The sequence below is a fragment of the Eptesicus fuscus genome, chromosome 5 (assembly GCF_027574615.1).
Source record: "Eptesicus fuscus isolate TK198812 chromosome 5, DD_ASM_mEF_20220401, whole genome shotgun sequence".
Classification (NCBI taxonomy): Eukaryota; Metazoa; Chordata; class Mammalia; order Chiroptera; family Vespertilionidae; genus Eptesicus; species Eptesicus fuscus.
Genome location: NC_072477.1, coordinates 3,139,573 through 3,210,114, shown reverse-complemented (window position 1 = coordinate 3,210,114; position 70,542 = coordinate 3,139,573). Strand labels below are relative to the sequence as shown.

The following is a 70,542-nucleotide window of genomic DNA, read 5'->3' as shown; positions in this document are numbered from 1 at the left end:
ACCCAGTGAGGTCTGGGCACACGGTCCGCCCACCCCCGGGGACCCGACCGAGCTCGCCATCCGGGACGCGCGCACCAGGTGGGGATGCCCGGCGCCGGACAAAGGACCGGGACGTGGATGCCCGGCTGGCGCCACCGCCCGGCCCGGCCCCTCCCGGCGGCTCAGCACCAGGGAGGAGGGCGAGACCACGGCCCGGAGCCGGCCCAAACTTGGTGGCCGGGGCGCGGAGCAGGCGTTACCTGCGCGGCCATGAAGGAGAGGTCCATGGTGGCGGCTGCCGGGGCCGAGTCTTCGCTGCTGCTGCGGGCCCGGCCGGTGCACAGCTGCCGGGAGCGGCCGAGCAGCGCACAGGCGTCCCGGATCCGCAGCTACGGTGGGCGCCGGCCTCAGCAGTCGCGGCGCGGCGGCGCGTCCCAGCCCGATCGCCCCGGGGCTGGCTCAGCGCTCTGGGCTCCGGAGGCCACTGAGCGGAGGGCGCGGGGATCGGGGGCGGGGCGGGGCGGGGCGGGGCGGGGCGGGGTTGGGGGGCGGGTGGACCCGGTGCTCCTGCACGTGACCACGTCCAGGCCCACCCCCGAGGGCGGGGCGGCGGAACCCCCAAGCATTCACAATCATTTCTCCGCGTGGGCCCGAAGGAGAAACTGAGGCCTGAGGTTACCGAGCTGGTTGGTGCTGGAACCAGCCTTGAACCCAAGTCCAAGGCTCTTATTCCCCCCCAACCCCCCGCCCGTCAGGGTGGCGAGCAGGGCTTTCCTGGGCCTGGCATGCTTGCTCCCAGACTGGAGGACCAGGGTCCCGGTGACCCAACTTGGTGTGCCAGCTCTGCCACAGGGGCCAGCGCGCCGGGCCCTGGAACTGGGCAGAAGGGAGTTGAATCCTAGCCCCACTCTTTTGTGCGCTCCGGCCAAGGTAGCGTCTTTCCGAGCCTGGGCCTTCTGGTCTGCAGAATGAATCAAAGGACAGAATGTACCGGACACACAGCGTCCAGGAATGTGAGCTCTGCCTGGGCAGCGGGGCTCAGGGGTTGAGCGTCCGCCTATGAACCAGGAGGTCACTGTTCCATTCCCACTCAGGGCACAGGCTCCATCCCCAGTAGGGGGCGTGCAGTAGGTAGCCGACCCATGATTCTCTCATCATTGACATTGTTATCCCTCTCCCTTCCTCTCTGAAATCAATTTAAAAAATGTGTTTTTTAAAAAGTTGCCAACAAAAGCTTGAATGGAAGTATTTTTACTGGTAAACCACTCTATTGATATATACTTTTCATGCATGTACCCATTTTACAGATACAGGTGAAAGCAGGGGTCCTCAAACTTTTTAAACATGGGGCCAGTTCACTGTCCCTCAGACCGTTGGAGGGCCGGACTATAGTTTAAAAAAACAACTATGAACAAATTCCTATGCACACTGCACATATCTTATTTTGAAGTAAAAAAACAAGACGGCAAAAACACCCGCATGTGGCCCGCGGGCCGTAGTTTGAGGACGCCTGGAAAGAGTCCCGTACACACCTGTGGAGAGCGGCTACAGCGTCTGGACAGGTTCAAGCCTGGGACTAATGAGAGGGCACGGTCCTCTGGTGGCCACGGGCAAGTCCCAGGACAATTACAGCCAAAGGCTGTGGTTGTGAGCTTGACGTACGGTCCGAACCTGTGTTCCCACGCGGCTGAGTGATGTGGGCTGCGGGGGGTGCAGCAGGTAAACAAAGCTTGATCGGGTGCATGTAACTGAGTGGATTCGAAACCCGCCAGAACGTTGTGACCACGCCCTTCCTTTGCCTCATGGGATCTGCTGTAAAATGAAGACTCGGCGTGCAAGCTGTGGCGCTGTCTCTCCGTCAGAGAGGGCAGCGTCCCACCCAGACCCAGCTTTTAATCTCTTGTCTGTCTTTTCTTAATCCTTCACCGCCCCCTCTCAGGCTCACTGAACCTGGCTGTGCTGGCGCCGCACCCCCCTTCCCCACTCCATGTAACCAGTGCTACAATCAAGTGAGGGGACATCCCACTCACCCCCACAAGCTCCCTCTGTCCCTCTGCAGTATCCACCCCCACTCCCCACCCCCACCCCCGCCTCCAGCCCCAGGTTTCTGTTCTCCAGGTGATCCAAACACTGATGGGGAAGGTGCCTCTCACTACAGATTAGCTGTGTCTTTCTGGGATCATTCTGTAGACGGAATCATGGGGAACACGCTCCTTCCTTTGTCTGGCTTCTTCCGCTCAGCGCGATGGTGTTGGGACTCCCCATGTTGCCGCATGTATCTCGGTAGCTCCCTGTTACACCCGAATAGCGCGCAGATGTCCGGATGGTCCACAGGAGGGTCCGTTCTCCTGCCATGGACGTTTGGATCGTGTCCAAGCTTGTGGCTGTTATGAATAAAGCGCCAGTCAGCATCTCTGTGCACGTCTTTGTAGAGACGTGTTGTGTTCATCGTCTTGGGGAGTAACGTCGGCGTGGAGTCGCTGGGTTTTCCATTGATAAGAAATTGCCCAACTGCTTACCAAGCGATTGGACTCTTTTCATCCCCCCGACAGTGGATGAGAACTCCATTCCTTCTTCCTCTCACCAGCACTGGGTGTGCTCACTGTTTTCAACTCAGCTGTTCTAGTCGGTGTCACGGTGCTTGGTTACAGCCCACACCAGCGTTTCCCCGATGGGGGCAGTTTCCCTGATGGGGGCAGTGGGCGGGATGGGGGGAGGTGGGGAGGGGGAGAGTGTCTCTCACATGCTCATTATCCACCATTGGTATGCTTTCTGCTGTGAGAGCCTGTTCCAGTCTTTCGCCCGTTTTTAAAAATTGGATCATTCTTCACTTATTTATTGAGATGTAAGCATTCTTCCTGTGCTTTGGAGACAAAGCCTCTGTCAGGTGTACGCACTGCAAATGTTTTCTCTCCGTCCGTGGCTTTTTCCATGGTTTTAATGGTGTTTTTTCACGGAAAAGTTCTTACGTTTCATAAAATCCAATGGTTCTTTTTTTTTTTTTTCCTGTTCTTTTACGAATGAGTTTTGTGACCTAAGAAACCGTTGCCTACCTCAATGTCAGGGAGATCTTCTTCCTCCCCATCTCCCCCCAGAAGTTTTATAGTGACAGTGCTTATGTTTGCGTCTATGCCCTATTTTTGGGTTTATATATGATGTGAACTAAAGCTTGAGGTTCTTTTTTTTTGTTCTTTCCCAAAAGGATGTCCAATTGTGCCAGCACCATTTACTGTAATGACTTCTTCTTTCTCCACGGAATTAGCCAGGACTAAGACTAAATTTAAGGAGGCACAGCATTTAAGGTGGCACGCATTCTCAGGTGCCAGCCTTGCACTTGTGCAACCCTGAGCGTGCCTGTTTCCTTAAAATTTGATGCCTAGGCACCTTGCTGGCCCCGCCCACTGACGGGTAAGCACCTAGCAGATCTGTACATTGGAAACATCACTCTCTTCTCTGTAACGGTGCCTGGGTGGCCTCATCCCGGCGGGTCATGATCCAGGGAGGGACGGGCAGGGGCTGCCTCTTTGCACAGCACACTTGGAGGATACGGTTCCAGGGGCAGACGCCAGGCTGCTGGGAGGCCAAGTCCTGGATACATAATTCATGTGTGCAGAGAGCTCTGGATCCTGTGCGGAGGACATTCCATTCCTTCAAAGGTTCTCTCCTGAAGGTCACAGCAGGGGGCCTGGCCTTGTCCTTTGAGCCTCATGTGGGAGGCAGATGGGGAGGGCAGGGGGCCACAGAGACCCAGCGGGTGGAGGCCCTACAAAGGGCTTAAGATTTCATGAGGTTCTCATGAGGGACTAGTTAAATTATTCAGGGCCCATTGCTGGGGTGGAGATGGCCCAGGACCCCTCCTCTTCTTAGCAGGCAGCAAAAGGCACAGGAAATCCTGCTGTCCTTGGAGGCCTGGCCCCGACACCCCCTTCTGTCCCTCTCTCGGTCAGACACGTGCTTTCCTGTCTATGCAGCACCCGGTCTCCTCCAGGGTTTTTCAAAAAGCGACCCCTCGGTCAGCATCCAGATCACCAGGGACCCTGTAAAGGCAGATGGATCCCTCCCGAGTCAGGTTTTCTGGACACGGACTATGCAAGCGGGATGGTACACGTGCCCAGGTGATTCCGAAGCAGCCCCTCTCCCTCCCAGCCAACACTAACCCCCTTCTCCAGGCTCCCTGGGACTCTGTGGTGAGATTCTGACCCAATTCCATTCCTCTTAAGAGGTCTTTACTGAGCATCGGGGCGACACCACACACAGACGCAGCATCTCGCGTGCGTTGCCTCCAGACCGCAGAAAACACAGGCTCCAAGAGGTTCAGAAACCCACGCGGGTCCCTCAGCAAATAAGGGCCAAGCCGGGATTTGAACCCAGATCCGATGACCGCAGAGTCCACATGTCTTCTACTCTAGGGCCCCTGCCCAGGAGGAACCTATACTTTAGTCAAATCAATGCAAAAAGAAATCATTATAAATTGAGGAAGAATTCATTCATTCATTCATTCATTCATTCATTCTTCCATTCCGCAGGCATTCCATCCATCCATTCACAACGTATTTCCAGAGCACCTACTGGGTTCTGAGCACTGTGTGCCTGGAAGGGGTGGAGAACTGTGCGAAACTTCAACAGCGATGAGCCCTAATATCTGGCCCACAGCTCCCCGTGTGGGGAGGCTGAAGAATTGTGGGTGCATATTGTGTCTGCCACCTGCTAGCGGGGTGACATCAGGCAAGTTATCTAACCTTTCTGAGCCAGAGTTCTTTCCTCTGTAGAAGTGGGGGTTGAATGAGATGATGAAAAGCATGCATAACTCTGTACCTGGCACATAGTGGGAATACAGCCAAAGGAAGGGGAGGAGGTAGCTAAGTCCAAGTCCGTGGGAAAAGGAAGGTGGTAGTTTTATGCAGCGATTGCTCATTGGCTGTGCTTATTCTAGTCTATCTGATGGGGGGCTTATAATCTGATAGAGCACCTGAATTAATCTGAAAAAACAATCATATTATTTCAAATCTTAGAACACGTACACTTATGTGAATAGGGGGCCAAGTTTCTTATATGTGAACTAGAGGCCCAGTGCATGAATTCATGCACAGGTGGGGTTCCTTGCCTGGCTGGAGATCGGAGCCTATCGGTGGGCGGGGTGTGTGTGTGTGTGACTGATTGGGGGGAGGGATCGAGGGAAGTTGGCCAGCCACGGGAGCTTGGCTGTGGGAGTGCACTGACCACCAGGGGGCAGCTCCTGCATTGAGCATCTGCCCCCAGATGGTCAGTGTGCATCATAGCGACCAGTTGACCAGTCATTCGATCAACTGGTCATTTGGTTGACTGGTCATAACGGTCCCTTAGGCTTTTATATATATATAGATAGGGGGTTATGTTTTTCTTAAGTTTCCTTTTCAAGGCCTGTGCGATGCAATTGAGGAGGTGACTCAGCTGTGAATCCAGCAAGCAGAACTGATAAGCAGGGTCAGGCTGACCCACCAGGGGTCAAAACACCATCTCATCCACATCATCTCATCGAAGGACAATAGCTGACATCTGTGGACTGCTGACAATAGCTGACATCAGGCTGCACGTAGCTGCATTGCGTTCCCAGCCTCACCCTAGCCCCTGCCCCTTTATAATCCTGCCCCTGCCCCTTGCTGGGAGGCAGGATTTGAATGCTGGTAAGCGCCCTGCCTTCTTGGTGGGCTGGCCTTCTCAATAAACGCCTTGTTGGACACAGCGACAGGCAGCCTGAGCCCACCAGGGTTTCCCGGGAACAGCCACGTCCTTCTAGAGTAAGTGCACAGAGGGCTACAGAGCGGGCGCAGGGCGGCTCTTACTTGCCCACGAAGTGCACCAGCACGTAGCAAAGGCCGGGCTGCAGTGACGTGCTCTGAGGACGCTTCCCAATGAACAATCCATCCAGCCCATCAGCAGTTATGGCTGAAGGCATGGATGGACGAAATGAAGTAGGAGGACAGAGGAAGGGACACGTCTCCCTCGGTCCCCGCCATGGCCTGCCCGCCTCCCTGTCCCACACACACATCAGGGCCGATACTGCAGGTGAGTGAGCTACAGCTCCGTGGCCCCATCGACCCTCCTTCCTGCGGCAGGGCAGGAGGGAAGCTTGCAGCTGGGCCCCGGGGCTCTGCCCCGCCCTCCCCCTCCCCCCCGGAGAACTAGAGACCCACGTCTCCGAGCCCCATTTCTTAACAGGAGGGCAAAGGGCCCCTCAGAAACCACTCGTTCACTCCACAACAACCACTAAGCTCCTACCAAGAGCCCAGCCCTGTGCCAGGCTCCCTAGAGGGGTGAGCACACCTCACTGGGCTGGGCCAGGGTCCCCCAGGAGGGAGATGTCCCAGGTGAGAGATGGAGACTAGGCCATCGCCCCAGGTTCCCCCGGCACAGGCCTGCCTGGTTCACTAGGGTAGCCGCGGATCAGCTGTGCCACTGAGACTCGAAAGACGGCCAGCCTGAACGATGGGCAAAATACAGGGTTTTGGAGACTGGATGTAAAAAAGGAATAGTTGTTCATGTTGCTGACCTGTGGGCATGGCCATATTTCGGGTCTATTGGACTAATAGAGCGCGTTGTGAGAGCCAGCCCCCCTGTCCCTTCTGCCTGTTCACTGTGGCGCTAGAACACTCCACGCTGCGGATGCAGAAGGCCGCCCGCCTCCCGTTTCTATGGAGAGCAGCGGCCGGGAGGGTCCGGAGCAAGCAGCTCCTCTGTGGGGCGGGGTGGGACACAGGAGTCTGGGGCGGGTCTCCCCGCTGGCTCTGTGGCCTTGAAGGATGCCCTGGTTTGGGGCAGGTGAGCAGAGAGGGCGACAGACCAGTTGCCTCCAGCCAGGGAGCCATTTTAACCAAAACCAGCCCCCAGTTTCCCACCTACACGGAACAGGGGCCTTTCCAGTCTCGCCACACTCCTTTCCCTCTCCGGGGTGGATAGCAGCCCCTCAGCCCTGGCCCCCCAGGCCCAGGCCAGGGACCTGACGGCGCTGGATGTGGAGCTCTTATCCTCAGAAATCCCAGGCCCCCTCAGAAATGCGCACACAGAGAGGGAGGCGGTCCCCTCCCCAAACTCGGCTGGGTCCTTCCCTGCCTCCCACTCGGCTTCTCTCCTAGGAAACCTCCGAAGCCCAGGCCCGGCCCCGGGAGGCGACTGCTGCTCTGGCTTCCTTTGTTCCCTGCGCCTCCAGACACGGATGAGCTCACTTTAATTAGAGCGCTGATTGCCTGGGTGGAAATGGGGTGGGGGAGGGGGTGCCAGGTCTGCCGGGGAGGCAGCGGCCATGACGCAGGAGGATGCTCTTCCTCTGCCCCCTCCCCCGCCTCCCCCTCCGGCCGCAGGCCAGCTTTTCCCGGTAACACTGCAGCAATGAGGGCCAGCAAGGAGGGCGAGGCTCGCAGCCATGGGGTCACTAGCTGCTCCGGGTTCCCACATGCCCATGGCCAAGCCCCTGGGTGCCACCACTGGTTCCTCCTCCTCCTCGCAGCCGCGAGGTGTCAGAGTGCCATTCGGAGAGTGGAAATAGCCCCCCTCACGTCTAACGAGCCGAAGGGCAGGATGGAGCTCAGCATCTGGCGGGAGATCGGTCCACGGCGCCGCCTCACATCCCAAGTCCCGGGAGGAACGCGCGGCTGGGGACTCCGGGGGTCAGAGCCCGGCCACACCAGCTGACAGGGGCTCTGGGAGCCCGGTTTCTCTGTGTCGAAAGGGGCTGGTACCACAGGGGGTTTAGTTAACATCGGCGCTCCATCTGAGCCTGCTGTGCCCCCATCCCCACCCCCCTGCCCCTGTGCGTCCAGGACCCAGTGTGAGCCCTGGGCACGGCCCCCACCCTCTCAGCACAGACTCTGCAGCCCCCAGCCTCCTCATCCCTCTTCCTGTCTTTGAATTCTCTGCTCTGGGCCTGCTGCCCTGTTCCCTGCGTCTCACAGCTGTGTTCCCTCTGCCCCAGGCTCTCACGGTTTCCCTGCCACCGAACCCCCTCCTGCCTGCAGCTGCTCGCCCCTGGGGCTCCGTGCAGGCGCCCCTCCTCCTGGAGGGCCCGGGGCTGGGGGAGCGCCCAGTTTTCGTGCCCACCCTCAGCGGAGCACTCACTGCTTCCCACACGGAACGTGTCTCCCTAACTGGGAAGGCAATGCCACCGCCTTCTCACCGATGTCCCTCGCGTGGCGTCTCCTCGCGTGGCGTCTCCGTCTCCCCGACCTGAGGCTAAAGGTGAGCAGGACTTAGGAACCAGGCCTGGCGGGGGTGCTGTGATGGGCTGAATCGTGTCCCCCTATAGCCGAGGTCCCCGTACCTGTGACGGTGAGCTTCCTTGAAAGGACAGTCTGTAATCAGTTAGCCTGGGATCCCCAGGGTGGGCCCTGACCAGCACGAAGTGTCCTTCCAAGGCGAGGAGGCGCACAGACGTGGAGGGAGCGGCGGTCAGGGAGGATGGAGGCAGAGACGGGAGTGGTCCACCTGCCGGGCCGGCCTCGGAGGGCCACAGCCACCAAGGGAGAGAGAGGAGGGCGTGGCCCAGCATCTCAGAGGGAGCGTGGTCCTGCCGACGCCTCGGCTGAGAGAGAAGGAATCTGCTGTTTCAGCCCCGGTCCACAGTTCCTGGTTACAGTGGCCCCACGGACTCAGGCGGCGCCCGGCTCCCCAGCTGACGAGCGGCCTGCTTGCGCTTCGGTTCCTTGTAAAATCGGGATCATGATTGGTACCGACCTTCTAGGGTTGTGAGGACTGAATGAGTTAATGGTGTGAAGCCTAATAAACAATAAATACTATCTAAGGATGTGTTATTATTTATAGTAATTGATGCTCAAACATTTGTATTAAAATATAAACAGATGAAAGGCGTTCCAGAGCCGGCTGCTTCCCTCTCCTTTGTCCTCGGCAGCTGCCCTTGGAGTCTGAAAACTGAGTGGAGGGGTGTTGTTTGTGCCTTCCCAGCATCCATCCTCCCTCTTCCGGTGACAGCACCCCGCTTTTCCTTGGGTAACCCCCATCTTCTGTTCTCTGATGATGTGGCTCAGCCATGGCCCTGAACCCACCTCCCATTATGAGAGAAGGAATCTCTGTTGTCTGAGCCACCGGTTCAAGGTTCGGGAACTGGGTTCAGGGATGGCCACGGAGACCCAGGCTGGTGCGGTGAGCGTCAGCCCCGGCGTTCCCCCTGGGAAGAGAAGCTGTCTTTCTGGAAGGATGCAAAGCTGCAGGATGTGAATCTGAAGTTGCTAGCGCTATCTTCCCACCACAGCCAGCCCACAGGGAGGCAGAGCGGAGAGACGCGGAGGGCTCTCCATGCCATCCTGTGAACGCCTGGATCCCATCGTGCTTGAAGGTGCATCTACCTCTGGACTTGTCAGTTACTGGAGAGAATAAACGCGGGTTTTGTCTCCTGAAACACAAAGATCTGATTCAATGTTGAAACGGGTAGCAGAAGTGGGGTGTTGCAAATGACAGAACCTCAAATGAGGAATCGGCCGAGCGGCGAATGTGGGGAGCAATGAGAATCTCCCCCTCTGCAGCGGGGAAGTGGGCAGGCCCAGTTCTTCGGGAGCAAACCAGCTGGCGGGAGAGTCGCTTTCTGGTGCTAGACTTTCTTATAAGTATATCTCTAGTGACACATGATCTCGCTCATCTAGGGGAAATGATGAACAACATAGACTGATGAACAAGAACAGAACCAGAAACAAGGAGGCATCGATCGGACTATCAGGCCTCAGAGGGAGGATAGGGGAGGGTGGGGGGAGGGGGGAGAGATCAACCAAAGGACTTGTGTGCATGCATATGAGCCTAACCAATGGTTAAGTTCAACAGGGGGTTGGGGCATCCGTGGGGGGGGGTGTGGGATGGGAATGGGGGGATGAGGACAAATATGTGACACCTTAATCAATAAAGAAATTTAAAAAAAAAAAAAAAAGAGACGTGGCGGGAGAAAGGACGGGACGCCTCGTGGGCTCATGTGTTCTTCCGGGAAGGAGATGAGCTTTGATGGAAGCCGCCCCGCGGAAGAGCAAGGGTAAACGCTGCTTTCCTAGCAGAGCCCTTTCCTGCCTGTGCTGAGAGTTGGACAGGAGGACAAAGGAAGCCCTGTGTCTAGTCTGTGGAATTTCCCAAACCATGCTCCCCGCCAGCAGAGCGCCGCAGGAGGCTGGGCCAGCACCTTCTGGAACCGCGGACCAGGGTCTTCACTAAGGTCACTAGACGTCCGGGGACCCCACTCCTGGGAAACCGAAGGCCTGGGCGGCTCAACCCTGGAGGCAGCCGAGGCCCTGAACCCAGACCTGCAGGAAGCGGGTTGCCAAGGGCGTGCAGCTCCCTACGGGACGGGGCGACCTTCATGACGCAGCGTGAAGGGCAGCAGAGGAGGGTCTCTCAGAGACGGAGCAGGGACAGCCCCAGGTGGCTGTCCATCGCGGACAGCGAGTCCTCGCTCTCATTCGTAAGCTAAACACTAGCACAAGGGGCAGTTCTTACACAGTTTCTCCCGATGGTTTTCTCTCAGAGGGATTTTTGTGGCATTTTTTCTTTTTCTTTCTTCCCTGTTGTCCAAGACACACGTAAAGACAGGGGGTTAATTCACCGTTCAGCATATGCTGCTGGACCTCTGGACAGTACACCCCGACCTCAGCGAGGGCGTGAAATTCACTGAGGGGTCGTGGGCTGTCTAGGCACATGCCTTTAGGTTGCCTCTGTTTGGAGAGCGGGAGAGGGCAGTGTTTGCACGTGGTTTTGTTGCAATATGTTAGGTGAAGGCATTTTTAAAAAGATTTTTAATGAAAAACTTTTTTTTTTTTTTTTTTTTTTTTTAGAGAGAGAGAAAGGGTGAGGGAGAGAGCGAAACACTGATGTGAGAGCGAAACATCAATTGGCTGCCTCCTGTCTGCCTCTGACCAACCAAGGATCCAGCCCGCAACCCAGGCAAGTGCCTGACTGGGACGCCAGCCTTTCAGGACATTGGACGACGCTCAGCCAACTGAGCCACGCCGAAGGGCAGGTGAGGCATTTGTTGTTGTTGTTGTTGTTGTTGTTAATCCTCACCTGGGGATGTTTCCCCATTGATTTTCTGAGAGAGTGGGAGGGGAGGGGGAGAGAGAGAGAGAGAAACATTGATGTGAGAGTGACACATAGATTGGTTGCCTCCTGCACTTGCCCTGACGGGGGCTAGGGATTGAGCCTGAGACCTAGGCACGTGCCCTTGTCCGGGAATCGAACCTGGGACCCTTCAGTTCACAGGCGGATGCTCTATCCACTGAGCCACACCAGCCAGAGCCCGGGGGAGGCATTTCGAAGGCCTGGGGAGGCCGGTCTGTCTTGTTGGAAGTGAAAGTGCAGGATGTCACAGGATGTAGTTGCCATCCAGCGTTTCTACCGGCCCGACACCCCTCTTTGCCTCACCTGCTCTCAGCACCCTTCTTTTCCTGGGGCTACAGACCTTCCCAACGGTTACACGTGCCGTGTAACTCCTCAGCCCGGGGCTCCTCCAGGACCCACACCTGGGCCATCAGGGCCCGCGTTCCTCGGTCCAGCCGGAGAGACATGCGATCCCAACAGGAGCCAAGCAAATACTTCTTCCGGAACCTCCAGGAGGAAAGGGCTCCTGCCCCTCGAGGCCATGATGCTGGGAGGGAAGCTGCTGGGAGCATCTTTTAAAAATACACATTTTTTATTGATTTTTACAGAGAGGAAGGGAGAGTGATAGAGAGTCAGAAACATCGATCAGCTGCCTCCTGCACACCCCCTACTGGGGATGTGCCCGCAACCAAGGTACATGCCCTTGACTGGTCGGAATCGAACCTGGGACCTTTCAGTCTGCAGGCAGATGCTCTATCCACTGAGCAGCACTGGCTAGGGCGCTGCTGGGAGCATCTTGCTCTGGTGAAGCGGGATGAAGCGGGAAGGTGCCTGAAAGCCAGGGCAGAACGGGAAGGTAGAGGGAGAGCGGCTCTGGCCGCACCTGCCGAGCCCCTGGAGCTCTGGAGCCGGGACTCGCCCCCGAGCGAGCCAGCGAGAATGGAGCGTCTGCCACCTGCAGCGGGCAGTCTTGACGTGTAAGAAGTCAGGTGGAGCACAAGGACACTGGGAATTCCGTGAGGAGCAGCTCTTCCCGACCGTGCGAGAAGCCTTAGAGAACGCCTCGTGGCCAATGGCTGTTTCCACAGCTGTGCGGGCCCACCGGAAACGAGGACCCGGTGAGCCACTGAGGCGCGGACATCTCCACCCTCTGACTAAAGGTGGCTTTGTCCCTCCACAGGGGTGTGTAGGGGTGGATAGAATTATCGTGGACCTTTGTTAGGTAACTAGAGGCCCGGTGCACGAAAATCATGCACTGGAGGGGGGGGTGTCCCTCAGCCCAGCCTGCCCCCCTCTCACAGTCCGGGAGCCTTCAGGGGCAGGAGGCGACCTGGTGATCAGGGGAAGGTGACGCCCCATCACACCTCTGCTGCTGCCACTGCCAGCAGCGCAAGCCTCAGCCTGGCCCTGGTTATCTGAGCCTCGGGCCGGCCCTGGGCAGCTGGGGGGCTGAGGGGACTGGGGGACTCCAGAGGCAGGCATGTGGGTGGGGCTGAGGGGACTAGGCGCTGCCATCTTGTGGCTGTGGGCGTCACCATCTTTGAGGGTGTGGCAGTCAATTAGCATATTCCCTCCTTATTGGCTGTGGGCGCTGCCATCTTTGCGATGGTGTGAGGGTCAATTAGCCTATTTCCTCTTTATTAGGTAGGATTATTTTGACATAATTTCAAACACCAAAAAATTGCAAGAATAGTATAAGAACCCTGTCTATCCTTCACCCAGATTCATAATTATTACTATTTTGCTTTTTGGCTTTATTATCCTCTCTCCAAATTATCAATTTTTCTGAACTATTGAGAGGAATGTTGCACATATCATGATCCTCTACCCAGACATAATTATTACAGATTTTTCAGAACAAGAGTATTCATCTGAGAATATAGTTACCAAAATCAGACTATTTAACATTGAGATAATACTATTTAATCTATAGAACTTACTCAAATTTCACTCCTTTCCTTCCATTCTCCACCCAGTGTGGAATTCTGAGCAGCCACAGATTCACGGGGAACGTTAAACCCAAGTTGGAATGAGCTTCGTCTGCCCCCGTGTGGGATGCTTCAGTCACGGCCAAGGTTTCTGAGTCACAGGAAAATCGGGGGAATGTTCTTTCCTTCCCCCTTGAGTGGGAATCCATCTAGTGTACCTCCTGGTCTCTGCGACTGACCCTGCAGGGGCTCATGTAGGTCTCTGCTGCTGTCAAGTCCCACCAGCTTGCCGAAACCGGTTTGGCTCAGTGGATAGAGCGTCGGCCTGAGGACTCAAGGGTCCCAGGTTCAATTCCAGTCAAGGGCATGTACCTTGGTTGCAGGCACATCCCCAGTGGGGAGTGTGCAGGAGGCGGCTGATCGATGTTTCTCTCTCATTGATGTTTCTGACTCTCTCTCCCTCTCTCTTCCTCTCTGTAAAAAATCAATAAAATATATTTTAAAAAGTCCCACCAGCTCGCAAACCGCCCCCCCGCCCCGCCCCGGACAGGAACTCATTTAACTCTCCCTCTTGCCTTCTTTATTTACAACAACAACAACAAAACGGGTGGGGAAGTACCCAGCCTGCAGGACTGCTGTGAGGCTCAAGTCGCCCCGTCTCTGACGGAACTTTGCGAAGCACTGCTGTCAGGACCTGCCGTCAGCTCGCTCACAGACACTGACACAGCTCACTCCCTCAGCGAACGCGTGGCCTCGCCTGCGGTGGGAAAAAGCACTGTCAGGAGCACAGAAAGAACTGGCTGGTGTTACACAAAGTGCTGTGGGAACGAGAGAAGGAAGGGGGGCTTTGGGGGAAAGGGCCCATCAACAGCCTCCCAGAAGGAGGACTGTGCCCTCAGCAGCAGCGCCGCCCCCCCCCCCACCCCCCGCCGTAGACAAGGATGACAGGAGAGGGGGCGGCATCACCCACACAGGGTGGGAGGCCGGAGGCAGGGAGGCGCGTCTGGGGACCATCCTGGGGGCCCGAAGGGCTGCACTGAAGGGGCCGGTGGGGAGGGCTGGCGTAGGGTCTAGAGAGGCGGGTTGAGCAGGCACGGAGGACTGTGAATGCTGTTGAAGAACACGGGCGTGAACCACCCCAGCCTGGGAATTCCTATTCATTATACGACAGGTCTCATGTCTGGACAGTGTGACGATTTTTTTTTTTAGAAGATGATCCTTAACAAAATACGTCTTCTTTTAGAGGTTAGCACATATGCCCATTTTTTTGGGATACCAAAAATTCAATAATCAAATGTGGATTTAAGAAACCCGAAAATGGAGCTAAGTGCCTTTTAAAAAAATTTTTTTATTATTTAAAGTATTGCATATGTCTCCTTTTTCGCCCCATTGACCTCTCCCCAGCCACTCCCCGCCTACTGTCTGTGTCCATGGGTTATGCTTATATGCATGCATACAAGTCCTGTGGTTGATCTCTCCCCCTTACACCTGCCCCCACAGCCTTCCCTCTGAGGTTGGATTGTCTGTTCAATGTTTCTCTGTCTCTGGCTCGAATCATGCTCTCCAGTTCCATCCATGCTGTTGCAAATTGTAAGAGTTCCTTCTTTTTTACAGCAGCGTAGTATTCCATTGTGTAGATGTACCACAGTGTTTTAATCCACACATCTGCTGATGGGCACTTAGGCTGTTTCCAAATCTTCGCTGTTGTAAATTGTGCTGCTATGAACACGCTAAGTGTCTTTTTGCTAGAAGATAAATTTCTCTCAAAAGAACTTGATGATCATTTTAGTGGTTGACAGCCAGCATTCACCGAAGCGGTTGCCTCGGGCTTGGAAGAAGGAAGAGAAATGGAATCTGCATGGAATAGAGCTGGTTGGAATGGAGGGAAGGAGGAAATTAGGGTATGAGGTTTTAAAGTTCTTAAGAATACATTTAAATCTTTATAATGATAATTATGGATGAAGACAAGCCTTCAACTCAGAATTTGCTCTCAAGGTACCTCTGTAGATTGGTTGTTATCTGAATTCCTACTTCACAGAGAAGCCAAGTTTAGTAGAAAAAGGAGCAAGGAATTTGATAGGTGTGTCACAAAATATGGGGAAATTGGTGATCAAAAGATGCCTGAACAAATTAAAACAGTAGTCAATTATTTACCCACGAAACTGGTAGGGCTCAGCAGTTGAGCATCAACCCAAGAATCAAAAGGCCACTGGTTCGATTCCTGGTCAGGGCACATGCCTGGATTTTGGGCTCAATCCCCAGTAGGGGGTGTGCAGGAGCCAGCTGAAGAATGATGTTTCTCTCTCATTGATGTTTCTATCTCTCTATCCCTCTCCCTTCTTTCTCTCTAAAAATCAAGACAAAACCCATATTTTTAAAAAGTATCAATCCTTGATTCTGCCACAGTGGGATGCCATGGGCACAGTCAGATTCTGGTGTGGTGATGGGCCGAGGACAAGGCACCCATCTCCCCTGCTGCCAGGCAATCACTGACGGACAGCCCCCAGCTGAGCATCTCTCGTCCAGTGACGAGTTCATAGGGAGACACGAAAGCCGAAGCCCTTTGCCTGGTTCAGGACAGCGGGAGGGGCTGTTCTGGTCCCAGAATTCCCTGGGTGGTGAGTGCTGTGGCAGTTCAGTGATGGCCTCGCCGGTCTTGCCCCTCTGACCCCCTCCCCGACAGGTGTCACCGTGAGAACCCTTCCCAATCAACAGTTCTGCCTGGTGTGGGCCGCAGCCCTAGGCACCTGCCATGAGGAAATGACCACATTTCCCCTCGTCAAATCTACTAACGTTCTCCTTTCCGAAATCTTGCTTTGGTTCTGCATTTATAATGTATCTGCCACCACGAGTCAGAATCATGCGCACCCATGCTTTCTCTTAGTTCTTTTAGGAAACCGTATTTCTATGTGTAACTCTCTAACCCATCTGGAGGTCACACCAGGGCAATGTGTGCAGTGGAGTCTAATTAAAGCTCCCCTCATACAGCTGGCCCCCAGCACTCCTGGGTAAGCCACCTTCTTCTCCATGGAGTTTGAATGGCGTGTGATTTGATTTCACAAGTAAAAAAGTCTGAACGTCTTGAGAGTATTATGCTAAGCCAGTGATCAGCAAACCTCGGCTCGAGAGCCACATGCGGATCTTTGGCCCCTTGAGTGTGGCTCTTCCACAAAATACCACGTGCGGGCGCGCACGTACAGTGCGATTGAAACTTCGTGGCTCATGCGCAGAAGTCGGTTTTCAGCCTGGGCGAGTCTATTTTGAAGAAGTGGCTCTAACGCTGAGCCACACTCAAGGGGCCAAAGAGCCGCATGTGGCTCGCGAGCCGCGGTTTGCCGACCACTGTGCTAAGTGAAATAACCCAGTCAGAGAAAGGCAAGTATCATACGATCTCACTCATATGTGGAATCTGATGAACAAAATAAACTGATGAACAAAATGGATCCAGAGGCCTGGATCCCTGGAACAGACTGACAGATCTTGGGGGTGGGGGTGGGGGGTAAGAGGGGATGGGAAGAGATTAATCAAAGACACAGACAATAGTGTAGGGAAGGCCTGGGGTGGGGCTGGAGCTGGATGGAGGGGGGAAAAGGGTGGGGGTGAAGGGGGTATCTGTAATACTGTCAACGACAACAAAAATGTCTGAACATCGTAATTTGGGATTTGTCCAGCTTAGAGGGTCCAATTGAGGCAGCACCACCATGTGGCCAGCAGGGGGCTCTGGTGCATAAGAAATGGGCTAAGTTCCTCCACTAAATGGTTGGCTTTCTCTGAACAATTCTGACGCGGGCAGAGCTAGGCTTCCGCAGCTGCGGGCTGGGCCCACGGGTGAGGCCTCTCTCCGCTGTGCGGGGCGCAGGGACCTGGGCCGCCGGGGCTGGCGGAGGAGAGGGTGCTCCACTCTGAGCATCCCACACAGAGCAGTGTGTCTACTAAGCAATGCGTTTCCTGCTGCAGAAAGGGCTTAGACAGAGGCTCCAGAAATGTCTCCAGCGGCCTCCCAGAGACCCGAAATGTGATGGTCAGTGCCGCCCCGGGGCTCTACGAGCGGATGCACTGGCAGAGAGTCCTGTGGAGCCAGAGGACAGGTCAGGGAAGGCTGCCAAGGAGAGTGGGGAACTGAAGTGGGAAGGGGACTTGGCCATCTGGGCCTTTGTCTCACATTTGACTGAGACCTGCCGTGGCAGTTTGCATGGTGCAAGTTTCAGGAAGCTGGTCTTGCTGTTTGTCACAGGTTTAGTAACTGGCCCAAGGTCCATGTCAAAGAGCAGAGCTGGGATTTGAACCTAGGTTTGCTGGATTTCAAAGCTCATGCTGCTTCTACCTCTAGTTCAGCCTTGCACCTGCTACTTTGTCCCTTCTCTGTTAAAGTAAACTCTGCCCATTCCAGTTTCCCTACTCATCAACATTGCCTACCATGTACCAGGCACTACTGTGCTAGCCATTGAGAGTCTGGGATGGGAACCTCAATAATCAGAGGGAAGCTACTGAGAATGGAACAATGGCAGCCAGGCTAGGCTCTGCGGTAGAGACAAATCAACCCAGGATTCTCCATGACTTAATGCAATAAGGGTTTATTTCTTTGTTGTGTAAAGTTCAATGCACTCCTCTGCCTCGTAGCTATGTGGTGCATACTGCCTCTGTAAGACAGAAAGACACATGTCAGCTAATTCACAGGCAATTGCCCCACCCTAGCTGCAAGGGAGGCTGAGAAGTGTAGGGAAGCACACTGAGTACTTGTGAGCACCATCTCTACCAAGAATGCTTTCTGCGCTCAGTCATCTCTTTGGTCCAGCTCAGTACACCTTCTTCCAAAGTCTCTTCCAGTTGTTACATCCAGTTTCAAACCCAGGACTTCCAGATGATATTCAATGATTTTTTTCCACCAGGAAGAGATCTCTGAGCTGAAAAATCAAGCCAGTTGTCAACTCCACCCCCAACATGTAATGATGGAATTGGGATAATGTGACCTCAATTAGCACTCCCACTTGGAGAGGGAAAGGATGGGAGATACACCACAGTCTCTGTCCACGGTGATTCTGGGGCTCCGGGAAGGTCCACAGTTAGGCTCTCACTGTGCCTCTGGGAGACACTTCCTGTTCTGTGTTCTCCTGGGTCCACCCTCCTTGGTGGTATGGGAAGTGGTCATTGAGGAATAAGCCCTCCCTGCAGACTGCTTGGCTCTTTGGCCCACCTGGTGTTCTGGAAGTTCTGGTGCAGGGATTGCCTTAAGACTAAAACCGTAAAAGCCTTGCTCAGGCTGGCTGTGGGGTTCCTTTGGTAACACGTCCTTCAAAACCAGTACATTTCTGACATACTTGCTTCCAGCTGGGTTCATGCATCAGTATCTGCATTTCAAGTTCTTATTGAAACCAGTTCCCAATCTGCATTAGTTCTCTGCTCTCTTGCCCCAGGCCCCGCCATGGAGGGTATCTAGAGCAGCAGCTGGGCAACCTACACCTTCACTCTCATCTTTGCTGCTGGAGTTGGTCTTTCCTGGGAAATTTGTACCTGAAAGCCTCTTTTGATCCTGTGTCTTCCTGTTTTGGACCTAGAAGCAGTTGACTTATTCATCCCTGAAATACCTCATACTTCTGGACCATTCCTTCTCCCCCGCTTTTGGTCTGTGCTCATCTCTTCTTATATCTTATCAAACCCAGCCACTAGCAACCAACACACACCAGGAATGATATTTTTCCAGCACCTGACATAGCTCCGCCAGTTCAGTAAGCCCACAGTTCCACCACACGCTGTGCTAGTTCATAATAAGATGAATCGACATATTTCCCTCCTAAGGTACAATTTTCCCCAATGCCCCTCACCACCACTAAGGAAGGGTAGCAGATTTCAGGTGTGTTGCTATGGCAGAACTCTTTTTCCACTCCCAACTTGTTGTCTTTATGGTAATGTACGTATTTAATATCTTGAGAAATAGATATAGATAGAAATAAAGACCTTTCCACTCTCAATTTCCGTTGTACTTACAACCATGTATATATACACCTACCTATTTATCATCTATCTATCTATCTATCTATCTATCTATCTACCTACCTCTTATCTATCTATCTGTATCTATCTATCTATCTATCTTTCTATCATCTATCTTTCTTTCTTTCTTTCTTTCTTTCTATCTTTCTTTCTTTCTTATTGGTTTGTTTCTCCTGAGATCCCTGACTGATCTCCTTGGTCTAATGCCTGCATTTGACCCGTGAGGAGGACTGAGAGCCAGCGAGGGGAAGTGACACAGCCAAGGTCACACTCTGAGTTGGTGGCTAGATCCCGGAATCCTGACCCACCGTGGGGTTCCTCGCTGACCTTCCCAGGAGGCCCTTTCTGAGAGCTGTGGGAGGGAGGAACACTGATCCGCGTTGCGCCTTTCATCGCCTGTCAAGCGCAGCCCACAGAGTGTGGGGGTTCCTGTGGAAGGATGGGTTCTCGTGTCTCAGAACTTCGGCCCAGAGGGAAGGGTGTGGTGCGGAGCAAAGGACATTTTCCTTGGCTCTCATTTCCTAGAGATTTGGCATCATTTCGGTCACTAACTCTAGGAGCGCTGTCAGCCCTCTCGGTCCCATGGGGGGAGGGCGGGGAGCAGTGGAGTCCACGATGCGTGAAATGCTGTTCCAGGTAGAAACCGCAGGCGAGGAGGCCGTTCAGCCTCCAGCGTTGACCCGGCTTCCCAAAGAGCCCGAGAGAATGTGCTGTGCCCAAACCCCTCATGTCCATCGTCCCTTGTCAGGAAAATGTCCCCTCCGTGGGCTTCTGCTGTCCTTGTCCAGGAACCCCCACCGTTCCCCTCCCACCCACCCCCAGGCATAAGAGCCAGGGCCCCTTCTTTGCTTGGAGCCAGGAGCACTGGCCTGGGAGTCGAGGGAGCTGAGGTCCAGCTTCGGCTCTCTGCTGCCTCGGCTGTGCAATGTTCCTGCGTCACTTCCCCTCGCTGGGCCGCCACCTCGCCCCACTTCTCGAGGCTCTCCCTGCCGTGGTGTGCTCTGTATAGTTGTCACACAGTGTGACCCACGCTGCCTCTAAGAGATGCAGGGCTCGTGAGGGAGCGTTCATACTCTGGGCCGAGATGCGGTGAGTCCAACATGGCACTTACTAGCCGTGTGACCTTTGACTAAGCCTCAGTCTCCTCATCTGTAAAACAGGGGTATCACAGGTCATTCCCCAGGAGGCTCTTGTGAGGATTAAATGAGATGATCCACGGTGAGCTTTCCCCATCATGGTCAGTATTTGGGCGTCTCTCTCCCCGCTCTCCCAATGAATTGCGGGCCCTATAAAGCAGGCTCCTGCTGTTTGTAGTTTTACCTTCCACGTCTAGCCTGGCACATAGTGGGGCTTCAAGAAGAGCGGAGTAAAGGATGAAATCAATGCAAACACCACTCCTGGATCACTGAATGGACACGAATCTGCGTAGACGAAGGGGCGGGAGCTGCATGGGACTTCTCTGAGGACCAGTGCTGACCTCTGAGTTCAGACCCGCGCTTGGCAGTGGCCTCCTCATTGAGGAACATGGTTGGCAGGCCGCCTGTAAGAGAGGAAGGAAAGGCCTGACTGAGTGCAGGTGGATTTGCCTGGCCCCTCCCAGCTCAGCCTCCCTGCGGGCCTCTCGCTGTCCTGTGAGCCGAGAGCACGTCCCCGGGTTTCCCCGGCGGTGCACCGAGATGAAGTGTATAAAACACAGCATGAGCCCTCCCGCCCCCATCCACCCACCACCAGCCCCGCCACCCCTCCTTACGAGACGCGTCAGAAACAGAAGAACCCCTGCATGGAAACCGGCTCTGTGCTGTGGTTTATGGCGGCAGAAATATGCAAACAACTAGAAAGATGCCACAGCCGGGAAACTGACACAGCCCGTAAATTAGAAAATTCCACCCGATGAAAACACTGGCTGAGATCACAGCGATAACTCGGAGCGCAGGCTGCAGCTCGGGGACCAGGCGAAGGAGCTCTGAAGCACGTCATCGGCGAGGAGCGTGGGGGACTCGGGCCAAGTGGCAGCTGCCCGAGAGGGAGAGGGGTGCCGCAGCACGCGCCCCTCCTTCCTCGTCTTCTTTCTTGCTAACAGAGCACTGCCTGTGCGACATCAAGTCAGGCGTTGAAAAAAGACTAGTATTTTCTTTTAATGCCAAGGCGTAACTGGGCAGTTTTTCTTCTTTTCCCCGCGTTCAAGCTGTTTTATCAAAGAGCCCGCATACATTCAAGTTGGAGGAAGTAAGAAACTGTGCATCGTGCATGTGTGTGCATGTGTGTGGGTGCATACCTGTGCATGCATGTGCATGTGTGTGTACACATGTGTATGTGTGTGCCGGCCCAACATCTCTGAGGGGCAAGTCTGGGTGATCCCCAGCCCTGTCTCGGCGTAGAGGCTGCAGGCCTCTCTCTGCCTCCCTTCCCCAGTCTCATCCACTCAGCTGAGGGGATGCTTCCGCTGGCTGCCGCTCCGGCTCAGGGCGTTACTAAATGTGCAGATCGGCCTATTCTTAGTGCGGGCAGATTCTGGAGGAGAAAAACGAATTCCACCCCTGCTCCAGGACAGCGAGCTCACGCCGCGCAGGGTGCCACGGGGAGAAGCACGTGCTGCAGAGCCTCGTAAGACAACCGGGCCTCCTGGAGAGGGTGTGGGTTCTAAGAAAAATCTTAAGAAGAATGTCTGTGCTCCACAGGGTGACCTTGGGGATGAGGGAGACCTCAGTTTCGGTAGCGTCTCTGCCACTCTCCCTGTTGGACCTTGAGCCAAGTAGTCGATCTACTTGACCGTCTCACGTATACGTGTTTTCCCGTCTGTAATTGGCGTTATGGACCGAATGTTTTTGTCCCCCCAAAATCCACATGTTGAAGCCCTAACCCTAAACGTGATGGCAGTTGGAAGCAGGGCCGTGGGAGGTGCTTAGGTTTAGAATAGCCCATGAGGGTGGGGCCCCATGATGGGATTAGTGCCCTGTTTTAAGAGGAAGAAACAGAAGCTTTCTTCCTCCACTGTGCGAGGACACAACAGGAAGACTTCCCTGAGCGAGCCAGGAGGAGAGCCCTCCCTAGGAACTGACTCGGCCGGCACCTTGGCTTTGGACTTCCCAGCATCCAGAACTGTGAGAAATGGGGGTGTTGTTTAAGCTGCTCAGTCTGTGGCATTTTATTATAGCAGTCCCAGCGGACTGAGACGAGTGGGGATAAATGCGTCTAATTCTAAGCTGGATGGGAGGTGAAGTGAGATAATGTACAAAAGCACTGGTGTCCGCCTGCAGGCACATAGCAGATGCTCAGTGAATACTAGTCCTGAGTTTCTTCACATCTCCATGACGTGCAAAGTGCTTCTCCCTTTTGCTCGTCTCCCTGTGCTCTCTAATCCTATATAATAAAAGGCTAATATGCAAATCAACCCAATGGCAGAACTACTGGTGGCTATGATGCGCACTAACCACCAGGGGGCAGACGCTGAACGCCGGAGCTGCCCTCTGGTGGTCGGTGCACGCCCAAAGTGGGGGCCCTGCTCAGCCAGAAGCTGGGCTCACGGCTGGTGAGTGCAGTGGCGGTGGTGGGAGCCTCTCCCGCCTCTGAGGCAGCACTAAGGATGTCCGACTGCTGGACATCCCCAAGGGCTCCCGGACTGTGAGAGGGTGCAGGCCAGGCTGAGGGACAACCCCCCCCCCAAAGTGCACGAGTTTTGTGCACCGGGCGTCTAGTATTTAATAGGAATAGTAATAAAGAGGGAGAATCTGGAAATATGTGGCCTGACCAGGTCCTCCTCTCCTTTCTCTATTTCATCGGTCTCACGAAGATCCAGAGTGGACTAAGAAAAGAACACAGACTTCCGTGTATCCTGCTGACACCCTCACACTCTAAGGATAAAGAGAAGCTCTCACAAGCTTCCTGGCAGAAATGCCTACAAAGGAGAAAGAACTTGACTGATGTTGGACTTCTCCTTTGCATCAACTAGGATGGAAGGCAGGGGAGCACCATCCGCAGCCGAAAGAAAAGGACTGAGACACCGGAGCCTGGATTCCACCAAAGACACCCTTCCCAGAAGTGCAGGCCTGCGTGGTCCATCCGAGAGATGATTGGCAACGATGCTCGTTAAATAGTAAGTAAACTCAGAGAGAGCCGGCAAAATGGGGGAGGAGGGGAGTGGAGCAATGGTGAGCAGAATGTGTACTAAATGTGTGCATATGTAATAATTACATATGAAGAGTGAGGACAGGCTGCCTGGGGTAGTGTCATATGCTTGTGTTAGAGAGTGGGAATCTTTGAGCATGCTTTCTCCTAGCCGACTTGGCCATAAATCCCAGCGACAACTAACAAAATAGCCTTACAAGATAGATCACTGTCAACTTTCCTGATAATGGGATGCAGTTACTTACTCCACCAGGCGCCAGGACCCTGTAAATGACATGTTGATTTTACCTAAGAAAAACTACTTGGTTTTAAATTGTTTGCTCTGCAAAAACAGGAGGTGGTGAATGGGTTTAAATAGGGTCGGACACAAAGGGTCGGGGCTGCTCTCTGGGCTAATGGAGAGAGAGCAGTCAGCCGGCTGGTTATTAAAAGGCTCCTTAAATTTTAATTTGGTCTGGACTCCAGTGGTCGTTGTCTCGCGTTCGCTCCACAACACTTGTTCAGTAAAGACTCTTGAATAGAAAGAGCAGATGATCCCGCGCAGTTTACAACGGAACGTATATGAAACCATCTCAGCGAAACCTAAGAGCTGGGGGTGTGGGGTGGGAGGAAAAAGTAAGAGCACCCTCAGAGTCTTCTCTCGGGGGGTCATGAGGGCAAAGAGAAAGGAAAGGGAAAATATCCCTAAGACCCTCCTTGCGGGGTGAGGAGGAAGAAGGGGCGACATGGAGCACCCTGTGGGGGACACAGGGCCTCTGACGGGAAAGGGAGGAGTTAACCTGGTGAGGAGCGTGGGAGGGAAGCCGCGTGAATGGCACGGAGAGCCTCCACGTGAGCAATGGGAGGAGACAAAATGAATGGCAGCGTCTTGCTCATGTGACTTAAAACTGGGAACCAGAAAAACGAAGCAGGTGAGACAAGGGACAAACATAAACTAAATCTCAGGAGCAGGAGGCAGCCTCTGAGCACTCTCACAGACGTGAGTGGCTGGGTTTTGCCACTCAAAGGCAGAGTCTCCCATGGCAGGTCAGAAAAATGAAGTCCAGCCATATGCCGTGTCCAAAGAGCGATGCTTAAGGCAGCCCTCGATGCTTAACGAGAATGGCGATGATGAAGGGTTACAAGCTAAAAACACAGGCATCAATGGGCTTCGTCTCTTCCACAAATACGCATCTGAAAATGGAAACAGGACGAAATATTTCGCTTACAGGAGCGATAAAAACTCAAAAATGTTTAGAAGTAAGCAGAGTCAGGAAGGACAGGATCCCTGTGAAAAACACCAGAAAATCTCACTGAGGGATGTGAAGACCAGGTCCGAAGGAAAGAACGCAGCGAGTGAGAAACAGATACGCCACCATGAAGAGGGGAGGCCACCTGACATAGACGTGACACGGAGTAAAGTTCCGACGAGAATGTCAAAGTCTGCGTTATTTCTGGGGTTTGCTGCTAAATAATATAAAATGTAGACGCACATGGAAAACGAAACGCCTGATGACTGTCCCCACATCAAGCAGGTGTGAACCCCGGGGAGACCATCCCCGGACACATCAGAGTTGTAGATGAAGAATGAACGGCTCACCTTGCCTGATATCACCTTACAAAGCCATTGCAACCAAATTGGTTTGGAATTGGCTCAGGAATAGGTAAATAGACCAGAGGCACAGGTTTGAATGTGTATGTGTATTGATTTCAGAGAGGAAGGGAGAGGGAGAGAGAGATAGAAACATCAATGAGAGAGAGAGTCATGAATCAGCTGCCTCCTGCACGCCCCACACTGGGGATTGAGCCCGCAACCTGGGCATGGGCCCTGACTGGGAATCCTGGTTCATAGGTCAACGCTCAACCACTGAACCACGCCTGCTGGGCTAATATGAGGCTTTAATATATAACACAATGGTGGATGGGGAAATGGATCATTCAAGTGGTGCTGGCTCAATGGGCTGTCCGTTTATAAGAAAACAAAACCGAATCTCTAATTTTAGATCATATAACAATTTAGGTGGATTTTAGACTTTGTTTTAGAAAGATAAAATTAAAAACTTGCAAGATTAACTATAGGCTTGATCTAGGGCATGGGAGGAAAATCTTTCTGAACCAAGACCAGAAACCTGGATGTTATAAGAGACAAGGTGGACATATTTGGGTATGTAAAACTTTTAAGCATACATGCCAACAATGAAAATTCAAAGACTTTCATGAAAATGAAATGAAATTCATGAAAAAAGTAAACATACAAATGGTAGATTTGGGAAAAATACTTGTGGCACAGACTACCGCTAATGTATATGCAATACACTGAGTGGCCAGATTATTATGATCTCTGAACACATAATAATCTGGCCACTCGGGGTGTGTGTGTGTGTGTGTGTGTGTGTGTGTGTGTGTGTGTGTGTGTTAGAGGCCCGATGCATGAATTCGTGCATGGGTGGGGTCTGGCCAGCCTGTCCAGTGGGAGGGGACATGGGTGGTTGGCCGGCCTGCCTGCTGGTCGAACTCCTGATCGAGGGGACAATTTGCATATTAGCCTTTTATTATATAGGATATACACTGAGTAGCCAGATTATTATGGGTTCAGAGATCATCATCATCTGGCCACTCAGTATATACACAGTATATATTGGACGAGAGCAAACACCATAGGAAAGGGGCCCCCGGAAGACCCAACGCACACAAGGACAAGCCCAAATGGCCAGAGAGCCCTGGAGAGGCACCCCAGTCAAGAGCATGCAAATTAAAGCCACCAGGATGCGTCCCTTTCTCCTCCGGTTCCTGGGAAATGTACAAGCGTGAGAACTGTTGCCAGAGGGCATGTGTGAAAAAGGCTCTCTCCTGCTCCTTTCAGGAAAGCGATCTGCCAACATCTGTTAAAATGAAAAATTCATATGAGCCTTCACCTCGCGACCGCGTTCCTGGGAATGCAGCCTCTCCCGTAGAAACGAAGCCACCAGCACGGCCGCTCATGGGGACGGACAAAGCATCACCTCGGGGCCAACCCCATTGGAGGGAAGCCGATGCCTTCCTGGACACCCCTCCCCCCCTTTTTAAATCCTCACCCGAGGATATTTTCCCATTGATTTTAGAGAGAGTGGAAGAGAGAGGGAAAGGCAGCGAGAAATATTGAAGTGAGAGAAACACATTGATTGGTTGCTTCCTGCACCAGGGCTTGGGCCAGGGAGGAGCCTGCAACCGAGGTACGCGCCCTTGACCAGAATCAAACCTGAGACCCTTTGGTCCGCAGGCCAATGCTCTATCCTCGGAGCCAAACTGGCTAGGCGGCACTTGCCCTTTTAACCGGGTCCCAGTGGCGCTGCCCGTGGGGCCAGTGCGTGGCCTGCGAGCTCCTCCGCAGACGCTGCAGGGAGGTGGGTGCTGACTCGGACCCTCAGGTCGGCAGGGCCTTGCCCACCAGGCTGAGTTGGACTCCGTCTGCAGCAGGGTCCTCACGGCCATATGATGAAAGGGACCCGACTGGGGAGACTGTTTGCCCCCGTGGCTTCTTCTCTGCTGCCCGAGACGTCTTAGCTGGAGGTGCCAGAGCAGAAACGGCCCCCAGAAGGTCCCATTCACAGGTTCCAGGCGGACAACCTTTTGAAGGAGAGGTCAGCATTCACCCCACTGCCACCCCCATTCCCTCTTTGGGACCCAGGTCCCACCAGGTCGGGCTGGACCAGGCGCTGTCCAAGCTGGGGCCCTCTTCGGAGCTGGGGGCAGGGCTGGGCGTTGCCTCCTGGGAACAGAGGACAAGGTGCACCCTGAAAACAGTGCTCCTCGTCGTTTTAGGGGGCCCCTGGCATCTCATTGTCCCCTCAGGCTTCTCCCCACACCGGGCTGGGGGAGAAAGCTAATGTGGAAATGAGCTGTTTCTGTCCTTCCCTAAATGCCAGGTCGGCTTTTGAGTGTTTGCTAAATGCCCCCGCGTGGGCAGACGTACAGAAGGAAACTGGTGCGGCACCCAGGCATCGCCAGCCGATTCGGAGATGCCTCCTGCCCCGGAGCACGGAGGGCGGCCCGAGTGCCAGGCGTGGCCCGCTCCTCATCTGCCCCGCAGCCCCAGCTGGTGTCCCGGCCTGCCCAGGCGATTCTCAGATTTCAGGGTGAGCCCTGGTTTATGTTATTGCATATCATTCCATCTCAATTTTCCTTCCCCCTCTACCCTCTCTTCCCACCCCCACTGTCCTCTCCTTGTATACACATCCATTCTCACGTATCAGACGTCCTTCCACCTGTTTATGTGCTCGGATGTCGCAGGAAAATGACATGGGCATGTTTTGAGACTATATCAGTGTCATTTATAAAATGGATAATAAATTAGATTCTGTTTTCTTCCCATTTCCCACTCCACATTCTGGTTTGGGACTCAAACTGAGCCCCATGACGTTACAGTTTATTTCCGTCCCCCGGGATGCAAGCCTGGCTACTCGCAGTCTTGGTCACGGTGAACGGCAGTGCAATGACCATCTCCGCCCGCCCAGGAGCAGCTGGAGTTTCTCGGGGTCTGAAGGCCGAACTGCTGGCCACGAGTGTAGACACGCCCAGGCAAACACCATGGGCTGCTACTCCCCAGGACTGCCCACGTGACGCCTCGGCTCCCCCCAGTCCACACTGTGTTTGCGCTTGAGGAATTTCAGTTTTGCTTCCACGTTGGGCGAGCATTGCCTGGGGGATGTGAAGATGTCGCCTGTCATTATGGTGAGTCATTTAGCAAACAATTAGGGGACAGAGAACAAGTCAGTCCCTGTTTCCCCAACCCCTCCACCTCCCTCACTTGGCACCTCCTCAGCACCTGGAGCAGAGGCTAAGCGATTGGACCCCCGGCCTGTCAGTCACAAAGGCAGCGCTCCCAGGGAACCGCAGAGGCGGCGCTCGGTCCAGGAGCCAGCTGAGGTCTTGTTCCAGGTCGCACGGAATTTCAGATCCCCGGTCTGTGGGCAGAGATCCACGTCAGTCCTGAGCTCCCCGCAGGGGGATCCGTCCTGGGCTCGGCTGTTGTCAACCATGCATTCCACACACTCTCGCTCTTTCATCAAAGCATCTTCCATGTGGTCCTGAGTGACCTTCCTGGCTTGGAGGAGGAGGCAGGGACTTTGCAGCACTTGCTGGAACCCTGGCTGTGGTGCTTCTGTTCTGTGCAGGCTTCGGAGAATCAGAGGCGTTGGGGAGGTTCACAGTGTTTGGAAGCAGAGAGAGGTGACGGCTGGGCCCAGAGCTGATGGCTCCTGGCTGGTGGCTTGGGAGAGCCGAGATCCCAAGGGGACGAGGCATGCTGGGGATCGTCTGCAGGCACACGGTGGGAGCTGCTATCTGTTAGTTTGGATGCATCAATAACTAAACTGAAACCTGACGCCTCGGCCCTCGGCACAGACCAGCTGTAAGAACCAAAGTCTGACTCCTTCACCATTCAGTTCACATGTGACCTCCTTGGGGGCCCTCAATGACCCACTGGGCCACCTTGGGGGTCCTCCCTGAGCCCTCACATGCCCCTGTTACCTCCATCCCGTTGCTTACCTGCCTGTCTCCCAAGACTGTCAGCTCCTGGGGGCCGAGGGGTGTCCCGTTCACCTGGATTGGCTTCGAGTCCCACCCTAACCACTTACCGCTGTGTGGACGTGAGCCTCCTCATCTTCCCCAGTGGAGTTTCAGTTAAAGAATGCATAGCAAAGGCTTGTTAAAGATGGCAGCTCTGCTCCCTTCCGAAATCCCATCAACATCGCAGTGAAGGGATCGTAAAGAAGCGTTAGGCCCTCGAGACCAAAGAGAGAAGGAGACGAGAGAGCAGTGAGCTTGGCCTCTGGACCTGGGAGCTGCAGAGCCACAGGTGGCATGTGAATGACTAAGCAGGCTGGAGGCTGCAGGGCAAGTGGGCCTTCGAGAAGGGGCGAGCACTGCAGAGCGGACGGCTCCGGGAGCGTGAGCGGCGCAGGGAAGTCGGGGTGACTCGGGGCTAGGACTGGTGAAGGGCTCGGAAGCAGACTTTCCGCTTGCTTCTGCCGCTCATGTCCCTCGGCATGCCCTTCCCGCTCCTGCAGGAGACGGGAGCCTTGTTCCCTGGGGAGAGTCAAGAGAGGCGACCTAGCCCGGCTGGCATGGTTCAGGGGCTGAGCATCCACTTATGAACCAGGAGGTCAGGGTTCAAGTCTTACTCAGGGAACATGTCCAGGTTTCAGGCTCAATCCCCAGTGTGGGGGGTGCAGGAGGCAGCCGATCAATGGTTCTCCTTCTCCCTTCCTCTCTGAAATCAATAGAAATATATTTGAGAGAGAGAGAGAGGGGTGTCTTGGACACTTGGGACGGCAAAGCTCCTACTGGAAGGGGGGGTTCAGCGAGCACTGCAGCTGGAGGCCCCCCAAACCCTGAGGGAAAGCAGCAGATGGGTCTGCCTTGGGGCAGCGACAAGAGCACACATCTGTACAGAACTTCACAAACAGGATAAACCTGATTACATGTTGGTTTGCTGCCCAGCTAGTGTGGCTCAGTGACTGAGGGTTGACCCATAAACCAAGAGGTCACTGGTTTGATTCCTGGTCAGGACACATGCCTGGGTTGTGGGCTCAATCTCCAATAGGGGTCGTGCAGGTGGCAGCTGATCGATGTTTCTCTCTCTCATCAATGTTTCGCTCTCTCTCCCTCTCGCTCCCTCTTCCTCCCAAATTAATAAAAATATATTTTTAAAAAATTTAGTTTGCTGCCTGACACATATTAGAACAACGATTATTTTTTAAACAAAGTACCTTTTTGATTTTCGTTCTAAGTAAACCATGTTTACTATTGAACTCGGATAATACAGACGTAAGCTTGAGTCCAGCACGTTTTTATTGTCCACCTTTTACTCTCTTATTCTCCGAGGAAGTTAATTAGAAGGACGCCCAGCACCTGCGGACTCAGCAATGCTCGTCACTGGAGAGCTGCTAACATTTCTGATCTGTGCCAGCCTGCGGGTGCGAGGCGGGTCTCGGTGCATCTGTTGAAGGGGAGTTGGAACCAGCCCCGAGAGCACAGTGCTTGTAGAGACAGAGACATGGGACTTGGCACGTCGCCTCTGTGGTCTATGTGGCCCTTGGGGTCTGATTACTGCTTCACCTGCCAGTCGGTAGATCGGAGAACGGAGGGAACTCAGACATTTGCTTGGTAAGGGCAGGTTTTAGTTCTGACTAAAATATTTTACTGAATTTACAGAGCATCTACACTAATAAAAGAGAAATATGCAAATTGACCGTACCTCTACGATACCCATCAGGAGTGAGTATGCAAATTAACCCAACAAAGATGGCGGGTTAATTTGCATACACAGGCATGGAGCGAAGACTGAAGGCTCTGCCCGAGTGAAGACTGAAGACTGAAGATTGAAGAAGCTTGGCCTCCCCGCTGCGGCTGGAGCGAAGGCCTGGGTCCCGGGTGCCAGAGGAAAACTGGTGCTGGCAGCCAGGGGAAGGAAGGCCTCTAGTCATTGAAATAGAAATTCATTCTTCTCCTTAACCATGAACGGCCTGCTTTCAAACCAAAGAAGAAGTTCAAAGTGATTAATACTGATCCTTACATAATTCTAACGGAAGATGATCTTTTCATCTAGACAAAGGGGCTGTCGAGCTGGATTCTCCGGAAGGCCGCTGGGTGAGGCTCTGCTAAATGGTGAGAGCCCTGATGATCTTTCCCCCTTTGCTTCAGAAAGAAACGAGGAATCTTCCTGGGAAATGCAATCAGCTCAAGAGATAGGAACTAAAGACGGTAAGATCTGGGATTTCGCCTGGCCGGGTGGCTCAGTGGTTGAGAGTCGACCTATGAACCAGGAGGTCATGGTTAGATTCCCGGTCAGGGCACATGCCTGGGTTTCAGGCTCCATCCCCAGTGGGGGGTGTACAGGAGGCAGCTGACCCATGATTCTCTCTCATCACTGAAGTTTCTATCCCTCTCCCTTACTTTCTGAAATGAATAAAAAATATACTTTCTTAAAAAAAGCTGGCATTTTCCTAGGAAACTGCCCCATTCGAGCACACCAACCGAGCTCCCCGCCACTAAGACTTGCAGTCAGCTTTGAATGAGGACTCGTAACTGCTACCGATCAGCCGAGAAGCGGTGAGGACCCACTCCGGCGGCAAGCTATTAAACAGACCACCAAAGAGGCCACGCGGAGGAAAGGAGCGCCAGGCCGCGAGGAGGGAACTGCCAGTCAATTAGCCCTGCTGGCCGTGGCCATGAGTGTCCTCGCCGTCTCCCGTTGTAAGGAAGAACGCTTGGGGTCTGATTACTGCTTCACCTGCCAGTCGGTAGATCGGAGAACTATAACCAGGACTGCTCAAGGTTATAGTTCGGTTATAACCAGGACCGCTCCAGGGCCCCAAGAGGACTCTGGGAAACGGGAAGATCTGAGAGCAGAAAGAAACACCCCATCAAGGGGTAGCAGGGTAAAGCGGAAAAGCCTCCTGGAAACTAGAGTGGAAGACAAAGGTCGACAGATGGGAGTTAAATCAGCCAGTTCCAGGACTAGTTGACGAGGCCGCATAGCAACTCCAAAAGCCAGCAGCTGCGAGAAAAGGAATGAGAGAAAGCAGAGGGCTGAAGGATGTTGTCTAAGAGAGGGTGAGCGGGGGGGTGGGGGTGGGTAAGGAGAGGGGCGCAAGGCCTGCCAGCCAGGAGTGTGGGTGCAGCGGAAGGAAGCGGCGAGCGAAATCTCCACATGCTGGTGAAGGCAGTCAGAGGCCAGCCGGGTGGCAGGGGGAGGGAGGTCAGTGCAGATGGGGCAGGGCAGAAGGCGGGGGGAGAGGGGGGGAACTCTTTAAGGTGTTGATCACCTGGTGTGTTCGGATCCCCGGGGAGAAGATTTACAGACCCGGAGAGTCCAGGGTTGAATGAGTGACAAACACATAAAAAACAAACAACAAGCGAAGGGTGTGGGGGAGAACCAATGATTGACGGTTCAAGTTGGATAAGAAGGGCACTAAGATGGAATCAGGTGCTTAAGAGACTGATGGTGCGGGGCGGGCAGACTGTGCATGACAGAGGGGCGGGTCAGAGAATCGGGGGAGCCTCAGCCCACATGCAGGGTGGGCCCCGGGCGAAGGAGAGAAGGGGCCTAGCTAGCGTCTGGGTGCAGGCATCCAGGACCACGGGAGGGCTGTTCTCCCGCCACAGCTGCCCATCGGGGAGTGCCAGCTCTGCAGGAAGGACCTGCGCGCAGTCCTCGGCTGCAGGGATGTGGTCAGCATGAGCAGCGAGCTTGGAGCTGGATCCGGAGGGGCCGCCGCTGGGCTGTCAGTTCTGTTTCTGCAGCAGGAGCTCTGAGGGATGTGTCTTCGCGGCCACTGCACCAAGGAAAACGAGACACGTTCGCCTGGCGCTGACGGAAATGGAATGACAAAATCACCTGCCGGAGGGTGAAGGCAGGCAGTGCGCGTGTGGGTGCGAGAGGTGGTGAGAGAGGCCCAGACCCCACCGTGGGGAGGGGCTGGGCGATGCCCCACGCCAGGCAGCCTAAATCCATGACCATCCAGGTGCATGTGGGGAGGCGAAGAATCGGCAACAGGAGTGGAAAGCGGTTGTCCCCGAGGAGCAGGGCAGCGAGGGAAGGAAGAAGAGGTGGCGGCCGCAGGGCCATGGATACGTAGAAGCTAGGATTAGAAGCTGGGCCGAGACCCGGGCCCTGAGTAAGTGCTCAGTACGCGGCCGTCATGGCGGTGGATTCCACGCACCCAGGGCCTGGTCCACAGTAGGTCTTCCCCTGGGATCGGTCTCATTCCCTCCCTGAAGGGGCAGAGAGGGCTCGTTTTTGAGGATTCTTCAGGAAGCGATCAGAGCCTTTGAGTGTCCACCCGCCTCTCAAACCAGCCACCTCCTGGGGCCCGGGCTGATGTTTCCCTCCACGTTAGTGTTTCCGCGTGGGCGGCCTCCCTCCTGCCCTCCCTTTCCCGGGTGGGCTGAGTCTGTGCTGCAGAGCAAACCCCTCCGCGGTGCAGGAGAGGAGGAGGAGGAGGCCTGTGCGTTTTAATCAGCAGCAAGCGCCGGGGGGCATAGCTGCGGTGCCGTGACGTCAGCCCACAGATGGCGGGCAGGTGAGTGGAGCAGACCCGCTGCAGCATCGCCCGCCGTGCGTGCGTGTGAGGAGCCGGGGGGGGGGGGGGGGCGAGGGGGGGAGGGAGGCCCAAGCACGCCTGGGAGTCCGCTGCCGTGCACCCGGCGTCGGAGGGGAGGGCCTGTCTCAGCCCTGCCACAGGGATGCCCCTGAGGAGGCCTGGGCCCCACCTCCCAGCTGCAGCCTAGCAAGGGGCACCGGGGCCACCCCGCCCGCTTCCGTGGCCCCAGGTCCCGGGGCACTTGCGGAGGGAAAGCGTGGGCTGCGCGGCTGGCGAAGGCTGATGGCAGCAGAAGCACAGGGCTCACCTGGCGCCTGAACACCCGTTTCCGGGACAGGCTCCGTGCCTCTGGGGGACCGGAGCAGTCTCCTCCCGTTTCCGGGCCTCAGTGTCCCCATCTGTGAAGCGAGGGGTTGTCCTCCTCCATCGTGGCGCCTGCAGATTCCTCTTTGGCTCAGTGCCCACGCGCAGCAGGCCAGCCATAGCCATCTGTGGGGCGAAGGACTCCAGGCTGTCACCCCCTTTGGGGTCGGCTGTTTGGGATGGTCCTCTCTCTACCCCTTGAGTGTCAGGGACAGAGAAAGCAGGAGGGATGGAGGGCTGGCTGCGGGACTTGTGGACAAACAGGGGAACCCTAAATGTGTCTTTCTGGGGCTTCCTAGGGCAGGGGAAAGACACACAGCGCCCAGGGGAGGAGGCTGCGCTGAAAGAGGCAGGCCGGATGCCTGTGGGTTACCATGGCAACAGCAGCTGGTGGGAAAGGCAGCCGGAGGAGGCCGCATGGGAGAGGGATAAGGAGGAGGGCGTGGGGAAGAGAGACTAAAGAAAGGGAAGGCTCAGGGGGAGGGCAAAACTCCCCTTTAAAACTGTAAAAAAATCACCCCCTTTAAGCAAGCCAGCCGAGCCTGTTTCAGATGTGAGGGCAGCAGTATATTTCCACAACTGCAGTGACTCCCGCAGCTCCTGCTCCAGGGGGCAGGATTCCTGGAATGTTGGCGCTAGAAGGCGCCTCCCGGCTCCAGGGTCAGGTCAGAAGGGAGGGCTACCGAGGAGGGGTGGGCCTTTGGGAGCCCCCGGCAGAGAGAGGGGGATTCAGGTAACAAGTGTGGCTCAATGAATAGAGCGTCAGCCTGAGGACTAAAGGGTGCCGGGCTTGATTCCGGTCAAGGGCACTTGCCCGGGTTGTGGGCTCGATCCCCAGTGTGGGGTGTGCAGGAGGCAGCCAATCAATGGTTCTCTCTCATCATTGATGTTTGTATCTCTCTCTCCCTTTCCCTTCCTCTCTGAAATCATTAAAGAAGAAGAAGAAGAAGAAGAAGAAGAAGAAGAAGAAGAAGAAGAAGAAGAAGAAGAAGAAGAAGAAAAAAAAAGGGAAGGTCCACTCCCTGAGCACCTACTAAGTGCTGGCACTGGCTAGGAGTTTCTGTACATATTCACTTGCTAATTCTTTGTGGCTAACTCTTTTTAATCTTCATTTTGCAAGATAGGGAAACTGAGGCTGGGAAAGAGTGCTGGAAACTCATCCACCGTCAAACACGCACGTCGGTGCTATCTCCTCTGCTCCACCACCGGCTGGGCCTGGCTGGGCCTGGGGAGGCTGCACCCTCGTCCTGAAAGCGGGAAAGGAGGAGTGAGTCTTTGTGGTCTCTCCCCAAAAGACGGGCTGGGTTTTTCAGGGCGAGAGATAAAAGGTCACGCCTTTCACCCTAGCCATGAGGACAGCATTCCCCAGGATGGTGGAGGTGAGCAGAGTGTGGTGCTGTACACGGGCTGGCAGGGGCCAGAGCTGGAATCCCTGACACACTGGAAGACAGGAGAGGAGTCCGCTGGGCAGCTGCCTTCCACTGGTCCATGGCACGTCTCTGGGGGAGAGACTGTTGTATTAGAAGGTGTTGTTGCCGTTGCTGGTGTGGCTCAGTGGATAGAGTGTCGGCCCATGGACTGAAGGGTCCCAGGTTTGATTCTGGCCAAGGGCACCTAGCTCTGCTGTAGGCTCAATCCCTGGCCCTGGTTGGGGTGCATGCGGGAGGCAACCAATCGCTGTTTCTCTCTCTCTGTCTCTCCCCCTCCCTTCCATTCTCTCTAAAAATCAATGGAAAAATACCACCAGGTGAGGATTAACAACAACAAAACAGCAAAAGAAGGTGTTGTTGACACGGTCCTCTGTTTGCTAGTGGCAAGCATGAGGCATCCTTGGGGAAGCTGCTTTTCGGGGATTCTTGCAAAGAGGAACACCACTGAATGGGGACTTATTGCGACAGAACAGAGATGCTCTGGAGAGCTGTCATGTGACAATATAATTTTTAGGGGTGAGGAGCAGAGCAGGAAGGACCCGTCATGAACTAAAGGGTGTGGAGCTCGGCCGGTGTGGCTCAGTGGTTGAGTGTCAGCCCAAGAACCAAGACATCCCCGGTTCGATTCCAGGTCAGGGCACATGCCCGGGTTTTGGGCTTGGTCCCCAGTAGGGGGTGTGCAGGAGGCAGTTGATCTATGGTTCTCTCTCATCAATGTTTCTATCTCTCCCCCTCTCCATTCCTCTCTCTCTAAAATCAATAAACACATATTTTCTAAAAGATTGTGGACACTGAGACCCAAGAAGGTTCTGTGACATTCTCAAGGTCATCCAGACAATTGGTGGCCAAGCCCAGACTGAACCCCAGCTCCCCGACTCTGAGCCGGGACAGGAAGCAGGAGGGCCTGGGGTCCCGAGGCAGAAGGCCGACTCCTGTGATTCTCAGGGGAGCTCCCTGGGTCACCATTAATGGCCCAGAAGTTATTGGTCCCAGCTGGGTAGTGATGGAGCCAGGATATCGACCAGTCAGAGGACCCAACCACTTACTATCCCTGAAGTTGGCATATAAGCCCCCGCCCCCCCCCCCAAACTGTCAGCTCATCCAGAGGGAGTATTCCAGCTAAATCAAAGTTCTAGGGGACCTTGGTCCTATAAGCCAACATGTTAGCGCACTTTTCCTGTATTTGCAGTACTAATTGCCATATTTTGAGTCTATTTCCCAAGTAGAAGCCAGACGTTAATTTCCTAGCTATTATTATTTTTTTAAATAATGATGACTAGCACTTGCTTCTATTTATTTATTTATTTATTTATTTACTTACTTATTTACTTACTTACTTATTTATTTTTCATCCTCACCCAAGGATATTTTTTCCATTGACTTTTAGAGAGAGTGGGAGAGAGAGAGGGAAAGACAGAGAGAAATATTGATGTGAGAGAAACACATCGATTGGTTGCCTCCTGCATATGCCCTGACCAGGGCCCAGGCAGGGGAGGAGCCTGCAACCGTGGTACGTGCCCTTGACTGGAATCGAACCGGGACCCTTTGGTTCACAGGCCGATGCTCTATCCCCTGAGCCAAGTTGGCTAGGACAGTGGTCGGCAAACTCATTAGTCAACAGAGCCAAATATCAACAGTACAATGATTGAAATTTCTTTTGAGAGACAAATTTTTTAAACTTAAACTTCTTCTAACGCCAGTTCTTCAAAATAGACTCGCCCAGGTCGTGGTATTTTGTGGAAGAGCCACACTGAAGGGGCCAAAGAGCCACATGTGGCTCGCGATCTGCAGTTTGCCGACCACTGGGCTAGGGCCCCACCTATTCTTGAAGCTAAGAATGTTGCCTAGACCGGAACCACCAGAGGCCTAGGCAACAGACCCCACATGGAATCCTCTCCTGGCGAGGATGCCGAAGGGTGGGGGCAGAGGGAGCATCCGGATCTCAGAGCCAGCAGAGCCCAAGGACACAGCAGCTGCGTCCTGCTCGCAGCATCTGCGAGGCCTGCCCCAGTGGCCATGCGGTCCCAGTGCAGGACGCGGATTTGGATCCTGTTCCTGGACATGTGGCCTCCAGACCCCCGGCTCTGGCTCTCTGGGAGCTCCTAGCAGCTCCTCACGGTCTAGAAGCTCCACTCCCACTTACACTGGACAGAGTGGGCCCTCTGGTCTGCAACTAAGGGTCCTAACCAGCTCAAATATCATCATCATCGTGGTTGTATTTTGTGTTTTGGATTTGAAATAACTTGAGAAGAAAAATGTCCTGGTATCTTTTTAAAAAATATATTTATATGACATTGTTGACTCCGAGACAGCTAGCTATGCAGGCTTAGTATGTGTTCATCAGCGATTTGCTGGCTGCTGGCTCGTGGGTAGAGAGAGGGATGAAATTCCCATGACAAATCATGGCACAAGCTGCTCTCCCATCCTTGGTGGGTGTTCTCATTAAGAAATTTCAGCTGCATATGATAGATGACCCCATCCAGAGTGGCTTACACACAAAGGTCACGAGTCATTTCGCATATCCAGACATTAGAGTGGAACTCAGGAGGAGGCTCGTGACATCCTCGGCTCCTTTCCCTCTTTCTCCTCCAGCGTCTGCTCCATCATCTCCGCTGGTTTTGTTCTCAAGTGTAACCCTCATGGTCACAAGATGGCTGAGCACCCCAGACATCGCAGGAAAGACACCAGCATCCAGTAATACAAACAGCTCTGCCTTCACACACTCCCTCTGCGGTGTGCATTTGGCCTTTTGACAATCTGATGACCATATATCCAAGGTCATCTTCTTTGGGTTGGCCTTGCTTGGGGGCCTTTGAGCTGAAGGTATTTAAATGTCCACATCCCTCCCAAGATTTGAGGAGTTTACAGCCATGATTTTTTTTAAAGCTTTTTTTTTTTTTTTAATCCTCACCTGAGGATATTTTTTTCATTGATTTTAGGGAGAGTAGAAGAGAGAGAGAAAGACAGAGAGAAATATCAAGGTGAGAGAAACATAGTGATTGGTTGCCTCCTGCACGTGTCCTGACCAGGGCCTGGTCCAGGGAGGAGCCTGCAACCGAAGTATGTGCCCTTGACTGGAATCGAACCCGGGACCCTTTGGTCCTCACGCTGATGCTCTATCCACTGATCCAAACCAGCCAGGGCCATTATTTCATTAAATAAGCTCTGTCCCTTTCTTCCATCTCCTCTGGGATTCCCATAATGTGTATTAATTGGCTCATTTGTTATTGTCCCACAGGTTCCATATGCTTTCTTCACTCTCTCTCATTGTCGAGAGTGTGGGCCTTTAAACGGACACTAGCCCCTCGTGTGAGCGCACATCCTAGAAAACAGCCTGCAGAGCCACATGCAAATGATGTGACTTCCCAACAGCCCTGTGGTGAGCAGTCCCCCTGCTCCCCAGCACCTTCCCCTTGCACGCCCTTAGCTAACACCCCTATGGAGTTGACTCAAATCTGCTCTTTTTGGTTTGAATTGACTGATCTGAACTTAGCATAGGATCTCCCCACCCCCAACACCACCACCAAGAAAAAAACAAACAAAAAACTCCACCCACAGACCCTAATAAAGGCATGAGCCCCAGGTCCTGTTGCTCTCTCTCTGGCTGAACCCTGCCTTGGCCTTGACCTTTCTGTGCGGCCCTATGAGGGGTCCCATGTATTTCCCTGGGATCTGTGAGTGATGAACTTCTTTACCTCAGTTTCCCTTGTGGTCTTTTGTTCAACTGTGGGTCCCCATCTGGCACCCTGGGCTCCTCTTAACAAATGTCACTTTAACAGAATCATAGTCATTACTCTAACTGGCTGGTGTCAGATGGCTTGTCTTCGAGTTCTCTGAATCTTTCTTCTGCCTGTTTAAGTCTGCTGTTGAAGCTCTCTGTTGAATGTAGTTCTGTCATTGTGTTCTTCAGTATCCCTCCCCTCTCCTCCCCCTCCTCTCCCTTCCTCTCCCCTCTCCTCTTCTTTCTTTCTCTCTCCCCGCCTCTCTTGGTGTGTGTGTGTGTGTGTTTTCTATTTCTTTGTTAAACTTCTCCTTTTGTTCATGCATTGTTTTCTTGATTTCATTTCATTGTCTACTTATGGTCTCTTGCATCTCATTGGGCTCCTTTAAGAGGGTTATTTTGAATTCTTTGTCAGGCTGTTTGTAGTTCTCCATTTCTTTGGGGTTGGCCACCACAGCTCTGCTGGTTCCCTTTGCTGTGTTGTGTTTGCCTGATTCTTCACCATCCGTGTAGGCTTGTGTCATCGTTTATGCATTTGAGGATCAACTATCTCTTCCAATCTTTATAGACTGATTTTGGCAGGTAAAGCCCTCTCCTGTCAGACCCCCCAGCTGCTGGATTGTCTCCAGGATTGCGGTGGCGAGGCTGGAGCCAGGTCACAGGGCTGTTCCAGGATCTGCAGTGGGACCCTGGTTGGTGGGTGTGTCTCCTGCCTGGTCACTGAGTGGACAGGACTGGTGAGTTACAGGGGATGGAGCCAGGTCATGGCCGCTTTAGGGGCCACAGTGGAAACTGAGGTCAGCAGACTGTTCCACAGGGCACAGGTGGGCGTGACTCCTGTAGGACCCTTTGTGGGATGATGTGAATCGCAGAACCAGGGCCCAGGGGAGCTGTTGCTGAGTCCACAAGGGGATGAGGTTGTTTCTGGGTCTGTAGTCAGGACCATGGTCAGCAATGCCGCTACCGAGGCAAGCATCTACCTTTCAAGGGGACTCTCCTTGGTCCCGGACCCACCGGGCTTTCACAGTCTCCCATTGGACCCCACAGCTCCTGCAGAGGCACTTCTGTCATGGATGGCTGCCAACTGATTGTGGCTGAGAGGCACACAGGTGGGGGACCCCCTTGCACCATCTTGCTGATATCACCCCCTGAAGTATCCCTTTTGGAGGTGAGGTTATCTTTCCCTGAGCCCCTCCCCCTCCCCCCAGGCTGTTTCCCTCATGTCTCGTTGGCCAATGCGTTGTGCCTATGCTCTTTCCTGAACCAGTCACGAAAGCGGGGGGAATGGGATGACCAGGATGGTGTGTACCAATCAGGAGTCGCGTCTGGGCTGGGAAGCCTGGGCCTTCTTTTACCTACAGCCACCCAGAGCCTGGGAGCGGGCTGCGGAGAGGACGCGGGGGACGACTTTGGGATGACTTTGGGTGGCCTCCAGCGTGGCAGCCCCGGAGCTGGCTATTTCCTTGTTCTTTCAGTCACCAAAGCCTCTCCCCCTTTTCTTGAACTTGAAGCCCAGAGAGTGGGACAGGCCACACGGCTGGTTGCTGGGAGAGCTGGGATTTGACTCTGATTCCAAGTCGGCAACCTCCCAGGTCCCTGTGGGGGAAAGCGCTCTGCCCCAGGTTCACGGTTTACGCAGAGGCTTTGCTAAATCGAGGAAAAATCCCTCCGTGTTGACATCGCTCATTGCAGGAGGCGGGGGTGGGGGGGGGCGGGGGGCGGAGGGAAGCCTACCCCCACTGGAGTTGACCGCGTCTTACAATCACCAGTTTAAGGGAGAGAGAAGCAGCTTCCCGTGGGCTGTGGCTCTGTGCTGCTGAAATATTTACTCTCCCGTCATTGCCGGCCACGCCGCAGGCCTGGGCCCACTGCTGTGCGGAGGGAGGAATTCAGTGGGACTTCCACGGGCAGGAACTCCTGTCGGTGGTTCGCTAATGGGCTCCTTGGGGTGCTCGTGGGTGATGTATTTCTGGCGGAATTAATTTCTGTTTAGAGGAGAGACTCTCAGCTGCCTATTCTGGAGGGAGGCGGGGTAGATCTTGCGAACCTTAATTCTGTGTGGCTGGCAGAGGTCCCCCCGGCCCTGGGCTGTGCTGGCAAAGAGCTTTGGATTTTCAGGCAGTTTTGTTTCTGACTCAGGTAAGTTCCGTTCATTTTAGCTCCCACATATAGCAAGCATCCTGGGCCAGCACTCTCGCGAGGCCTGTCTGTCTCAAGGGCTCCCCTATTAGCCGAGGGAAGATGCCAATAGCCCAGACACATGTGGTCCAGCACAGCACGGCTGTGGGGCTGTGGGTGTCCTCAGAGGTCGCCACTCCTACCCGGGAGGTCTAGGGGCATGGAAGGAAGGCTTCCTAGAAGAGATGACACCCTGCATCAAAGGAAGTGTAGGGAAGGGTGTTTCAGGATGAGGGAACAACATGAGCAAAAATCACAAAAGCCTAAGCTATGGGTCTGGGGTTGGTGCTCCCTGGGACTCCATGTCACCCTTGACTTCCCTCACCTTTGCATTTCTTAGTAATTTTCAGCATCCTGGCCTGCATTCTGCCCAAGAGATGGGGGTGGGGAGGATGAGGGTCCCTGATAGGCTCTCTGTTGTGTTTCTATGGTGCCTGGCAGCCAGAGTAGGCACTCAATGGATACTTCATTGAACAGCTAACATGGAACGTGTGAATGGACTTTCTAAGCAACAGAGAACGACATGCACATACATCATTTCCATCCTTCTCCTTGAGGACTGCAGAGGCTCTCATCTTCCTGCTCAGAGAGTTGGCCCTCAAGTCATGAGTCCATTCTCCTGACTCTCCTGTATCACATGAATGGTAGCCCTTTCCCCATTGTCCATTGAGCCCCTTGTACGTGTCAGGTACCTTTTAAAAAAAATATTTTTTATTGATTTTTTTACAGAGAGGAAGGGAGAGGGATAGAGAGTTAGAAACATCGATGAGAGAGAACCATCGATCAGCTGCCTCCTGCACACCCTCCACTGGGGATGTGCCCGCAACCAAGGTACATGCCCTTGACCAGAATCGAACCTGGGACCCTTCAGTCCACAGGCCTCTACCCACTGAGCCAAACCAGTGAGGGCTCCGGTACCTTTTTAGCACCTTGGACACATGAGCTCATTACATCCCTAGGACAATTCTCTGAAGTAGGCACTATCACGAGCATCGCCTTCATCTTATAGGGGAGCAGAGGGAGGCACAGAAAGGTTAAGGAGCCAGGGCAAGGTCATCCATCTTCTGTATCAGCCAAGGTTATGGTAGGAGGTAACATACACAAGCTGGTGAATGAAATCATAGTTTGCTAGGTTCAAACATGTGAGATTGCCGATATTTGATCATTGTAGACCTTCACAATGGCCGGTTTACAAGATTAAACCGAATACAAATGTAAGGGCAGAGTTCAGGGAAAGCAATTGGTGACGACGCATTAAGTGCTGTGGGGCGAGTAGCTGAGGGAGCTGTGGCCACCGCTAGGGCAGAGGAGGGAGTAGGTACCCAAGCCCCGCGGGACAGCTGGGCATCTGAGAGATGTGGCCTTTGGATGAGCCCATCGTGGTCCATCAGGGAGGGATCTGGGGTCTGGGTGAACTCCTCACCCTGCCGCCTGTCCACGCCTTCCATCTCTCCTGGGGGTCCCCATTAGCTGAGCCCAGCTGGAAATGAGAGGTCAGGGTGCCTGTGGCTGTGGCCCACAGCGTTTAGCCTCTTGGAGCACAAAGCCGAGTGGGGAAGGAGAGAGAGTGATCTGGAGAGACAGACAGCCATTCAGCACAGCTAGTAAGTGATGGAGCTGGCAGGCAGCGCCCGACAGCCTGGCTCCAGGGCCCATGCTGGGAGCCAGCCCCTCTCGCTGGGACCTTGGTGGAAGAGCAGGGTCTACAGAGCGCCTGGTGCACCTAAAGACTGAGCTTCTCGGCACTCGGCCTCATCTGTGAATTATTCGCCGCTCCAATTCCTATTTGATTTTTAATGAAAGAGCCGGTTTTAAGAGTGCCCCGGGCTGCAGACCTCTCTTCGCGGTCTGTTCTCCTTTGGAAGTTTAATATTTCAGAGGGCGTACAAGGGCCCATGCCACGTGTCATAAATATTGTAGAAGCTGAGGCTGGCTGTCAGGATGATGCTACATTTATGAATGTCGATGGCATCCAACCAATTGAAGGGACTTCGCTCAGACCACAAGATGTTGACCCTGCAAAGCATCATGGAGCCAGGAATCGAAAAGCCCACGCTTTGAGGAAACTTTGAGATTGAAAACACCAGGTCCTGGGCCAACCCAGTGTCATTAGACAGTGGCAGAGAGAGGTGAGTGCGTGTGACGGCGATGTGTCTCCTGACTGCCTGTCCTCACAGCTGGAGGAGACCACCGCCCCCCGCCCCCGTCACCACCCTCTCTGGAGCCTCTGACCTCCCACATGGCCTGGGACACAGGAGGCACTCCACACGTGTGAATGAGTGAATAACCGAGTCCACAGACCCTACCGTTCGGAGGAAGGGCTCACTGGAGGCCTGGAAGCTTCCACTGACCACTGCTGTGTCCGCTCTGTGAGTGCAGAGGGGGGTGCCAGCTGGAATTCCGCGGGCCCAACGACGGCAAGCAGTAATGGGAGAGAATTGTGCTCTGGGACCCAGGGTCTTGCCTGGGAGGCGTGTGTGATTCTAGTCTCATGGGGTCAGTCTACCCCTCTTTTCCGTCCCAGGGATCAGCTGGTGGGATCCCTTAGCAACACGATGCCAACATCCAAACCTTTGGTGTCGGACCATCCTGGTTCGGGTCCCAGCTTTGTCACTCACTTGGCAAATGACTTACCCTCGATGTGCCTCAGTTTCCCTGTCTCTGGAATGAAGACAATCATCCCTAGACCCCTGAGCTACTGAACGTTTTCAGAGATAGTATGTGCAACTTGCTGGGCACGCCTTCAATGAGGAATAATGTCGCCTCTCTCCCGCGTCAGGCTCTCTGACCTAAAATCAGCAACGTCAGGTGCAGAAACCTGCATGCCATTGTCGTCCAGATGAGAGCTTGGCTTCTATCTGTTACCGCAGCTAGCATTACCCACCCTAACTAGCAGGTTATCTGTTACCGCAGCTAGCATTACCCACCCTAACTAGCAGGTTATCTGTTACCGCAGCTAGCATTACCTACCCTAGCTAGCAGGTTATCTGTTACCGCAGCTAGCATTACCTACCCTAGCTAGCAGGTTATCTGTTACCGCAGCTAGCATTACCTACCCCTAACTAGCAGGTTATCTGTTACCGCAGCTAGCATTACCTACCCTAGCTAGCAGGTTATCTGTTACCGCAGCTAGCATTACCTACCCTAGCTAGCAGGTTATCTGTTACCGCAGCTAGCATTACCTACCCTAGCTAGCAGGTTATCTGTTACCGCAGCTAGCATTACCCACCCTAACTAGCAGGTTATCTGTTACCGCAGCTAGCATTACCTACCCTAGCTAGCAGGTTATCTGTTACCGCAGCTAGCATTACCTACCCTAGCTAGCAGGTTATCTGTTACCGCAGCTAGCATTACCTACCCTAACTAGCAGGTTATCTGTTACCGCAGCTAGCATTACTTACCCTAGCTAGCAGGCCAGAGGCGGGGAAGAGCCAAGTTTGAACTCTGGCTCTGCTACTGCTCAGTGATGTGCAACTCTGGCCAGGCTGCAGGCCTCTCCTTCTCTCCCTCTGTGGGCCGGGGGACGGGGAGGGGGCACAGGGCGACGGAGGCGCCCACCTCCCGGGGAGCTCGCAGTTCGGAATGAGAGCCCCTCGAGGTGCCTCCGGGTGCTGAGCTGAGGGCGCGCTCATGGGCTCCGCTACGTGAGAAGGGAAGTAAGAGGCGAGCTCGGGCTGCGGACGGAGGCGGCCTGTGGTTGGCAGCCCGAACCGGCGGCTTCACGTCCGGCCCGTGGATGCCGACGATCAGAAGAGCCATCGGGGAGCCGTCCCGACCACTGCAGAGGCAGTTCCCCCTCAGTCATTTTCACATGAGCACCCTAGTCAATCACGGGGCTCCTGCAGTCTAGGGGAAAGTCTCCGTTCAACAGTCGCACACAGGCGCTCCTTTAACGAAGTGAGAAGCGTAAGGCCACGCAAAGGAGCGAGACCGAAGTGTGAAGACACCGCAAGGCTGAAGGAAAAGGGCATCGAGACTGTTTCCATGGCACCTTTATTGTTCACTCTGCCACTGTTCAGCATTTCCATACAGTCTTTCTAGAACCGCACAGACCGGCAGAGCGCGCCCTCCCCGACACCCCGTTCCAGCCAACCAGCAGCCTCTCGTCCCGCGTCCTCACTGGGTGCTCCTCCGCCCGTGTCCGCGGAGTTCCCGGGCCGTTGGTTTTCACGGGGAGGGGCGGGAAGAGAGGTGTGCAGAGCTGGCCCCCAGCAAAGCCATCCTGACCCCCAGGGCCCTTTCCTGCGACGGTCCCCCCACTGTCTCCCCAGCAGCCTCCAGGCCCCACAAGCCAGCCAAGGTGTGCATCCTGACTCACTGCTGGGAGCCACGTGATCTCAGGGACGCTGACCTCTCTGAGGCCCCCTCTTCTCCAGTGGGAGGGAAAGACCCCCTCCAGGGTCACTGCGGGAACGCAGCGACTTAAGGACTCTGAAGGGCCTGGCTGCGGCGTGCCCTGGGCCTCAGCTTCCTTCCTTCCGCGGGGACACCTGCTGAGTCGCCCTCAGGGGCACGGGGGCCTTTGCTTATAAAGGAGTCTGGTCTGAGGGGGCCTTTGCTTATAAAGGAGTCTGGTCCCTTAAGAGAGCCCAAGAAATGACTCTCGAAGAGTGGGGTTTCAGACCGCACACACGGCAGGGACACATCTGGTGGCAGACCTCTGGGCACCCCTCAAACTGAGGCAGGTGGCTGCTGCTTTCGCCCACGGGCAAGGCTGGCGCTGGCTGACCCTCTTGCCAGGCCACGCGGCTGCGGCTGCGGCCAGGCTGCCTCGGGGAGAACAGGGCACCTTCACTTACTCAGCAACCCCTGCCAGGGAGGGAGCCGCTTCGTGTGGGTTCACCTGGAACATTAAGACGCCCAGCGACGGTAGCCGTGTCCCTTCTAGTGACCTGGGAAGGCCCAACCCAGGGGTGTCCTCACTGCTGGAAGCGAGCTCTCACAGGGAAGTCGGGGGCCATTCATCCCCCACCCGCTTTGAAAAGGACCCAGGCAGCTCGCTAAGGAAGGGCCCACCCACCTGCCGCTGAGCTCCCCGCTCTGTCCACCTCTCACGGCACCCGGCCGCTAAAACCACAATCTCATCCCGAAGGGTCCCGGGAGTGGAACCAGACGCTGCCAGCGAGCCGCCCTGCGAGCCAGCTGCGCCTCCCCAGCAGTCCTTCGCCAGTCGCTCGGGGGTCTCTCCCTCAGCCTTTGCTCCTGGGTGAACCCCGGGAAGGATACGGTGCGCCCACGGTCCACATGCCCACAATCACGTCTATCTCCAAGCAAACACAGAGCCGTTCCACGGCAATCTTAGACATGCACCAGCCAAGGCGTGGCCGGCATTACGGGAAATGTCCTCCAGACGAGAGAGAGAGAGAGAGAGAGAGAGAGAGAGAGAGAGAGAGAGAGAGGAGGTGAAAGACTCAAGGTCAGAGAAATAGGACGAGAATGACTACACAGCAGGACGTCCGCGCCCTAGGGGGCGAAGCGGACAAAACCCAAGAAAGCGGGAGGAACCCGGGAGCGCCTCTCCACATGTTTGGTTCATGCTAAAAACAGAGCACATTTATTAAAAATAGATATTTATAAACCTTGATATGAACAGATGCACACGTCAAGCCAACGAAAAGGAGGAAAGTAAGTTATCTCCCCTGTAGCCAAGGGACACCGTGATGGATGGATGCCTGCCCACGGCCCCGTGGCTTTTCGTACTCAACGGCCCGTGGAGCGAAGCTGGAGCTCGGGTCCCGGGAGACCCACCATGAGCTGCGGTCCACGGCCCTGTTCCTCTTTCTGAGGACGTGGGGTCTGTCAGCGATCTGGGGCGATGGATTTCGGCGGCCATGTGCTCACGACGGTGTCAAAGGCTGGTCTTCCGTCCCTCCGGGCCCCCTGCCGAAGACCCCGAGTTCCTTGCTGTGTGAAGGAGTTTTTTTGGATTCATTGTGCTTTAGTGGCCACTCCTTGCAGCAGGATCGGCTCAGTTTGGTGACCTTCTGTAAAGTTCGAAGGTGCATTTGATCGAGTGGCGTGTGTAGGTCAAGCCTGCTTGTTTGCGCAATGTCCGCTCACCGATCGATGTGTCCACACACAGGACCCCTGTCTCCTGGCCATCCCGAGGCGCCGCTCACAGGGTGGTGTATATGTACACAAAGATGATCACGATCAGGTTGAGGATGGTCCCGATGATCCCCAGCATGGCCAAGACGCTCTCCTCTTTGCTCTCTTTCTCTTGGCCTCCTCTGTCTTCATCATTGCCACTCGTGAGGACCATCTTGGTTGCCAATGTCTTTATCTTCCTCCCCAGGCTAACCTGCAATTGGGAAGAGGCAGCAGAAAGGTTATGGTGTATGAACACCCTCTCCACAGCCGGGCCGATCTGGTGGGGGTGGGGATTTCATGCCCAGGGTCTAGATCACGGGTGGGAGGAACAATCACCTATGAATCCAACTTTGGGACTCGCTGCCCTTGGCCGTGGCCGTGGAGAAACGGCGGACTGTGGCTCAGCCATGTCAAGGAAGCATGTCCGGGCACCGGCACAAACAGATTAGCCCTGGCGTCCGGCCTGGACACCACCCACTCTATTGAGAGCTGGCTCATCCCTCTCCCTTGAAGCCGAAAGGGAGACAGCTGCGTGACCATCACACTAACACATGGCAGTGGGGTTTACACACACCACGCACTGGACCACACCGGCATGCGCACCAAGTGTGTAAGGGGCATCCCTGTCACGCCCCCTCTGAGCGCTGGCTGCCATGTGGGCGGGGGTGGACGGGACCTGCAGAAGGCAGCTGAGACCAGACAGGACAGTCAGGGTAGAGGAGCATAAATTGGTACGATCATTCTGGAAAGTTCCTTGGCATCACCTGGGAAAGTGAAGAGCATGTTCTACAACGGGGTTGGCACCTGTTCTCCTAGGTGTACACCCTAGAGGAATCCTGCCCCTGTGCCCCTGGAGACAGGGACAGGGATGCTCCTATGAGCTCTGTGACAGCAGAGGACAGGAAGCTCCCCAAACGTGCACCAAGCGTGGCACAGATGGACACGTGGTGGCCCGGACAATGGCCATGTCCACACGATGGCACAGTGTACTGCAGGGAGAGGAAGGGACTCTTTCACTGCCGGGCACTGCGTTGCTTCTGGTGTGAGGCCATTATTCTGCGGTGACCATTCTTGTCCACATCCACTGCCAAGCATACGTGTGATTCCCCGCCCCGCGCCCCCCGTTTTATAGGACATTTTTTTACAGCAAAGTTGAAAACACTTTACAGGGAGCACCCAGACACTCGCCACCTAATTTCCACAATTAACACGTCCACTATACTTGCTTTACCGGGTCTCTGCTCATGCGTCTGTCTGTCCATCTTCCGTTTGGGTGTATTTCCAGGGAAACTGCAAATGTTATTGCTTCCCCTTACATACTGAGCACCACATATCAGCTGGGGTTCTACATCTGTTTGCAATGTTCATCTTTTGAAGTAGAATTTATATGGGTGCGATGGCCCATTGGCTACATGCCCCGGGGGAGGGCCGGCCCGGGGACAGGGGCCGCATGTGGTCACATGTCGGGCTTCAGTGGGTTCTGTACGTGGCTTTTCCAAGTGGCGGCGTCTGCTTCCTTGTTTGTGAGCCTTAGATCCCCTCACTCTTCCCCTGGGGTGACGCCAGGGCCCAGGGTTGGCACGAAGTCACCAGGAGGAGGAAGCACGTAAGAAAGCCACTCCCTTCCCTGCTCTGCACGATGTCTCCCCTCAGGCACCCCCCTCTCTCTCTTTAAAATCCTCACCCGAAAATATGTTTCCATTGACTTTTAGAGAAAGTGGACGGGAGAGGGAGAGACAGAGAGAAACGTTGATATGAGAGAAACACATCGATTGGTTGCCTCCTGCAGGAGCCCTGACCAGGGCCCAGACCGGGAAGGAGCCTGCAACCAAGGTACATGCCCTTGACTGGAATTGAACCCGGGACCCTTGGGTCAGCAGGCCGACGCTCTATCCTCTGAACCACACTGGCCAGGGCCGCTTATCTCTTTAACGGGTGTCTTGTTTCTTGTGCTCTTTCCTTAGCTAGACTTTGAGCCCAGAGAGGGCAAGGCCTTTGGTACCTCCAAGCAGGGTGCCCAGCATGGACCCGGGGCTCAGGGAAGGCGGGGTGAGGAGTGATGGGACTGCAGAGTGATGGGGCATCGCCCGGGGCTGCAGGGCCGGGAACAGATGGCCCGGGTCGGCCTAAAGAGATGCAATGAAGCTGCCCTTAAAGCAGAAGACCTCACTGCGGGCACTCAGGCGAAACAGAGCGCCCGCCCGCCGGAGGCTGCCGGCTCCCCGGCTTAATTAGCCTCTTCCCTGGGTTAACCCGAGGCAGCGCCCACTCGGGAGGAAGTGGGGGAGCAGGAAGAAGCAGGTCAGCTCTGTGTGCTCTCCGGGGACTCTGCGCAAACTGCGGGCCCAGAAGAGGACTTCGCCTACGCACAGACGAGCTGCCTTCCAAAAGCGTGTTTCTCAGGGGCCGGAGGCACCGGAGCTTCTCCACAGAAACCAGGTGGGCCGCGGAACTGCGAGGCGGCTCCCACGTCTAGCAGTGCCAGGAGAGCCGTGGGGGCACATGGTTGTCTTTGGGGAAAAGGGTCTGGCCAGGGTGTGGAGGGTGAAGAGCAGGCAGGAGAAGGAAAGAGGCTGGGGTGATGGCATGAAAAACAGGACTAGAAACAGGAGGGGAGAACAGACCCAACACAGATCAGAAAAGCCGAGGCCGGGCGGGCAATGCCAGACGTAAAGCCTGCTGCACAGGCATGCGCCTCCACTCCCTCCCTCACCCACTCACTCATCCCTTCCTGTCAGGGGCATGGGGAGTGACCGCGGATGGCCACGGGGCTCTCTGGGGGTGATCAAGGGGTCTAAACTGAGGCTTCGGTGATGGTCGCGCAGCTCTGTGAATATGCTGCTGATGAACACTTTAAAGCAAGTGAATTGTGTGGTTTGTAGGTTGTATCTCAATAAAGATATTTACTTCACAAGATAGCCTTCGCAATAGTTTCTGAAACATAAAGTGCAAACCATCTAGCAAAAGTGTGTAAAAGCTTGATGAAGACTATTAGAAAACGTGACTGGCAGACATAAGAGGAAGCCTGCGTAAAGAGGGGGATAGACCATCTTCATGGAGTGCCCGATTCAATATCCTAAAGCCACCAGTTCTTCCTGGTCTGCTGAGTGGCTGCGGTCCCAGTCACGGTGTCCCCACGCTGATTCCAACGCGTACATCTGGGAGTCCATTTATGGTGACAGAGGGGACTAGACTTCGGGGGGTGAGCATACAGTGCAATACACAGGTTATAAAACCAAGTACCTGGAGCTTGGTAACGTCCTTGACCCATGTCACCCCTCTCACCTTAATAAGAAATAAAAATAAAGGTAAACATAAAACCTTGTGTATTCAAGTGCAAAGGGATAAATCATAGCCAAGATATCTACTGAAGAAGAACAAGGTAGGGGACTTGCCTCACGAGGCATCACGAATTACTATGCAGCTTTAGTCATCAAACCTTAGGCAACGAGGCCAAAAGAACAGACACAGAGCTACACGTGCATGGCCCCTGATGACCAATGGGGGAGGGGGGGACATGGGTCTTTGGGTAAACAGTGCTGGGATAACTGGGTCCATCGGGAAACCCAAGTGAAATCCAACCAGTGTTCCATCAGTTCCAGATGGACTGGAGACAGCTGTGAAAGGGAGAACTGAAGAACGGTTGGAAGACACCAAAAGTGAGCATCTTTGTGAGATTGGGGCAGAGGCTATCTTAATTAGACATAATAGCTCACTCAACTATAGGGAAAATGTTAGTAATGTTAGTAACATTAAATTTATACTTCTTTTGTAAAAATATTTAAAAAGGGAATGAGGAGTTAGGCCAGAAACTAAGACAGACACACACACACACACTCACACTCTCACACTCTATGTATTGTACAATCATGTTAGTATCAGGTCAATAAGAAAATAAACTTCCAGCAGAAAACTGGGAAAAACCTATGCCCATGAACTTCTCAAAAGAGTAAACAGCCACAAACAAGGTAAACCTCAGTAATCACAGAAAAACACAACGTCTGTCAGCTTGGCAAAAGCTAAAGAACTCCACAGAACCACCAAACACTGGCCAAGGTGGCGAAGCAGCAGGGACTCAGACACCCGTTGAAGGCCTACAACATGGTTCCTGTCACTTTGGAAAGCGTGATGACATCACCTTGTAAAGGTGAGCATGCTCAGACCCAGGTGACCTTAAGTACACCTGCCCGGTAAACCGAGGCGCACAGCCAGGAATGTTCACGGACCGCAGTCTCATCTCAGCAACAGGCAGGAAACAGCACTCTGTCCCTCCACGGTGGCCTGGATCTACTGTCCTGTACACAGACACTGGGACTGCAGACAGCGGTGGGAAGGTGGACGTCGACAGATGGCATGATGCATCGCGAACACGACGTCAAGTGGCAAAGCAGGCAGAAGAATGGGCAGAGGGTGTTTCCATCTACATGGACTTTAGAAACACAAAAGCTCACATTGTTCAGGGGCAGAAATGCGATGAAGTTACAAAGAAAAGCAAGAGAATCCTACCTAATAAAGAGGGAATATGCTAATTGACCCTCACACCGTTTCAAAGATGGCAGCGCCCACAGCCAATAAGGAGGGAATATGCTAATTGACTGCCCCACCCTCAAAGATGGCGGCACCCACAGCCAATAAGGAGGGAATATGCTAATTGACTGCCCCACCCTCAAAGATGGCAGCACCGACAGCCACAAGATGGCGGTGCCCAGTCCCTTCAGCCCTGCCAGGGTGGCAGGCGCACTGCAAGGCCGGGTCCACCTCTAGGTGGGCCCGGCTGCTCTGCGCACCTATCTACGGAGTCCCCCAGTCCCCTCAGTCCCCCAGCCCCTCAGCAGCCCAGGGCTGCATGAGGCTCAGGTAACCAGGGCCGGCTGAGGCTTGCACTACTGGCAGTGGCAGCAGCAGAGGTGCGATGGGGCATTCTCCTGATCACCAGGTCGCCTCCCACCCCTGAGGGCTCCCGGACTGTGAGAGGGGGCAGGCTGGACTGTGAGGGACCCCCTCCAGTGCATGAATTTTCATGCACCGGGCCTCTAGTCATAATAATAAAAGCAAGAGAAGCCAGGGGAGTAACTACTACTGAGGGGAGAGGGAAAGGGGATGAGATCGGGGAGGGGCGCTCAGGGGGCCCTGGAAATACTGATGGTATTTCTTAGCTGGAGGGTGGGTACATGGGGGCTTGTTATGTAGACGTTCCGTCTTGTAAACAGGCTTCTGTTATCTATCCAGTAATGAGTCCGTGAATGGGTTCATCATTGTTACATCCTTTGCTGGGCGAGAGCTTTTGATGGGGCGAGAGCTTTTGATGACCCAGCACCCATGCCCTCCTTTGGGGTCAGTGTCTTAACTTCCTCTGAAAATTACCCTGCACAATGGACACTGTCAATCAAGGTGCTAAGGGGCGGGCCTGGGTCCTGGGCTAAGCGGGTCAGATGCTCACTCCGCAGCTCAGTCTTGGGTGGGTGATGGGGAGTAGGCACCTATTCGACCTGGCCATGGTGCTGAAGTGTGATCAGCAACCGCCGCCTGGACGCCTGGAGCCAGCCTGACTTCCGTTTTTTTAAAAATTCACCACCTCAGTTGGTGGAACATTGATGTTCAGTGGGAAGAAAGGGCAACGCTGGCCTCTACTACATCTGGGACCCAATCTGGGCTCCGTGGTTGGCTAGCTGTGTGACTGGGCCTCTGAGACTCAGTTTCCTCATCTGTAAAGTGGGAGTAATACTTAGCTTGTAGGATTAAAAGTAACAGTTGTACATTGTCTACCGGGACGGGTGGCAGCTACTGTGATATGATGACGACGATGATGATGATGGCTGAGGCTCATTCTCAAGGCCCCATGAGCCCACTTTTCTCCAGCTAAGCACCCCCTCTGCCCTATAGCTCCTCCTCATCACGGCCCCACTCCTGAAAAGGACCCTCCTAAAAGCAGAGTATGCATAAGGCTCAGAGTATGCATAAGGCTCAGAGTCTGCATAAGGCTCAGAGTATGCATAAACGTGGCTCCAAGAAAGCCTTCCCAGCCCCCGTGGGCAGGCTGTCCCCTCCCTCCCTCCGATGCAGCACCCCCATTAATGCTGCTGAGAACCACCCGGTGTGGTGGCCACCCCCTGTGCTGTGGCTTCATGATGCTGCAAAGCCATCTGCTCCCTTCCTGTTGGGGGGACGGAGCGTTTTGAGAGCAGGAATGTGTATTTGGGTCGAATCGGCCGGTTGACTTCTGCTCACTCCCAGCTTCAGAGAACCCATGCCTGAATGAGCACGCCCTCCCTAGTGTTGTCCAGGTGACCCACCCCCCAATTTCTGACCAGCTCTCCAGGTTAACACTACTGGCCAACCGGCACCTTCCGCCGCCTTCATCCGCTGCTCGCCGTCTCCTCCGGCCCACACCGCTCTGTCTTTTCTACAAGGGGCCGTGGAGTCCCGGGCGGACTTCTAGGTCTGCTGGGCCATGGCCCTGCGGGGAGACGTCTTAGGGACCCACGTCGGGTCCTGGTGTCCTCTGCCCCCTACCTGCTTGCTGAGTGCCCTCTTTGTTACTCCTCCACCCTCATTTCTCAGAGCCGCTTACCGAGAGCCAGAGACCTTCCTTCCCCAAGCCAGCGGGGACTGAGAACGCACAGGACCGGAAACCCACGGGCCTGCGGCCCACAGAAACGCTGCACAGCCGCTAAGGGTGATGGTGGCAAAGTGACCTACAGGGAGATGCCCCCACCGTGATGAGAGAGGGAAACACGGGATATTCACAACCAGGTCCACTGAGGATTGCAAATAAGACTTCTTGAAGCCGCACTTGTTCAGGAGAAAACGCCAGGGGCGGGGGGGAAACCTCAGAGATTTCCTGTAACGTAGGTGGTTCTGTTATTTTACGTTTATCACGTGCAAAGCACACACCGACGGGAACAAGATTAAGAAGACTCCAGGGTGTGTTTTCCTAAAATCACGGAGCAGCTCACACGCCCCCCCCCCCGCCCCCCCGAGCGATGCGAACAAAGCCTTCGATGCCAGGTGTGCAAGGAGACAGGCCTGTGGCGGCATCTCGGAGGGAGAGGCTGGAGGCAGCGGCGGGGAGGGTTAGGTCGTTGCCGTGTGTGAATGACAATGATGAAGGCTCAAGCCTCCCTGTACACAGCAGGGATGTCCAGGCCGAAGGACGATGGCTTTGGTGTCATTTAATTTTAGGAGAAACTTGTTTTTTAAAAGAATACGTCCTGGAACGAAACCTGGGCTCCTGGATGTGCTGAAGGTACCACACGGTCAAGACCAGGGGGCGGGGTGATTCCCCCAATTCTCTCTGCGACTCGCAGGCTCTGGAGCGGCTGAGGCTCAAGGGTAATTCCAGGGCTTGGGCGAGGGAGTTCATTCTGCTCTTATGTGCAAGGATGCGCTCCTGCCTGGAGCCACACGCGTGGATGACGCCTAAAGGCATAAAGGCAGCCCCACCTGCTCCCTGGAGAGGAGACCTCGGTGGTCGCCTGAAACACAGCGTCCCCGGGGACCCTGAGGGAGGCCGGGCTCCAGTGAACACCCCGGGGCACCCTGAGCTGAGCCCCACTGAGCATGAGCAGACAAGGCCTTCAGTCCTCAAGGACCTCAGGGCCCAGCAAAGGGAAAAGGCAAACAGGTCACTATGGTGATGTGAGCCCAGGGCATTGTGGGAGTCCAGACCCGCCTGGAAGGCCACGCAGGGAACTGTCCCTGCAGGAGGGGGGAGGGGGCGATGTCAGCTGAGACCTCTAGGCTAGCAGGACTCGTGCGGCTGATGGTGACAGAGGAGGGCACCCTGCCTGGGTGACAGGTGCAGAGGCAGCGAGTGTGCAGAAGGCAGTCTGGGCCAGGAAGCAGCGGTGAGTGTGGGAAGCGCTGAGGCTGCAGGCGAGGAGGAGACCAGAGCAGGGGCTCATGGGAACCAGGCAAAGGGATTCTGGGATTTATTCACATTTATTCAGAAGAGGCAACGGGGATGCAGGTGTTCGTTTCATATTTACTTCCCCAACTGTGCATACACGCTATGTCTACTCTCTTCTATGCGCGAGGTACTTCATCGGACATTTAAAAACCACTTCACTCCTAAAATCAGACCACAGCGAGGGCTTGGACAGGCTGACCCCGGCTCTGCCAGCGTCCCACAGGGAGGCCTCAGGAAGCCCGCCGGGGGCCTCTCTCCCAGGGACAGGCACCTGGCACCCAGGAGGGCCCTCGGCAGGGGCTGGGCAAGAGGTCTCCAGGGGACAAACTCCTCCACACGTGCCCCTGCCCTGCCCGGGTGGCCACAGCATGGCCCGGCTGTCACTCGATGGCGACTCAAGGGCGATGGCAGCCAGGGCACCGCTGGGCCTGGAACTTCCTCCCAGAGCCTCTGAGAGAGAACACCGGTGAACAGCCTGCTCGACAAAGGCTCACGGTTATTATTATTAACAACAAGCAGCTGTCTCTCATCAACGCCGCCATGTGCTGCATGTGGCTCCGCACACGCCTGTCGCCATGTGCCCAGGAGCTACTTCCCCAGCCACACCTGCTGGGGACCCTCCAGCAGCTCATGGGCAAGTGCAGGGTGTGGCCCAGCACGGCATCGCCAGCCAGCCAGCCCCTCGAGTCACAGTCACTGAGCACCTACTGTGTGAGCTCTGGGACACAGCAGCAGCAGCTCAGACAAAAGTAAGTGCTATTTCCGTTTCAGAGACAAGGAATTGAGACTCAAGATAATTACCGCACACCCACACGTACCAGGCACCCACACCAACACCCACAGGTGCCAGGGATAGAGCAGTGACTGGAACCAAGGACTCATCAAAAATTGGGTCAGGATTGAACCCAGTAGCCGATTCTGCTCGCTGACAATGCTGGTCTCCTGGCCACTGCCTGCTTGTACCCATGCCACCCCCCACTCATCCTATGTGCACCCTCCCCGCCCCTGCTCTCTAACCACACTGCATTTGCTCCCTCTCTTCCTGGCTTGGACGCCTGCTGCTCCTCCCTCCAGCCTCAGCCTGGCTGGCAGCACCTCCAGGGACCCCTCTGGGTGTCAGAGGCCTGCAGCAGGCCACCTCTGAGCATCTCCTGCCCTGTCCCGTCGCCACCCCTTTACCCGGGCCTTTCCCCACAAAGCCACCAGCTCCTGAGGAGGGACGGGCCTGGTCTGAGTCATCGGCACGTCCTCCAGGCCCTGGGTCTGGCTCAGGGCACTAGGTGAGCGAATGAATGAATGTGCCTGCAGCTGAGAGTGCTTAGCGCCCGGGTCTTGTGGAGCAAACAGCCTGTGATTCAGGAACAGTCTCCTCCGGAGGCGGTGCCCACCGGTATCTCACGTGGGAGCATTTGCATTTTAACATGCTTTCTGCACCCGGACCAGACAGCTGGGTGGGTCTGACCATCTCCCGAGATGCAGAAACCTCATCTCCGCGTGCGGGTCAGTCCCAGTGTCTGGGGCCGGGCAGGACACAGCATCTGTCCGAGGATGGCTTTTATGAGGGATCTGCTGCTGACAACGCAGCGAAAAGTCAGGGTGACAATTTTGATCCCATACTTGTCCAAAACGAATGGGGACATTTTAAAATGGATGTTGCTATCAGGCATCACCCCTGAGGAATACAGAGGATGCAGCCCCCCTGAGCTGCCCCGGTTCCCTCCCCTCTCCCTCTCAGTCACCCCTGTCCCCACGATGCGGACGTGTTCTTTGAAAATGCCACCCCAGGGCCTTGGCACTTCCTGTTTCCTCTCATGGAACACCGTGGCCCAGGTTTTTGTGCTGATCTGCCCGCGCATGGCGTTCAGGCTTTGCTCAGATCCTGTATCGTCAGAGACGTCTTCCAGGCCCCCGCCCACCAGGTCGCCACTCTTGTCCGCGTGCCCTCCCTTATTTTCCTCACAGTACCGATTATTATTACTTGAAAGCACGTTGTTTTTTCATTCTTCCTCCCCACCCTGTCGATAAACCACGTGATGGGATCGTGTCCTCGCCGCAGCCCCCATGCCAAGAGCAACGCCACGTGTGTCGCAGACACGCTAAGTCCCTTTGGAGTGGGTGCCCGTTTTCCGAAAGAGGAAGTCGGGGCTCACTGGGGGTGATCAGTGAGGAGCCGGGGGCACCGACCCTCCGGTTGTCAGGAGTCAGAGTCCTTCGGATGAAGGCCTCCATTCTACGTTTGCACGATTCACATCCACAGACGCAACCCCAGCACGCGGGCTCCCGACAGCTCCGAGACCATCCGCATCCACCTGGGCAAAGGCCTGCGGGAGGGGTCTGAAGGCAGGAGCCACGCCCTGCCCGCCGCAGCAGAGACGGAGCCTTGAGGCTCCCCCATCTGACCTCTCACCCAGGGAACACGCAATCCCTCCGCTGACTCCACCGCGTGGCCGCCACACCTCGATGGGAGCCCCCAGGGCTGCAGGAACCCCCACCTCCCACCAGTGACCGCTCGGGTCAGCGCCCACGGTTGGGAGGTTCTCACGCCGAGCCAGACATGGGCGGGCTTACTTCTCGGCTGAGCCCCTGCCTCCGGAGCGATCTCCTGGGTCGCCGCCTGCCCGGCTCCTCGTGTTAAAACGTAAAGGACAGAATCAATCAACCGTCTCAGAGGATAAAAAGCAAAGACAGATGTGATCTGAAGACACTGGAGAGAGCCCCAAAGAAGGAGTCAAACAGCACTTTAAACACACGTCCCCGGCTCGTCTCACGGCACGCAACAGGCCAGACGCTCCCTCCAGCAGCCTGTCTGCCTGTCCGTACAACGGGGACTTGGGCCAGATGGGGTCACCCCTTTTAAGGGCACAGAGCCCCCGCTTCTCTTACTATCTCTGGGCGCCGGCAGTCCTCAGTATGCCAGCACCACTCACCGGCCCAACCGCTGGCTGCCTGGACTCCTCAGCCACCGTGGCACACGCAGATGAGCGCCGTGTACCGGGCACTGTGCCGCCATCTGCGCAGGCTGCCTCAGCCGCTCCCCGGCAGCTCTGGCACGGGGTGGGCCCGGGGCCTTCCTCGGACAAGAACCAAACCTCTGAGGGGCCCTCTGCGGCCTGGGCTCCTGCCCTGGCCCCTGCCCTGGCCCCGCTCACAGGCTCCTGGGGACATCACAGGCCTGCCGCGTGCAGAGACCGCGACGCGCTGAGGTCAGAGACGCTCAGCTGGCTCCGCACCCCGGGATGGGATGCGGCAGGGTCATGCTCACAGGGAGATCCCGTCCACATTCACGGCAGCAACAGAAACGGGGGCAAACGGAAGCTCCCGCAACGCCTCCGCCCCGACCAGCGTGATCCGTGATCCGAGGCGCTCCCCAGGCCAGGAGGCACCGACCTCCTCTCAGGGCATTGCTGTCCCTCCGCAGGCAGAATGTTCGAGGGCGAGTTCCCGGGAGCAGAAGGCGAGGGCGTGACTGAAGCGCCTGCGGTTGGCGCCACTCCACACTGGCCTGAGGGCGCACCCCACCTGGAGGGGAGCACCCCTGGACTTCTTCCCTTCCCAGGTGGAAGCCCCAGGCCCAGGGGTCCCTGCAGGGGGCGCTGTTCCCCAGGCCCCAGGTGTGCACACGGCCCTTCCCCCCACCCCCCCCCCCGCACCTTGTGACCTCCCCGTGGAAGGCCTCCTTCCTGAGAGGGAGGCCCCATGTTGGGGCGGGGGGGGGGGGGGGCTGCGAGGAGCCCGGGAGTGGATTCCGCAGGCCTCACGCTTGGCAAAGGTCACTGGCCGGGGAGAAGCACCCACCCAGGATGGGTCTGCACACCCCGCAGCCACGGAGCTCCGAGGAACCCCAGCGCGCCCCCTCCTGGGCAGCAGACCGGGGTAGGAAATGGGACACCCCAGGAGGAAACTCAGAGGAATGGGGAGAAAACAAGGGTGGGCCGCCGCCCGGCCGTGGAGGAAGGCTCGCTGCCTGCATGCGGTCGGCCCCGGCCAGCTGTGCGGCTCCGGCAGGCCCCTGCCCGCTGTGGGCTCACTGCCCCACTTCAAACGGGAAGATACCAGGCGGTCTCTCGGGCTACTTCCGGCTCCTGCACCCGTACACCCACAGGCTCAGCTGAGAAATGCCTGCAGCCTCAGTTCTCCCCCCTCTGCAGAGATGCCGGGCCGCGCTCACCGGTGCTGCTCAGAGCCCTGGCACACACCGCTCAGCTATTCTCCCCGGGCACTCACGGGGAGCCACTGGGCCACGCGGCCTGGCGGTGTGCCGGGAGAAGTGGCGCCCGGATTCGGTGGGACAGTTGGCAGCTTCCGCCCGAGAGAGTGTTGGCAGACATCTGCCGGAGCCGCCCATCCCCGGCAGGCGTCTGTCACGGTGTGCCCACGGTGCCCACCCCGTGCTAGGGGCTGGGCACACAGAGAGGAGCAGAGTGGCAGGAGGGCCCCGGTGGGCAGAGAGCACCCCGAGATGCCGAGGAGCCGCCCAGGAACCCCTCTCTGAGCCTCGGTGCTGCTGCACCCCGCACTTATCTGGCTGCAGCTCTCACCACCGGCCCAGACACGCCGCGTCTGCTCTGACCCAGCGAGGTGAGGGCCGGACCGCCGCTGCCCCCAGCCCCGCCCACGGCGCAGAGAGGTGCTCGGCAGGGGTGGCGGCGTGAACATCCACGGAACGGGGGCTCCACACAGCACGCCACGCCACCGGAACCCTCTGAACGAGGATGCTTCAGGGCCGGGCGCTGCCGCCGGGCACACCCTAACGGCAGCCAGACCTTCGGGCACAGGCTTCCAGTCCCCCCGAGGCCGCCGGGGCGGCAGGCTGCTCTGACCCCCGGAGCTCCCCGGGGTGAAGACAAGCAGCTCACGCTGGGCAGGGCCTCAGGGGTTCGTTACAAACGCAGAAACCCAGCCGTGGAGAGACCCCCCCTCCCCGCCACACACACAGCTCAGCCCTGCAGGGTCTCGGCTCCATTCCACGTGGGCTTCCTCGGTGGCTGGGAACAGTTACCCCCGCGGTCCTCAGCCGCACGCCACACCGAGTGTTAAAGCGTGCGGCACCCGACTGTCCAGCCAGCAGCCTGACCGCTTGTCCCTAGGCCGTCACATAAAACAAGCGACAGCCGATACAGCAGCCATCCAGCGACTGAATCAGAATCACACCTGTAAGTCTGTCAGATCAGCAAAAAACACATTTTCTGGTGTGCTGCAGAGTTCTGGTAATTAGCTGGCATGTACATGAGATGGAAAAGGTTAAACGTCTCCGGTTTAGCCCACCCGGCGTGGTTGAACGTCGACCTATGAACCAGGAGGTCATGATTCAATTCCCGGTCAGGGCACATGCCTGGGTTGTGGGCTCGATCCCCAGTGTGGGGCGTGCAGGAGGCAGCCGATCTGTGATTCACTCTCATCACTGATGTTTCTATCTCTCTCTCTCTCTTTCCCTCTCTGAAATATATATATTTTTAAAACCACTGCTTTACACACACACACACACACACACAACATTTTGATGAGCTTGACTGCGGCCCTGGCCCTCGGGCACACACCCTGTCCCTGCGCATGTGCCGCCTCCCGGATCTCCAGGGGCCGGGGACGCTCTCCCTCCCTGCTGCCCGCTGCCCTGGGCCCACGCACGCTGGGCCCCCACAGGGCGCGACTCTGCCTCGTTTGTCTGACACAGACGCGGCACGTAGGGTGTGTTCAACGCGAGCGCGTCAGCAAGAACTGCACTGCCTCCCTCGTCCCCAAGGGGAGGGCGTGCGACACAATGGCATTTGTTTCACCAGAAGGAGAGTTAGTGCAAGGAGCTGAGCTTTTCCCCTCAGGTCCTCAGCTCCCACTGGCCCTTAACCAGCAAGCACAGCCACTGACCCCGCTCGGGCCTCGGGCCTCGGCACCTGCTGCCCTCTACCCTTCCTAACCCTGCCCTTCCCCTGAGCTGACAAGGCCGAACACCCATCGTGGCAAAACCGGCTTTCCACTTGGACTCGAGAGTCCCGAGGGTGTCCGTGTGCCAGGCACTGTGCTAGACCCCCACATGCACCACGTCCACAGGCTGCCCCTCGGGCCACGGGCCCAGGAGGGGAGCCCCAGTCCAGCCCCGGATGCAGTGCCGGTGGGGAGCTTTTCTAAGTACGGGTGCCCAGGCCCCCTCAGACCGGCTGCACCAGAATGCCAGGCGAGGGCCCGGCGTCCGCGTTCTCTACCCGCTCCCGCCCGGGGAGCGTGCGCATCTCAGCCGGCTGAGAGCTGCAGCACGCAAAGCACAGCCCGAGCACGGCAGCAGCTCGTGTCTGCTTTCTTACCTGTGCACCTACTGTGCGCCTGGCACTCTGCGGCTGCCGGAGGAGCCTGGGGTCCTTCAGCCCCTCTCCTCGGGGAACAGTCAGCAGCTTTGGGAACCAGGGCCACACACAGGGCTGCGGGCAGGTGGAACCTCAGAGCTGTAAGGAGCTAGCCCCGGATGGCCCCTTCCCTGCTGGCCCTGGGCCACTTCGAATTCTCCTTTGCAGGAATCTTTTCTTAAAGGGCCAGAGAACTAATATTTTCCAATGTGCCAGCCAGTTTGCGCCAGGCTCTGTCTCCTAAGACCCTGACTCCCATCCTTCCCAGGATGCCTTCTGTGCTAGAGCAGGACAGACTGCCCCTGTCCAAGCCCTCGCTGCCTCCTGCCCCTTCCTCTGTCCCCGGACCTCAGGGTCTCCTCTAGCCCTTGGCAGAAGGCCCTAACAGAACTCTCTGGAGGGCCCCTGCTCCCCTCTCTGGTCCCACCGCATGGGCCACCGTCCGCAGACTTCCTGCTGTCACGTTTGTGCAACACGTTTTCCCGGGGCCGCCTTGCTGGCCCACACCCACCGCCCTTTCCGAGGAGCCGCTCCCTCTGGGGCTGCGTCACCACCAACCCGTGCCCGGGAGCGAGGCGCCGGCTTTCACTGTGGTCTGTTCCGGAACCAAGTCCACCCGCCTCCTCCGCAGCCATCTCCCAGATCACAACAGCGCGGGCATTTCTCGAGTGCACGGTGTAATTCATACACATGACCTCATCGCTCCCTCACAGCCCTGCAGGATGCTTAGAAAGTGAGGACACTCGCCCGGGCATCTCGGGGTCGCCATGCACCAGCCACGCGGCGGCCGCGTCTCCATGCACCAGGGACAGCACTGGCTGGAGGCAAGACAGAGGTGGCCAGAGGCCCCTGCCCCGGAGATGTCCGCGATCTGGACGGGACAAGAACAAGATGAGCTCACGTGTCTGAGCTCTGTGCCACCTCCCTAAACACAGCTGCCCTGGGTGGCCCTGGAGTCAGAGCGATGCCCCGACTGAGCAACGCACCAGGTGCTGCCTGGAGCCCCGAGGAAGGATGTCATGGCCGGCCAGGGGCAGCCTGCTCCCCGGAACACGTGATGTGCCCAAGCCGCCGCCCACTCACTGCATCTGGGCATTGGCAGGAGCCCAAACAGATGCCACGGCGAGCGGCACAGCCTGTCCCCACAGCTCCCAGCCGTAGCAGCTGACGTCCTGGCAGAGGAGCGGAGGACACAGGGCCACGGGGGGCAGGTGTGAGGGACAGGTGAGGCGCCATGGCCGACAGCACTGAGGACCCACAGAGCCTCTGACTGAGGGAATGGCCACGACGGAGCCGCCCCTGCCCCCGCAATCTCTTGTGTAGTGGGGTGAACTGTGTCCCCCAAAAGTTATGTTCTCGTCCTTACCACTGGTACCTGCAACTTTAAAAAAAAATGCATTTTATTGATTTTTTTTTTACAGAGAGGAAGGAAGAGAGATAGTTAGAAACATCGGATGAGAAAGAAACATCGGTCAGTTGCCTCCTGCATTCCCCCTACTGGGGATGTGCCTGCAACCAAGGTACATGCCCCTGACCAGAATCGAACCCGGGACCCTTCAGTCCGCAGGCCGCTCTATCCACTGAGCCACACCGGCTAGGCATAGGGCACCTGCAACTTTCTTTGAGTCTGTATAGATGTCATCGAGTTACGATGAGGTCATACTGGGTTAGGGTGGCCCCAAATCCAGTGACTCGTATCCTTATAAGAGAACAGAGCGGGGGTTTGGGGACAGAGACACAGAGGAGGCACGCAGGGAGAGGCACGTAACGACAGAGGCAGAGGCGGGAGTGATGCAGCCACAAGCCAAGGAGCCCCGAGGGTTGCCAGCGACCCCCAGAAATGGGAAGGGGCGAGGCAAGATCCTACCCTAGAACCTCCCGAGGGAGCAGGGCCCTGCTGACTTGATTTTGGACGCGTGGCCTCCAGAATACATCTTTGCTGTGGCCTCATGGAGCTAAGCAAGGACACGTGACCACAGAGCCAAGACCAGAATCCCCCTCACCTGCATGGGCTGTGCCTCAAAGGGCTGGGAACTTGGCATGAACTCCTTGGGGTGAGGATTTGGCAATAGAGGGACCCACATTCCCATCCACCTACACGACCCGGGCGGGGCTCCCCAGGTAGCCTGAGCCTCTTCCTCGCCTGTCATTCGGGCCATGAAGCCCCGCCCACCTCCCCCTGGCTGTGCAGCGGAAGTGCTTCCTAAAGGAAACGCCACGTGTGCATCAGTCTGTGGACGAGGAGAGAGTTAGTCTGAAGGCCTGAGGTTTTCTCTGAGACCGGAATCAGCATTCCAAGTCGCGGTCACTCTCCCGGCCGCCCCGGGGCGGTTGGGGCAGCGAGCTCCCTAGCCGAGATGTGTGTTCAGAAACCAGCCAGTGTGGGTGCATCGGCACGTGCCCGACATTTGCTCTGCCGAAAAGCGTCTGCCGGCACAGATGTCTAATTTGCAAATGTTGGTCCACATTTCACGTTGGCAGGAGGACTGTCTTTCTCAGTCACAGGCTGGGCCCCGTTGCTTCCCTGCACCCCAACCTTGCCTGGCTCCCACATGCTCCCAGACTCCATCTCAGCCTCTGGCCGATGCCCTCTGCCCTGTGCTTCCAGGCCTGACCGAGCCAACGCCCCTCCCTCACAGACGGAACACTTGCTCATTCCGCAGTTAGCGCGCCCTTATCACGGGCTTGCCTCTGCCAGAGATGGAACCCCACCTCCCTCACCACAAAGGACCCTTTTTTAGGGCTCAGCAACCTGGAATGAACCCCACCCTTCCCCTGGCTCTCCGTGCCACCGTGGACAGGGCCCAGGACCTCCCTGAGCCTCCTGTCTACCGCACGAGGTCGGCTGTGATGGGGGCCCCTAGGAGATTGGGGGGTGGACTGTGCCAGGCTGGGCGGCGGGTCTCCCTGCGCCAGCCTGTGGTTACTGACCCACCGGCGCCCACACCCCCTGCGCGCCCAGTGTGGGCCACACACCAGGTCAGGGCACCGACCAAAGTCCTAGTTGTCTTTGGCAAAATGAAAAGTCCAAGAACAATACGTGACTGTATATAATGTCAATTAATTAAACTTAATTAAATGGAACAACTTAGAAATAATTTATTTTTTAAAATCCTGGCATTAAGGGCTTCCTATTTTTCTGAGTACGTATCCTATGATGATGCTAACGGAGGGCAGGTTAAAATTTGACTCTCATGCCAATTCCCCGATCCACAAGCTTCCTCACTGTGTACAGCCAAAGACTGGCCCCTGCAGCCGAGCCGTGGGCCGGGACAGGCCCGGTGTGGTGGCGGCCACTGCTCTCCCAGCCCCCCGTGCCCTGCCCAGGCACCCGCCCGTTACAGCCTGGGAGAGGCAGCTGTCCCTTCCGCAGGGACCCCACCCGCCCGGCCACAGGCCAGAGGGCCCCACCCCAGCCTGACCAGCAGCTGGTCTCCCGGGAATCTAGGCCCCCAGGGAGATGGACTGACATGTGAGGTCACACAGGGGGACCCCAGCCCACTCCTTGGCTGTGTGCTCTGAGGGGGGAGAGAGAGCCCAGGCTGCATGGGGAGGGGGGAGTCTTCGGGGGGGGGACCTGGGGCTCCAGACAGAGAGGAAGGGAGACGCCTTGGCTGCCGACGACTTTCCAGTGGGCACCTCTCGCTCAGGAAGCCACTGGCGTGGCTCTGGTTTCCACGAGACGCCGATTCTGGGTCGGACGCCGCCCCTCTATTCCTGTGTGGGTTTTCTGTCCCTCTGCCTCTGAGCCCATGTTGGCACAGAGCGATTGCTGAACGAAACGTTTCCAGACGGATGAGAGTTTGATCAAAAGCTGGGTCGGAGGGTGTGAATCTGGTTCTTGCCGCCCCACATGCCAATCAGGGTGCAGCACGGCCTCCGGCAGCAGCCGGGAGAGGGGAGAAGCCGGCCTCGGAGCCGCCGCCTCTGAAGGCTCCGGGAAACGACCGAGGACCTTCCGGGGCCCTGTGTCTGAGACGAGCCGAAACCAGACGGGCGTCTCGGCTCAGGTCCCTCAGCCAAGCTCGGCCCTTCCCTGCAGGCCCAGGGGAGACAGGAGGCCCAGGACACGGGGACATTCTGTTCCATTCCTGGACTGGCCCAGGGGACAGAGACAAGAACCGGTTCCGTGCAGGGGAGGAGGGTGGCCTGCAAAGGATGAAGAGTGAAGCAGTGTGGGCAGGGAGCAGAGGAGAGGGAGAGAAGATGGGGAGGAGGCAGGGAGGGGGGAGGAAGGGAGGGACAGGGAGGGGGGAGGAAGGCAGGCCCATGTCTCCATTAGCCGGCAGCAGGCACAGTGCCCAGGGCCCATGAAAATGTTTCCATTTCTTGTAAAATCAGAAGGAAAAAATAATAACTTTTACGTAGAAGAGACTTTTGATGCGTTTTCAGGGAGGAAGTGGTCCCTAGAGGCAAAGTGCTCAAGGCCCCAGAAAGTGAGACCTGGCCCCAGTGAAGGGAAGGGAGGCCAGGGGAGGAAAGGGGGTGCGGAGGGGGTACGGCCTGCATCGAAGTCCCCTTGAACGAAACACACAGACCCTGGGCTCACACAGCTGTGCTTGCTTCTTGGAGAGGACCCCTGCCCGGTGAGGGGGGACCCGTGCCCGGTGAGGGGGGACCCGTGCATGGTGAGGGGGGACCCGTGCACGGTGAGGGGGGACCCGTGCACGGTGATGGGGACCTCTACACGGTGCAGGGGGACCCCTACACGGTGAGGGGGTAGCCCTGCATGGTGAGGGGGGACCCCTATACAGTGAGGGGGGAGCCCTGCACGGTGAGACGGGAGCCCTACACGGTGAGGAGGGACCCTTACATGGTAAGGGGGGACCCCTGCATGGTGAGGGAGTAGCCCTGCACAGTGAGGGGGGAGCCCTGCATGGTGAAGGGGTAGCCCTGCACGGGGGGAGGGGGGAAGGGGAAAGGGGTGGAGTTGACAGAGCTCCGGTTCCTGCAGCCAAGGTGCTCAGGACCCGACCTCCTGAGTCACACCCCCTGCCCCTGCTCACGCCTCCCTCACGCGATGCCCTAAACGCTGCGGTGCTTAAAGCATGCGCACATTGTTCACGCTCCTTCCGCACATGGGCTCCCGGGCGGGCGGCCTCAGTGACTTGCTTCCGTGGAACAGACATGCCGGGGGAGCCTTCCTGATTTCTGAGGCTGGGCCCAAAAGGAGACACGGACACCCGCTCCCCGCTCACCTTTTCTTAGGACACAGACACGGGGCCACAACGGGGGAAGGCCGGCGGGCCTGGCCCCCTCGCCGGAAGGACCGCGCGGAGAGCTCCCAGGAGCCCAGCTGGGCCAGCCTCCCCGTGCTCCCGGGCCGTGTGCTCGTTCCCAGCCAGGTGCCAGGGGTGTGCGTGATGAAGCCTTCCGGATGCTTCCAGCCCCAGCCGGTCTGAGCTCACCGGAGGCCTCAACTAGAACAACCCCGCTAGCCCAGCGGCCCCCGGACCCGGGAGCAAAATGAAGACAACTAGGGTGGGAAGCCACCACGTGGAGGCTTTCCTATGCACCATCAACAGTCTCTGTGCCTTAGTTTCCTCATCTGTAAAATGGGAATGATAGTGACTTCTTTATCAAGCTGTTGCTCAGATTAAATGAAAGTCTATGGCGAGGACTTCTGCCCAGAGTAAGCACCAAATGTGTGAGAACTGTGGTTGCCGTCTATTGTTCTTATGGCCAAAGCAGGGCTTGGGAAACGAGCGCAAACTGTCCAGGAATCACACAGTGAACCAGATGCTCCAAGGTTTGACCCCGAAAACAGCTTCAAATAAAACACACAGGACCCCGGAAGCGGCGGTGAGAGCCACCAACATCTCACGGAGTCACGGGCTCTCCACCTGGCAGGCGCTGCGTCCCTCCCAGGGAGACCAGAGGGACTGGTTTTTCCCAACGGTTAGCACCCCAGCCCACGAGGGTCGTTTCATCGTCTGCTCTCCTCTTTCCTTCAGACACGAGTAAACCCGGGGGGTGGGGGTGGGTTTGACCTGTGACATGTGCGGGCAGGGAGATCACGTCTGTTCTGAGCTGCAGTAACGCGGGAGCCTCTCCAGACTGCTCACCGAACACACAGGCTCACCAGGTGGGAGTCATAACCTGGGGAAGTCCTTTCAATCCCCACACGCCGCGCAGGGCTGTGAACGGGACCGGTACTTATATATCTGCCTGATAAAGCCTTGACGGCTTTACTGTTTTGAAGCGAGCCAGCAGGGCTGCCGGCGGCTTCTCACGCATTAGGGAGAACCCACTTAAGGAGGCAGACGTACAGCCAGGAGAGCCAGGTCTCCCCAGAGTCTGGGGCCCTGTTACCTTGCCCCCTGCACCTTCACTGGCCTGGGAGAGCCTGGGGCGCAGGGCTCAGTGAGCTCTGTCCATGGTGCTGAGATCCAGGGACGAGGCAATGCACAGGTGAGACACAGATGCCGACTCCAAAGGGCAGTTTAGGCTGAACTCCGGGCACTACACGGAGCTCTGAAAGCCAGGGTGGCAGGCTTTCCGGGGACAATTCATGGGGCTTTATGCCACCCAGGCCTCTAAGCAGGGCCCTCAGCCTCCCCTCTCTCCATGTCTAGATCCTTAGAACACGTTGGCTCCCTCCTGGCATTAAGCAGCCACAAGAGCTTCAGCAATCAAACGGACGGCAAAGGGCCAGAGCGCGCACCCCAGGGTGTCACGCCCAGCCCCCTCCAGCCCCGGTGTCCCAGGACCCTGGCTCCGGGCTGGTTTCCGAGAGGAAAGGCAGTGGGACAAGGAGAAAGTCCCCCATGCCTTTCTGGTGGCAAGGCGGCGCGTACGCACTGTCCATCCCCACAGGGATGTCTGCCAGCACGGCCGCGGCCAGCTCCGGGACTACACCCGCCTCAGCGTGGTGTGCGCCCAGTTCCTAGCCCCCTGTGTGACCTCGGGCCAGTCGCTTCACCTCTCTGGGCCTCCCCCGTTTGTTGACCTAGAAAAGGGGCCCGTGAGAGCGGGGAGCTGCATGCCTCTCTCTGGCCCACATTCTGGGGCGGGAACTCTCCCGCAGGCGCCGCGCTTCAAACCGCCCAGGCTGCCTTGCTCTGGGCACGACTTGGCCGTCCGCCTGGCCTGGAGAGGGCTCATCGCCAGGACAAACGCTCCAGAAGTGGCTCAGAACTTGCCCACTGGCCTGTGGAACAGGTCTCTCTCTCTCTCTCTCTCTCTCTCTCTTCCCTTTGCAGTGGGAAGGTGGAGTTCAAGGACGGAGGTGGCCTAACCACTGGTGACCCCGGGGACACTCTTCCCCGTGTGCCACGTGCCCCGCCAGCTCTGCAGGAGTCACCCACCCGCCGAGTTTGTTGATTTCCAAGCAAATGGTCACACGCTCTGGTTCCCGACACTGACCCCCTTTCCCGCCCACTGAGCCGGTGCTGGGGGCCGTGCAGGGAAGCCAGCCGGCGGGCGCGTGCCCTGGATTCTCCGCGGTGGATGTAGGTCTGGGAGCACTGCTTTGAGGCCAGGAGCAGCCCGGCTGTGCTTGCAGAGGTGCAGGAGCCCCGGCTCGGTGAATCCAGCTGGGGCACTGCCCGCTCCATTTCCTACTGGCCGGAGTCCACAGCCGCCGGGCAACAGGTGCCAGAGCCGCGCCGCCTCATTCCCCGCCCGGCCCCAGCGGGTCGGTGGAGCAGGGGTCTGGGCAGCAGCGCCCGGAGGACCACTCAGTAGGTACAGACCAGTGAAGCCAGCGCGACCAGCGGAACAGGGCAGGAATCGCACCCACAGGCAAGCTCATCCCTCACTGCGCGCCGTCTGCGACCTTTGACACATCTTCACTGCCACACGGAAGCTGCAGGGACCACCGACAGGACTGTCTTTTTAAAACCCAGACTCACTCCAACGCCTCCCACAGCTCCCCATCACCTGCGAGACGCTTACCTGGCATTCACGACCCCTCCCGTGGGGGCAGGACAGACGCACCTGCGCTCCCCCAGCTGGATGCCACGGCCAGGCAACTCCTGCTCCCCCGGCTCCAGCGGTCCAGACGCTGCATCTCTGCTTGACAAACTCCTTCCTCGTCTCTCAAGGCTCATGTCAGATGCCTCCAACCTCCCCCGTCCACGCCCATCTTTCCCTCCTCTGCCTCCTTAGCTTCCACCCTAATTAGCTACAGGTAGTTACATAACACGCTCCCCCGGCCGCCTGATCAGCTGAAGGCAGGGAACATCTTGTTTACCGCCATCCCCCACGCCACCCGGCCCTGGCCTCTCGCTGGAGGCTGGGTCACGTCCACTGCAGCACCTGCAGGAAGGCTGATGCTCAGAGCGAAACAGTCCTCCCTAAGGTTCGGGGAGGGCACCCCCCACGGGGGACCCAGGGGGGTGAAGTCCTCATGCTCTCTCAGGCTGATGCCCTGTGGGGCAGGCTGGCTTTGAACTTCGCCATGTCCTGACCTCGTATCGTATCCCGTCTACCACCTCGTCATAGATCTGCACCCCATATGCCCTCGGCTGGCCTCAGCGGTGAACCCCACCAGACGGCCCCTCTCTCCCTCCTCCTCACCAGGAGGCCGACAGTCCTAAGCGCCGTTTGCCGAGCCCACGCCCCAGGACGGCCACTCCTGAGAAACTGGCCAGAGCCGCTCCCCTCGCGGGGCCGGGAGAGGCCCGAGGACCACGGTCCAGGCGCCGCTGTTCCCTCTGCATGGGAGCAAGAGCTGGAGTCGGAGACGAGGCCCCGATTCCCCAGAGGGCACGTCTCCCGCGTCCTGAGGGGCCCGGAATGGTGCCTGGACGTGGCTGGCGCTCTGCGGGCATTTGTGGAGGAAGAGAGAGGAGGGAGGGACGGCAGGACCCCTGGATTAACAGTGGCTGAAGGAACTGTGCAGCGAAAGGGGTGGGGGTGGGGTGGGGGGGAGGTTCAGTCTACTTCTAGAAACTTCCTCTGAAAGAGATTTCTAGAATGACGTGGACAATCTGGTCCAGAGGGGAGTCGCCCTATAAAATGGCGCCTGGAGTTGAAGGGCTGCCCCGAAACCCCTTGTGCTATGGTGCAGGAGCTGAAGATCGCCCCCGTGAGCTACAGAGCATCGTCTGTCTGTCTGCGAAGGTGGCCCAAGCGGCGTGGGACAGAACGGCAGCTCCTTGGGGCCCCCCCCGCCCCCCAGCACCTGCCTGGTCAGTTCCTGGGTCCCACGGGAGCTCACGGAGTGGACGCCTGGCAGCCGTGTGGGTTTAGGACCAGCACGAGGCCAGTGTGGCTCGCAGGGGAGACGCAAGGGGCAGGTAGGAAAAAGGTGGTCAGAGCCAGGCCGGATGGTGCAGGCCCCGGGGCTTCTGGAAGGCCCTGCCACTGCTCTTGGGGTTCAGGGAGCACAGGGAGCTCTGAGCAGGCGGGGTGGTCTTTTGGAA

The 70,542-nt window shown here is 56.3% G+C and overlaps 1 protein-coding gene across 1 annotated transcript; it reads right to left on the bottom strand.

Moving 5' to 3' along the window:
• Nucleotides 1–46,955: 46,955 nt before the first annotated feature.
• Nucleotides 46,956–47,135, bottom strand: TUNAR (TCL1 upstream neural differentiation-associated RNA). The gene has a single exon (XM_054715747.1). The coding sequence runs from the start codon at nt 47,100–47,102 to the stop codon at nt 46,956–46,958; it is 147 nt and encodes a 48-aa protein (XP_054571722.1). The 5' UTR covers nt 47,103–47,135.
• Between the last annotated feature and the right edge of the window lie 23,407 nt (nt 47,136–70,542).

What these genes read in the sequence shown, in the direction of transcription:
- TUNAR (XM_054715747.1), bottom strand. Translation starts at nt 47,102, where the DNA reads ATGGTCCTCACGAGTGGCAATGATGAAGACAGAGGAGGCCAAGAGAAA.